General features: G+C 36.5%; 1 protein-coding gene across 1 annotated transcript; it reads left to right on the top strand.

Moving 5' to 3' along the window:
• The first annotated feature begins 22757 nt into the window (after window positions 1–22757).
• Window positions 22758–65430, top strand: SNX16 (sorting nexin 16). The gene is made up of 8 exons (XM_039223240.1): window positions 22758–22963; window positions 24696–25170; window positions 34263–34349; window positions 37502–37650; window positions 52050–52119; window positions 63243–63379; window positions 64165–64284; window positions 65235–65430. Exons 2-8 carry the CDS (start codon window positions 24796–24798, stop codon window positions 65329–65331), a joined length of 1035 nt encoding a protein of 344 aa, XP_039079171.1. The 5' UTR covers window positions 22758–22963; window positions 24696–24795; the 3' UTR covers window positions 65332–65430.
• The last annotated feature ends 6659 nt before the right edge of the window (window positions 65431–72089 follow it).

Genomic DNA, 72089 nt, shown 5'->3' with positions numbered 1-72089 from the left:
CCCTGAGAGACTGTTACCCCTTTTCCCACTGGCATGACTATAACTTTGGTTGATCAGATTTAATAGTTAAGCCCAATGGATTAACTCAGATTGCCCAATGCAAAATCCTCAGAAATGTTAGTAGTGACAGACACTGACTGCCCACTCCTACTGTTTCCTTTGATGCAGAAGGAACCTCATTAGTAAAATAACCCTAACCTACCACTACCCTCTCATTCATGATCCAGACTGGTGAGTCTGGAAGAAGAAAGTAGACACAAAATCCCTTTCCTTTAGACTTTCCATTCCCTCAGCAAGGGCCTGCTTACAGTGAGTGGGCAGTCCACTCAGTTCCAGACACAGATTCATGCCCTTTGGTTTGTGGTGTGTGTACAGGGAGCTGTTTGAATTCAAGACAGTTATGACGTGGTGAGAAAATTGGCCTAATTCCAGAATTCTGTATTAAGAAATACATATATATGTAAATGTAGGCCACATTCTGAAATATTAGCTTTATATGGAATAAAGATAATATCTGGACTCCCATCTGCCTTGTTCCTTGGGGAAGAGAGGTAGTATTTATTTGTCTCCTTCAATGGTCCCCAACAGATACTAAGTTAAAACCTTCTCAGACTAAATTCCATATTTTGCCAATACAATTTCCTAGAGTTTACTGCACAGTGCATAAAGTATAAGGTAATTACTATCATTAACCTACTACCAAAGATCAAGTTGTGATTTCATTACTTGTTTCACAAACCACGTAGAAAATATAACGCCCATCAAAATGCAAAGCATTAAAATTACATGGCAGTGACTAAAATACTGAAAATAACAGATCTGCCATTGTTTGGAAGACTTCAATATACTTAGCTAAAATGAGTGTGTAATTTTTAAAAACAATCTTAAAACTAAATTATAATAAATAGTAGAATTTTTACTTAGTGCTACCTTTACTTTACCTTTACTGACTCTTCCATCATTTTCTGTTCAGATGAAGTATCAATTTTTTTCTTCTTCTTTGTCCTCAGTCTCTAGAACAAAGGTCAAAATCTGAGAATACATCTCTGTGGTTAACTGTAAGCACTGATGATAGTGTCTGTGAAATGGCTGCTGACACCAGGTCAGCATGAATGATAGAAAAAAACATTGCACTGATAAAAGAGTAAGACCTTTCCTTGTTTTGTGTCATGTTTGATATCCAATGGAGCACACACAGAAAATGTTGGTTGACAAAGATATATTATTATGTGAAAACTATTAGAGTTGAAAAGAGGAAAATTTATACTTGAGAGAAATATTTCTGTATTAAACAATTGAATCATTGCTGGAGCAGGCTACTGAAGGTCTGTTCAGAAAAAGATAATGCTGGTGAGGGAATTTCCTAACACAAATCACCAGGAGCCCAGTGTTAGTACTGGTGATTTTGTGACTCATATCTCTGGTAGATCTCACTTCATAACTCTCCTTTCACCAAGGTTTGAGTTCTGTGCTTGATGCTAAGAATATAAGGCTAACTTAGCCCAAAAGGAAAGCTGTGTTACAACGTAAGCAGTATGGGCCAGAAGAATGGGTTGAGTAGAGCAGTACACAACACAGCAGTACCAAGAGAACCCAGAGATTCATAGAAAGGTGTTCTATGCATGAACTACTGTCGAAGAGGAAGAACCAATACATGAGGAAGGAGTGGGTATTTAGTAAGTTAGCAGTGTTTTGTATTACCTCTTCACCTCACACTCATTAAACACAAACCTTTCATTGAATACCATTTCTGTGTCAGGAACTTTGCTAGAAAGGACATACCTACTCCCAAGGAACACACAATCTAGTTAAGGATATGGGTTTACATAGTAGCAAATACTATGTAATAGGTAATGATGAATAATGCTAAAAATCCCAGTTTTATAGAAATATACCAATGTCAGGATATTACGACTACCGTAACAAGAGCTTAGAACCAAACCACATCCTTGAGGATCAGGGTGGAGTCTCCCCAGACAGAAGGAGTTTTCCTTATTGTCAATCATCCTAAAAGACATTAAACAAAAGATCTGGGTTCTGGGGAGTGAGGGGTGAGAAACTTGGGTATAGAGAAACTTGTCTCTTCATGGGTGGGAGCATTTGATACATGAAGAAGACTATGAATTCTGGAGTGTTTCAAATGGTGGGGTTTGAACTGTCCCTAGTCAGCAGAGAGAGGCTAACAGCAAGCCAAAAAATGAGCCTCTAAGCAACCATAGGAGTGCGCATAGGTGTAGGCAGTGGTTGTTAGGAATTCTCTGACTTAAATGCCTCTTCTTTCAACCATGACCCATCATTGAAGCCTAAGCAAGAATTATCATAGGTGTCAGTTGTATTGTGAGTCATTAAGAAAGGCCTGGTGCGTGCATTTTGGGAAGGAGCAAATGGGAGTAGTTCCTTCTCTCCAGAACCTAGAGAAGGATGTGAGGGTGGCGATACAGGAGGGGAAGGTGGGGAGTCAGTGGAGCTGGGCAATGCAAGGAGTACCAGGTGGAGTGGCTGTCTCAGAAGCATCAGTGGTCAGGAAGGCTGAAGAATGAGGATCAAATGAAGAAGGCCAAAGAGAAGAGGTATTTGTGCCTAACAGAGGAGAAGCAGTATTCTGGGAATGGCCAGAAATAGCTGAGGTTCATTTTGATGAACCTCATTTCCTGACAATTAAGTTAATGGGACATCTGCCATAACAATTTGCATATAAAGATAAAGTTTGCTTTGATTTGATAATAACAGATTTGATAACTTAAGGCTCTACTACTCAGAGGATAACCATCTGTCCCTTTGCCCAGGTCAGTCAAGTTATGCCAGTTGTCCCAGTGTAATTACCAAAAGTACTCATTTTCCTATTTTAAAAGAGTCCCCACTTGAATAATAAATAATGTGGTCACCCTAACTAAGCACTACATCAATGACACGGAAAAGAAATGCAGTTTCATAAGGGAAGACATCACTGAGGGATGAGGGAGATCTGAAATGTGTTTTGAAGGAAGGGTGGGCTTAAAGACAAAATTGTCATGATTTTATAGGAAAAAAAGAATAGTATGTGAAAATAAACTCAATGAGGCATTATTGCGATTCTTTGCTGATATATATCGAATTCCAAGTGTCATGCACAATTTTCTGGGATTTTATATGTATGAATACTTTGACTCTTCCTAACAATCTATGAAGTAGATAGTATGGCCAGTCCTTTTTTAGTGAGGCACAGAGAGTTTAACTAATTTACCCAAAATGTAAGAGATGGTAACAAGGAAAGAAGTAAACAGAAAGGCCGGCCTCTCTACAATACACTGCCTATCAGACAGCAATACGCAGATTTATTTTGCTAAAGTTTCTGGTGAAAGAAGAGTTGTAGATAGTGTTGGCAAGATGGATTAAATGGTCTGCAATGACTTGATACAGCATTTACACTTCACCTCTTACACAGTATAGAGTTAGGGAAGGGTTCTGAGATACTGATTTGAGTGACACTCATTTTTAGAAGGTTATCTTTGAAAATACTACACAAAAGGAATGAGAATTAGATTTAAGAGAAATCACACAAGTTGATAATCTCATATTTATTTTACGTGTTACCTTCACTCTGCATATAGATAGGTGTGAACATAGGTGATAATTCTTAGAATTGTTTGCCACTAAAATCTGCGGAGAATAAAACGAATAATCAGACTACAGAAAAAGAAAATAACCAGAGAGGGAGACATACATATATTTGTACATACAAATATTTCCTGTCTAGAGCCTCAAAGTGGAGTGTGAAAGACTGTAGAAGACAACTGAGTTGAAGGGGAAAGGAGAAAAGAATTTCAGGTCAAAACAAGAAAGAATTTTCTTTTTTTTTTTTTAATATTTTTATTTATTTCTAGGAGAGAGAGAGAGAGAGACAGCGTGAGCAGGGGAGGGTCAGAGAGAGAGGGATTCACAGACTCTGAAACAGGCTCCAGGCTCTGAGCTGGCAGTCAGCACAGAGCCGGACGCAGGGCTCGAACCCACGAGCCGCGAGATCATGACCTAAGCGAAAGTCAGACGCTTAACTGACTAAGCCACCCAGGTGCCCCACAAGAAAGAATTTTCAAACAATTACAACTATTCAAGAGTGAACAGGCTTGATGTGATTCTATAAGCATTTGATCCCAAATGCCTCTATTCTAAAAGTTCAACCTATTGAATTTTATACAAAAATTGGAAAGAAAAGTAAAACTGACACAGTATGAATTTAGGAGAAGAAAGAGTAACATGCAGAGTATATATACTGTGACCAATTTTGGTGACAGATGGACAGATAAATAGGTAAAATTGATATTGACCAGATGATAGGCAGATAAGTATTATAACATTGTCTTACCAAATGTGATAATTTCTCAATTTCCAAAATGTGGAAACCCAAGCAAGACGAGACTCCAAGACTTTAAGGGTTGCCTCAATAATGAATTGCATGGTCCACATATCAGTAAATGGGAAAAGGAAAATGACTGAAGGTTTTAGTAATTATTTTTAACATCTGGTTTTGCACAATTAGTATTTGTTCTTGAGGTTAAAATTGGGTAGTATTTCACATGATTAAAAATGTAGTGAGTATTACAGTTTGGGGAGATCATCTTCCCTAAAAGATAAAAATGCTTGAAAGTATTCCTTCTCTCAGCCTATAAGGAAAATGAATTAATCATGGTTACTTGGTAAACAGCAATATTTGGGGCATGCTATGCGTAATATAGTATTTTCTCATGTACTAGGATTGTGTATGCATTTGTGCGTATAATACAAAAATGCAAACTGTATTCCTGAAAATTTTAATAATACCCATTTGAAATAATTTAAAAAATAACTGCTTGAAACATCTATGAAAGCAAATCAATTCAGATCATAAATATTATATTTACTCAAAAAAATATATATGTGTATGTATGTATAGGGGTGCCTGGCTGGCTCAGTCTGTTCAGTGTGACGCTTGATCTTGGGGTTGTGAAATCAAGCCCCATGATGGGTGTAGAGATTACTTAAAAAGGAAAAAAGATATGTTTCTAAGTCATATATATATATATATATGTATATACATACATACACACACACACACACACACACACACACACACACCTATATAGCATATGTATAGTTTTAGTTCCTTTTTTGGTAGTTTATATCTCATGATAGCAAAAATGAAAATTTCAGTAAGGAATCCGACACCTATCTTCCAATGCTTACATTATTTAGAAAAACAAAGAATTCTGCAGATGAACTAAAAAAAATTTTCATTTTTAAATCATTCATTTCAGCAGAAAGACAACCAAAAAGTGTTTTTTTTACTTATATTTTTAGGTTATATTATGAAGTCATTATTTCCAGAGAATAATTCTTCTTCCAATTGCTTGAAACCACTGTCATAATAATTTGGTTTAGATTGGAAAGTACAATATTTTCAATTAAGAGATATACTTCATTTTCCAATACCTCCATTCTCTTCATTTCTTCTAAAACTCATTACAAACCAAATAATATTATTCAGCCCAAGTAATTTCTGGAAACACAATCAAGGGTTACAGTATAATTGTGAGGTTTTGATGTTGTACTTTATCTCTTTCTTGGGAACATTTTATATTAACAGGTAGAAACTCTAACTTTTTAAAAATATTTCCTTAAGGTAAAAAATCAGCTATGCAAATAAAAATTGGAAACCTTGTTTTTCTCCAGAATTAGTATGACATAGCACTATTAAAGCACATATTTTAGGACACAAATGTATCAAGAAACAATGATTGTTACTATATGGCCAAAGAGAGCAATTAAAAGAAAATTTTAAAAAACTACAGTACCAGGTGTATGGCTTTTTAAATCAGCAAAATCAAAATTCATTTTTCCAAATATATATTTTTGGAAATTTAATCTATAATATCAGAAGATATTATATTCTTCTGAAAATTTAGTTATTAAGCTGGACTTTGCAATAAGATACATAAGGGCCCAAATGGGACTTATATTTTGAGGTAATAGATTTAAATAAAAATGTGATGAAGGAAAGGAAAAATAATTTAACATTACATAAGTCTTAGCTCAAAGAATTTCACCACACACTTTACATATGTAGTTGTCTTATTTACTCTTTCAACAATCCAGGGAGCTTGCTATCATTGCCTATATTTTATGGATGAAGAAATGGAGGCTGCAAAAGAACAAGTAATTTAACCCAAGATCATACAATAAGTAAGTGGCAGAGTAAGAATTTCAACCCAGATGTCAATTCAAAATTATTCATTTATTAACATGAAGACTCTTTGACCTACATAATTTTCCTAAATCAGTCATATCAAATTCAGCATTAAAAAGATGTAGAGAAATATTGGTAGGAGTATATCCACATAGCCATCTTAGAGAATAATTTGCCAATATCTATCAAAATTTTAAATATTAAAAAGCATATCCTTGTATTCAGCATTCACTTTCAGGAATTCATCCTCTAGAAATTCCAGCTCTGGGGCACCTGGGTGGCTCAGTTGGTTAAGCATCCAACTCTTGATATCAGCTCAGGTTGTAATCTCACAGTTTGTGAGTTCGAGCCCCCTGTTGGGCTCTGTGGGGACAGGGTGGAGTCTCCTTGGGATTCTCTCTTTCTCCCTCTCTCTCTGCACCTCCCCAGCTTGTGTGCTCTCTCTGTCTCTGTCTATCTCTCTCAAAATAAATAAATAAACATTAAAAAAAAAAAGAAATTCAGCTATCCACTAGTATGTCAATGCAACATTATAATTTCAAAACAAAAAAATAGGATCAATGTCCATGAATAGGGAATTTTGTCAATATAATACAGTGTGCCCTTACCACAGAACTATGGAACCATGGATAGTAAAGACTGTGGTAAATTAAAAAAAAAAAAAGACTGTGGTAAGTCTATAAATACTTACATGGAAAGATCTCTAAGATACATTTTTGAGAGTAAAAGCAAAATAAAATACTACAAGTAGCATGATCTTAGTTACGAGTTATGTTAAAATTACAACACAGTGACATATTGAAATTTTCCTACCATGCAATGCTATGCTACATATACCTTGTGACCATGATTTATATTTTTCCTAGAACACCAACCCATGCCACAGATCAAAGACCAAAAATTAAACATCTCCATGTTTTCCTCACAGGTCTACCAGAGTTCCAGGACCAAAGCCACCATTACCATTTTAATCACAAAGTACATTTGACATTTTAAACACTTTCACTTGAATTACCTAATCAGGTCCTCACAATACCCATAATCCAAGTATCCCAGAGAAGTTCAACAATAACAAAGTTATACGATTCTGCTATTTATGCTAGTATGAACTCCTATTTTTAATTCATTTGACAAGCATTTATTGAGGGTTTACTGTGAGCCAGCTTCTTGTAATAGGTGTTATCAGGGTAGAAAGATAAATCAAATAAGATAAAAATCCTACTCTGAATAAAAAAAGCAAATAGAGCATTAATGTTGGGGAAGGGAGTAAGTTATAAGATATGTGCACAAATAACATAATTTAAGTAAAAAGTGAATAGGTGACATTAGAAAGGTACAAAAAACAGGCACGAACCATTATCTTGGTGATCTGTAAATCTGGAAGCCTGGCGGTCTTCTGTAAGGTTCTAAACTCTGCATTTAAGTTGTTCATATAACTATTCTTGCTCATTTATATATAGTTTATTTATATATAGTTCTTTTAAGTATATATATATATATATATATGCTTATTTATACATAGTTCTTTTAAGATCTTATAATTTTTTTTTAATGTTCTATTTATTTTTGAAGGCAAGATAGCATGAGCAGGGGAGGGTCAGAGAGGGAGGGAGACACAGAATCTGAAACAGGCTCCAGGATCTGAGCTGGCTGTCAGCACAGAGCCCAATGCGGGGCTCGAACCCACAAACCATGAGATCATGACCTGAGCCCAAGTCGGACACTTAACCAACTGAGCCACCCAGGCACCCAATACATAGTTCTTTTAAGATCTTAATGGTCCCATTCTACAATGCGATCAAGTGGCAAGTACTAAAAAGATAGAGACAAGTAAATCTAATCTCCCATCGGAGCTGCCCCATTTACAAGCTGCTTGGGAGACTTATTTAACCTCTCTGAGGCTTTGTGTAGTCAACTGTATTTTCCAAAGGTGGCCACATCAATACTTCGCTTCAGAACCTTGTCTCTCCTCTATCAAGAGAAGTCAATTTCATCTCTTCTTGAAACTGGGCACTCTTCATAGTCACACAGTTACTTAATAAACAGAATGCGGCAGAAGTCAACACTGCCATAACTTCCAAAGCTAATCATAAAAGTGCTCCTCTCTCTGCCCTCTCAACACTTACCTTTAAAATCCATCTGCCATGCTCTTAGGAATAGCAAATTAGTCCATGTGAAAATAACATAGAAGTCTTTACCATCCACCAGCATCAACCCCTGGACTTATGAGCAGACGAGCCTTCAGATGATCACAGACCCAGCCTTCAAGTGCTTCATCTGAGGCCTCTGACATTGTGAAACAGAGACAAGTCAGTTCCATCTGAATTCCTGATCCACAAATCCATGAGCATAACAAATGTTCATTTTGGTATAATTTGTAGAAAAGACATAGTAATATGAACACTCAATTTCCTCATCTGGAAAAAGAGAATAAGAAGAGTTATTTTGAGAATTAAATAAGACAACATAAAGTGTTTAGTATAGAGCAAGGCACACTACAGATTCTAAACAAATGGAAATTACTAGGTTGTTCGTCTCTCTCAAAGACTGTAATAACACACACATAGTCTCTCTCAAAAACTGTAATAACACACACATACACAAACATACATGCAAATTCACCATTTGAAATGAGTACTTCATGAATTCATGATTAGAATTCATGATGGTTGGTTTTCAGAGCATCAATTTATATATTTCATTTTTCTATCCATTCATTCACTCATCTATTGGGGAGACCTTCACTTGGCAACTTGTACATGCCAGATGCAGTGTCAGTACTAGTAGTTCAATGATACATTCTACATGGCCTCTACCGTTGAAGATCTATAGTTTAAAGATAAACACGTAAAAAGTTATTTTTTGTTTTTTTTGAGTCGTTTCTTCCCATCAAAAATCCTTAATATTTTGCTTACATAAAAATGTGTTTTAGCGAAAAGAGTAAAAATTTTAAACAAATAAGTTATATATTAATGCATTTTCAAGTTATATCGGTATTCTCCAGTTTTCACATTATCTTCACTTATCACTGTCTTCATCACTGGCATATACATCAACCAATACATATTTCAAGTATATCTGAACAAAGTTAAGTAATCACAGTATTGCCATATGGGTACAGACATTACAGTGCACACATTGCTATGCATATAAAGTTATAAAGAGTATTTATATATATTACATGTAAGAGTATGATAAGCAATCCAACCAATATGTGGACTAAAGAGAGAGAAACACAAAATTAGATAAGGCTAGAGCGGTAGGCAGGGACCGGGTCATAAATGTTGTTTGGTACCACGTGCAAGGCTATAGAGTTTTGCATTTTATCTCATAAGCGACTGAGCAATAATAAAGGATTTTTGTTAAGTGAGTTATAATGCATCCAGTTTGGTGTTACAGAATACTCACTCTAATAGCAAAAGCAGAGAATGAATGTCCTGTGTCAAGGACACCAATATGGGGCTAACTGCGTTGGTCCAAGGCAATATATGTGCATGCCTGAAGGAAGGTGTTTGTAGTGGTAATGGAAGAGAAAACAGTTTTGAAAAGTATTTAGAAAACAAAGGACTACTTCTGGTAGGGTGTAAAGAATAAGATAAGTGGAAATCTGGGACAATTCTCAAGTTTTCTGCTTTGGGTGATCTGGTTCATAAGAATATCATCACCAACCAAAGTAGAGAGGTGAAGAAACATCAAGATGGGGGAGGGGGGACTTTGAAGAAATGACAGCTTTACAGTGCTAATGGGGCATTCAAGTCAAAACAGTCAACCAGCTTTTAGAAATAAAGGTAAGTGGTGTGCTCTGTCTTTTTCTGCTCCACAGAGTGTATTTCTTCACTTTTAAGGAAGGGAAAGCCTGGGGTGGAGGTCAACTTTACCGTATCTCCAGCTGGACTGCTGTCAAGAGGCAGATGTTCCTCATCACTGAACGGCCACAGAGAAGGGATGCCTCTCTGTGGATGGCTACAGAGGGACATGCACTTCCTGTCTGTACAAGGCACCACCTAACCTGACTCTCAGATCCCAGTGGAAATATAAGATATAAGCTGATCTTTATTGATAAAGAATTCTTCAAAACCATCACAAAATTTCTCTAAAAACTATATATATCTTTACCTATTAGCTGGGACACAATCCAAGTTCTTCTGCCTCTTATCTAGGATTTGCATATATCTCCATCAATGAGCTCCCCTCATTGTGTCATTAACTCTCCTTGTAGAAAATGTTATTTTTTAGCATCCCTGTTCCATTTCCCCTCCCTAACAGCATCCAGATTTTTCAGATATACACCTCATCCCTCAACCAATCCATGTACTTTAGGTAAAATAATTCAAGATCTACAAGAGGAAGACTTAAGCCAGCAACAGGTTTTATTCCTCTGGCCACTGTCACTGATGAACTGTTGATCATGTGACTTAAACAGTCCAATCAGGATAAATCTCAGGGCTCTTGCTTAGAACATTTAGATGGAAGTTCTTCTTCCACAAGAATAAACAAGGAAACATATAAACACTTGATTACCACTGGCAACAATTCTATGTTGTGAGGCTAATTTGCCTAACACCACAGAAAACAAAACAGAATTATTAAATCATCAGATCACCCAAAGCTAAAATCTGTCCTGCTTCTGGATTTTCTGGTAATTGTGCCAATACATTTTCTTATTAACATTTCAGCAAGTGTGGGCCATATTTTCTACTATTCCCACAAGTCATACTAACTATACCTTGTATTAAAACGTGAAACAAGCTGAATGAGAAAAACATGGTGCATGGCATATTCTAAGCTAAGGAGTTGGCCATCCTGAAAATAAGGTTGAAAAACTATTGATGAAACTGTTAGCTCTTGTGATGAAAAAGGAACAGCCTCTCTTCATAACACCACATTCTCCACACCATCCTCTCTCTTTACACCTCCTCTAATACCCCCTGGGTGAATCTGATGACTGGACCAATTCTTTGAACTAGCACCCCTCAACAAAAATTTTGAAGATTCCTGACTCCAGCTACTTGTGCACTGTACCCTTAAGACATGGAATACTCAGCAACTGGCATCCTCAGCTTTGGGATTTAGCTGACATAGGTGATAAAAATCTCATTTATCATAGTTGCATATCTTTATCTCTATGTATATCTCTACACCCAAAGCCATAACCATTGCCACATCTCTACCCATATCTACACCACATGCATGCTTATATCTGTATCTCTACATGTATACAGACCTATATCTATGCATCTGTCTAAATTTAAGTTAATATATCCACCTGCATACACAACACTATGCTGTTGTAACATTTGGGTTGTTATAGTAATTAAATGAGTTAACATATGTAGGTACTCAGGGAACATTTACTGAGTGAATGAAAAGTGCCCACAACATTTTAAGTTCTCAATAAAGGCTGGGCATTATAATCTGTACTTATTGTAGTAAAGGTAGTAACAAATGAAAATCCCAACTTAAGCTTGCTTATCAGTAAGGAAATTTATTATCTCAGATAATTTCAAGACCAGAAGTAAAACAGACTCCAGGTAAAGTAAAATCAAAGGTTCACTTATATCATCAAGATGCTTTACCCCTCTTCATTCTGCCATCCTCATATGGAGATGGATCATCCCAAAGTGGATGGATCATCCCAAAGTGGATGTATGGGGATGGGCCATCCCAAAATGATTCCCTTGCAGTTGCAAGATAACTGTGGATGGCACTCAGGACTCTGTGCCTCCTTGTTCATACCCAGTTGAAGAGAAGAAGAGAATATTTTCCCCCAAGCACAGGAATTATGTCTTTCCTTTTTTCTTCACCTTTCTTTTGGCCTTTCTCTTCACTTCCCTATGTGGCAAGCAGCCAAAAGTGGCTCCATCCAATTTAATAAGTAAATTTTAAAAAGAGATTGATAGCTCACAGACCATTTGGGAAGCCTGGGGAAAATGCAGCCAAGAAAAAAAAGCCTAAAACCAAAGCATAAAACTAGTCTTGTGAGGAAGCTGCTACCACTGAGCATTAGATCCTATACCCTGGACCACCAACATGGAAAGGAAGGGAAAAGGATACATATGATTAGCAATGCGTAGGGCATGTATCTACATGTTAACAGCAAGGGAGGCTGAGAAAGCAGATATCTGGCAGTTTAGAATTTTATAGTGGGATGTGGACTCTGAACTCTTACCTAGATACATAAAGCAGGAATTCCTAGACACAGAAAAGGATTCAGATAGTTGGCAACCACTAAGGTCCACTGGAGACAGAGCTATTATAGGAGCTGCTGCCAACTCAGCCACCCACATGGTACGGTTCTACCTGGGGAAAAGAGCTTTCGTGAACAGCACTGAAAGGGCTTGCTCACCAAACTCTGTAACACTTCAGGATCCAAGCAACAGTGAAAGAAGAGGTCTCCATCTCAACTGGCAGCAGCCTGCTGCACTGTGGGCCCCGAATCCAGCACAGGCAGGCATTACTGGAAGACCTTCAGTTTGCATTCGTGGTATGAAGAATTTGACTCAAGAGACACTGAATTAATCTCTATTAGTAGAAAGATGGTGTGGAGCTGTCAAGGCGAGCATGACTCAGCCAGCAGAAAAAGCAATGACAGCAACTCATCCAGCGATGGTGACAGGGAGCAATAACCAGAACAGATTCCCTGGAGCACAGAAGATATCCCTTGGGGACTCCAAGGATATGTAGGAATTCCTAGACACAGAAAAGACTAGAATTCCTTAAAATGAAAAGGGAGCTTAAAATGAGCAAGATTTCAGTGTTAATATTAAAATCCAATGTCTCAGAGACATGTGGATCACACATGATTAAAGGAACATATGACATCTTATTTCCTGGAATAGGAACTCTTAGAAGAAGGAAAAGGGAGCAGTTTGCTAACTGGCCTCCTTTTTACTCCAACCGATCATGTGAAGCAGCTTTCCTGGAATGCTCTGCCACCCAATTTGTTCAACGCTGTTTTCTTCTAGACATTCAAGTCTGAGCAAACAAGACACATTCTAGAGAAGTCTGCTTTGATGCCTCAATGTACAACTGCTGCAATTCCCCCTATCCCCAGCCCAACCACTCTGATCATATTTTCTTCAAAGAATATAAACCTAGATAAATTCTTAAAACTTATTTCTTATTATGTTTACTGTCTGTCCTCACATAAACATTCACCAGAATGTGAACTCCAGGAGAAGAGTGGCTTTGCAGATACTGTTACTGATAAATTCTTGTAGGCTTAGGACAGTAACTGGCACATATGGCAGGCATTCAACAAATACTTGTTGAATGAGCATGAGTATCTGGCTCTTCACAGAGTTGAGGCTATTTGACACCACATAAAAATTAAAACTTTAGGGGTGCCTGGGTGGCTCAGTCAGTCAAGCATCCAACTTCGCCTCAGGTCATGATCTCATAGTTCATGGGGTTTGAGCCCCATGTTGGGCTCGGTGTTGACAGCTAAGAGCCTGGAGCCTGCTTCAGATTTGTGTCTCCCTTGTTCTCTGCCCCTCCCCTGCTTGCACTCTGTGTCTCTCTCTCAAAAATAAACATTAAATAAATTAAAACTTTATGTCTCTAAGCCTTTGATTTAATTCAAACAACTTTGTCTCTCATTGTTAAGCAGTCTCTATATAAAATCCTCTATACCTTATCTGCCTGGGATACACCTTATCTGCCTGGGATACACCTTTTCCCAACTACACTCCTTACTTCCTCTCCAGACTTACTTCACATGGTTAACTCCTTCCCAATCCCTCTGGTTTACACAGTCTTTCAATAAAGACTCTGAAAGAAGTAAAGCATCAGAATCAATAATGCTAGAGAGTAATCAGACTAATAACAGAGAAGCTGAGGACCGAGCAGGCACAAGAAAACATCGGTTTATCAAGACCAATTATTTTAGGAGCCAGACCTAGGATGCATAAATTATATTAGAACTTGGTAATGGTCAAAGAGAAAGAAAAAAAGGAAAGAAATTATTTAAGCTAGCTACCATAGGGTGAAGTGGGATGAAGAACCCAGGAGTTCCTGAAACTAAACCCAAAGACTTTGTTTTCAACCAATGTCTTGCCAAGTTTGGCTCTTTGAGTGTCGAGGCCCTACCTGAGGCAATGACAGAGAATGTATGGTATGGTAGAAATCAGCAGATGGGCTTTGGAGACAAATAGAACTGAACTTGAGTCCCAACCTTGCTAACCAAGGTAACCTCTCAGAGAATAACTTTCCATATAAAAGGACAAGCTAATCAGCCTTTCAGAGAGGCAATCTGTAAAGTATCAATTATAATAGTACCTGTTTTATGGGATTATTGTGAGCATTAAGTAAATTAATGCACATAAAATCAATAGTTCAATTCTCTGCCCATAGTTAACTGCTATTCACCCATTCAGTAAATATCTATACACACTATTATTCATTTGTTCAGTAAATGTTATTAATGTATTATTAATACATTATTATTAGTATTATCTATCTTTTTAAGCTACCTAGCTGACTCAAAAGATAATAATAGCTATTGGTCATTTTGCCAGGCACTGGCAAATGGAAACTGAAAACTATCATGCTTCTTAAACACTTAAGAACAACTGTAGGAAATAGGAAAAAATATTTTTGTTGCACATTACAAATTGTAAAAAAAGGTGAAAGTAATCCAAACAAAAGACCAGAGGTAACCCAGATGGTTGAAGCTCTCCAGGAAGTGGTATGAAGTTCACCTACAAGATGAGCAGGAATCCTGGTGCTGGTGTATGAGACTCACTACTTCTTCCAAGGCTTTATTTTTCCCCTGAAAATGTTATCTTTTTTAGAAGATCTCTCACACACTAGGATGTTGAAATTTGGCACTGTGACCTCAAAAAACAGAGTTCCTTCCCCATGTTTATACCAGGAATTGGAGCATATCCCGAACATAATTAAGATACAGACTTAAATGTACAATAATATAGATTCATTGGGTCTATTTAATTTCAGGAGTTTAGCTTTTTTTTTTTTTTTTTTTTTTTCATTTTATTTTTGCTCAGCCTAATGCCTTTTATAGATCTTAGCATTGCTAACCAGGCTGTGATATTCATTCAGTTTTCTACTTCAGGTTCAAATGACACACATAAATTCATAAAACATTAGATTTGAAGTGGGCCTTAGAAATCTCTATCTAATCCAGCAGTTTCCAAGTTACTTTGAACAAATGAAGGAATCCTTTCTCTCTAACCAGAGCTATTTCACTTGTTTCACAGAATAAGTCTCATTTTTTGAAACCAAATTCCATGAACAATATGTATGCATTTGTTTCTTTGCTTACATTGAACGACCAAGCTGATCCAATAAGAAAACTTTGGATTTTCATTTATTTATTCATTCAGTTTGGCCCCACATATGCCAGAGTTTCTGCCAACCAGTGAAGAAGTAAAGGACACGATCTCTTACTTCAAGGAACACATGTTCTAGTCAGGAAACCAGACACACAGGGACACCATAGCCAACAGGAATAAGGCCATGGCAGAAGCCTACAGAGGGAAGTGTGAGGCCATGGGCATGGGGCTTCAGAGAAGCTTCTGGAATGGTGGCCACCTAGAAATGAGACTCAGAAATGGAATGAGAGAAGTAGGATAATTCTCAGGCAAAAGCACCAACAAATGCTAGCAAGAGAGGAAATGAAGAGCTCAGAATGGGAAGTAATTAATATGGCTGGACTTTGAGATTCATTGCATGTGATAGGTACTCAATAAATAGCTGATTAGCTGATTAACTAATTAATTAAACTAGAGGAAATAGGATATAAAAGTAGATAGAAGTCAGTTCAGGAAGGGGTTCATAGGATGACTCAAAGAATTTGATTTTATTCCCTAAAATAGAAGTTGAATATGCAAATGTCTAAAGGGATTTTATAGGAAATGTGAATAAGTGGGCCAGGTTGACAAGAAAATAGTAGTTATGGGGATTATACATGAAGTAACTGCCTTAGTCAGGTACAATATAAGGTACTGTCAGTACACAGATGTCTAATATGTGATCCTGGCCCTTAGGCTGCACATATAAATAAGTACTCACAATATAATGCAATGATTACCTCTATTCACATCTGGAATACAAGAGGATCATTGAGGAGAGACTTAATTAATTCCTTCTGAGGAAATCAGCTAGCCTTTACTGATGAGATTCTATTTGAAACAACTTGAGGACTGAGTATGAGCTCATCTTTCTACTTTTGGACAATAAGGTTGGTCTCTTCCTCACTGTCCCACAACACCGTACGCTGTGCTAAGTCCTCTCTCAAGTCTTTGACACTGCCTGGTGTGCCCTACATCCCTTCTTTACTTACCCAATTCCCGCCAACTCTTAAAGTCCCATTGTAGGCCTTCTTCATGCATAAAATCTCTGAAGACTTCCTAGGCATCAAATGTTAATCGAGAATGTACCAGAGGGAAGAAACTATTGGAAGGCTGAAAGACATTAGGACTCAACAGAGTACAGAAGGGCTCAGGAAAGGGTGCCTTATTACTATGCGTGATGAGAAGAAGCTTATTAGTTTGGGACTCAAGGATTCATGGGCTCTGTGATTACAGGCAGATCTTTCAGCTTGTTTTCCTCAGTAGTCTTAGCTCTAAAATGGAGGCTTATCCCCATGATCTTTATGGTCTCTTTCAGTTCTAAAATTATAACTGTGGCTTTGTGAAGGAATGTGATCTCTTTGCTGTATTTCCAATAGGACTTCCACATCTGCTTTCAAAATTTTCCTTATGTAACTTGATGACCAGAAATCATTAATTAACAGTAGCAGTACTGAAGAGGGTCTTCTCTCTGCCATTATAAATGCCATATAATTCCTACCATAGATTTAGGTGATTGCCTAAGTCACAGGTTAATCGCAATAAAGTTGGCTGTCATGTTCCCCTGCTACTACTTTGGTCACCACCTGTTAATTTAAGAATAGGTCACTTGTGGTCCTTTCTCTGGACTCTTACAATTTCATGGCAGTGAGAAAAAAGAAGATAGATTATAGTTCCTGAATATTAAATCACGGAAACACTGCCTATGGAAAAAAACATACACGAATCAGGGAAGCATGAGATTATACCAAAATAATAAATGAAAAGGAGTTATTTTTTTACATTATTTTAGCTATTATAAATCTCTGAGAAAGAATTGTTTGCATTTTATCCACTTTTAAAATTCATATTTAGTTTGCCTCATTCTAACATACTCTATTAGTTGTACTTTTGGTTATAAGCAGAAGAAGCAAGTCTGGCTAGAAGGCAAATCTATTGAAAGTACACTAGGGTATCTCATGAACTCCAAGTAAAAGTCAAGAATGGGTGGAGACCAGATCAACTCCAGTGACCTCAGCAGTGGGACTTCATTGACCCTCTTATCATCGAATTTCCTTTGACTTCACCTCCTATGACTTCCAGCCTATATCTTCCTCCCACTTCTTTTAATTGCTAAGAGAGAGCATCCTTTGGGCACAATTTAGATCAAATGTCCTCCTCAGACACAATCAACCATGACAACACTTATCTTAAGACTAACATATTACAAAGATGGCCACTAGGGGCACAAACTTATAGCAGACAGAGAGTTCCAGAGAGGGAGCAAATGTGGGAGTCTAGGAAGCCACCTCAAGAGATGTTTGCCTATTGCACATACTTTTTTCTGCTGTTTGTTTTTGTTTTTTACCATTCTTCCCTTTCTCCCTAAATTCACCCCTCGCCTGACCAGTACCGATATCTATGTGACACTGTATAAAATTGTTCCTAGAGTAGGCTCAAAATATCCTACATAAAATTAAAATAAAGAATGGCCAGGAAAATAGGCTGCTGTTACTCTGCAAATTAAAATGTATACAAATCAATCTGATTGCGTACTGTATACAGTCATCCAAACTTAACTAAAATATTCCACAAAGACTAGCCATTATATACGCACTATGATAATGTAACTTTTACTCTGACAACCACAGGACATTCTTTCTTGATTATTAAAGATGTGCCAGAGCCCAGAAATAAACCTATGTTTACACAGTCAATTAATTTGCAACAAAGAAACCAAGAATATACAATGGGGAAACAACAGTCTCTTCAATAAATGGTGCTGGAAAAACTGGACAGCCAGATGAAAATAAATAAAACTAGACCACTATCTTACACCATACACAAAAATTAACTCAAAATGGATTAAAGACTTGGATGTGAAACCTGAAACCATAAAACTACCAAAAAAAAAAAAAATAGGTGGTAAACTCCTTGATATGGGGCATGGCAATGATTTTTTGGATCCAGCCTGAAAAGCAAAAATAAACAAGTGGGACTGTACCAAACTAAAAACCTTCTGCACAGCAAAGCAAATTATCAATAAAATGAAGAGGCAACCTACTGAATGGGAGAAAATATTTGCAAATCATGTGGGATCTGCTTAGTATAATATATAAATATATAAAGAACTCATACAACTCAATAACAGCAACAACAAATCCAATTAAAAATTGGGCAGAGGATCTGAATAGAAATTTTTCCAAAGAAGACATACAGATGGCCAACAGGCATATGCAGAAATAACTCAATTGTCACTAATCCTCATAGAAATGCACTTCAAAATCACAATGAGTTCAGGGGTCTGGGGGAATTGGTTAAATAGGTGATGGAGATTAAGGCGTGCACTTGTGATGAGCACTGGATGCTGTATGTAAGTGTTGAATCACTATATTGTATACCTGAAACTAACATTATACTGCCTGCTAACTAACTGGAATTTAGGTTAAAACTTAAAAATTAAAATGAAAAAATTAAAGAAAAGCCGCAATGAGATAATACCTCACACTTGTCAGAATGGCTATTTTTAAAAACATAGGAAATAGGGGTGCCTGGCTGGTTCAGTCAGTAGAGTATGAGAGTCTTGATCTTGAGGTTGTGAGTTCAAGCCTCACATTGGGTATAGAAATTACCTTAAGGGGCGCCTGGGTGGCTTAGTTGGTTAAGCGTCCTACTTTCGCTTAGGTCATGATCTCGCGGTTCGTGGGTTCGAGCCCCGCGTTGGGCTCTGTGCTGACTGCCAGCTCGGAGCCTGTTTCAGTCTGTGACTCCCTCTCTCTCTGACCCTCCCCTGCTCACGCTCTCTCTCTCTCTCTCTCTCTCTCTCCTAGAAATAAAAAAAAAAATAGAAATTACCTTAAAAAATTAAACTACACTCATACATTATTTAAAAAAAAGACAAGAAATGACAAATGTCAATAAGGATGTGGAGAAAAGGGAACTCTCATGCACTGTTGGTGGGAATGTAAATTGGTACAGGCACTGTGGAAAACTGTACGGAGGGGTACCTGGGTAGCTCAGCTGGTTGAGCATTTGACTTAATTTCTTATTTTTTCTAAGTTTATTTATTTATTTTTGAGAGAAACTAAGACAGTGTGACTGGAGGAGGGGAAGGAAGAGGGAGAGAGAGAATCCCAAGCAAGTTCCACACTGTCAGCACAGAGCCCCATACGGGCTTGAACTCATGAAGCACGAGATCATGACCTGAGCCAAAAACAAGAATCCTACACTTAACCAACTGAACCACGTTAGTGTCCCAAGCATCTGACTCTTGATTTCAGCTCAGGTCATGATCCTAGGATTGTGGGATCAAGCCCTGTGTCAAACTCCATGCTGAGCATAGAGCCTGCTTGAGATTCTCTCTTTCTTTTCCTTTGCCCCTCTCTCCCACTCATTCTCTCTGTCTCTTTGAAAAAAAAAATGGATAGGGGCACGTAGGTGGCTCAGTTGGTTGAGCATCCAACTTCAGCTCAGGTCATGCTCTCATGGTATGTGACTTCCGTCATCAGGCCCTCTGCTGTCAGCACAGAGCCCACTTCGGCTCCTCTTTCCCCTTCTCTCTCTGCCTCTCCCCCACTCCTGGGCAAGCTCAAGCGTGTGCACTCTCTCTCAAAAATAAATAAATAGGGGCACCCCTGGGTGGCTCAGTCAGTTAAGCAGCAGACTCCTGATTTTGGCTCTGGTCATGATCTGATGATTTGTAAGTTCAGGCCCACATTGGGCTCTGCACTGACAGTGGGAAGCCTGCTTAGGATTCTCCCTCCACTTCTCTCTACCCCTGTCTCTCTCTCTCTCTCTATCTACTCCTCTCTCTCTCTCTCTCAAGATAAATAAATACACTTTAAAAAAGGAAAGTGTCTCTAAATAAACATTTTTTAAAAATGAAAAAAAAAACCAGCATGGAGTTTCCTCAAAAAATTAAAAATTGAATTACCATGTAATCCAGCAAATCTGCTTCTGGGTATTTATTCAAGAAAATGAATATACTAACTCATAAGTATGTACTCCCATGTTCACAGCATTATTTACAATAGTCAAGATTTGGAAACCCCAAAATCTCTATCAACAAATAAATGAATAAAGAAGATGCACAGAATACTGTGCACCCATAAAAAGAAAATGAAATCTTGCTCTTTGTGACAACATGGATAGACCTAGGGGGGATTATGCTAAGTAAAATAAGCCAGAGAAAGACAAATACCATAATGATCTCACTCACATATGGAATATATATGGAATTTAAAAAACAAAACAAAATGCTCATACATACAAAGATCAGACTGGTGGTTGCCAGAGGTGGGGGTGAACATGTGTAAAATGAGTGAAAGAAGTCAAAAGGTAAGGTATACATTTCTATTTATAAATAAGTCATGAGAATATAATGTACAGTATGGCAACTAATACTGTACTGCATATTTGAAAGTTACTAATGGACACCTGGGTGGTTCAGTTGGTAAGGCATCCGACTTCAACTCAGGTCATGATCTCACAATTTGTGAGCTCCAGCCCAACGTCGGGCTCTGTGCTGATAGCTCAGAGCCTGGAACCTGCTTTGGATTCTGTGTCTCTCTCTGTCCCTCCCCCATTCATGCTCTGTCTCTCTCTCAAAATAATAAACATTTTAAAAAATTGTTTTTAATTGCTAAGAAAGTAAATCTTAAAAGTCCTCATCACATGAAAAAAATTTGGAACTATCTATGGTGATAGATGTTAACTAGATTTATTGCAGTGATCATTTTCTCAATATATACAAATGTCAACTAATTATGTTGCACACTTGAAGCTAATATAATATGTAAATTATACCTCTATTTAAAAAATTATTTTATTTTAAGGATGCCTGGGTGGCTCAGTCATTTGAAGCATCCAATTTCAGCTCAGGTCATGACCTCATGGTTTGTGAGTTCTTGCCCCACATTGGGCTCTGAGCTAACAGCATGGAGCCTGCTTCAGATTCTGTGTCTCCCTCTCTCTCTGCCCCTCTCCCACTCACGGGCTTGTTCTTTCTCTCAAAAATAGACATTAAAAAAATAATAAAAATAAAAATTATTTTATTTTTAAAAAAAGATGTTCAGATTGTTTTCGCTAAGTAAAATCTAGACGTCTATCAATACCAAATAGTATGCAAGATAAAGAACACATGGTATCTATATCCTGTATACTCCTTTCAATAATCTGTGAAGGAAGTTCTTCCTGGACAGTTTCAATAAACTTTTCCAGATCCTCCTCATAACTGTGGTATTTGTACACTTTTGCTTCTTGAAAGTTTAATTTGCGTTGGCTTCCTTGATATTCGACTATCAGGTCTTTCTCACCATAAGTATTTTTGCTACCATCTGCAGCCCTGTCAGCAAGTGAAGGAAATACTTCAAGGCTCATTTTTTTTTTTCTTTTGTCTCTATACCCTTATTCACTTGCAGAACTTATGGTTATAACTGCAACTTCAGGGCCGACTTTCAAGTCCATCCTGAAAACTACTTCACGTTTTAGTCTACTGTTTCCACAGAATTCTCTTTTTATATCTCACTCACACAAAACCCTTATTACACCACAAACCATATTATCTTTCTATGGTCATTTTGAAATTACAACTATCAATTTTTCCCAGTCTTGGGAATGTTCCAAAACCTTAGAAATCAATGATCTTTAAATCAAACTGTACAATCTTAATGATAAACAATTTGTCACTTGACCATCAGAAAACAGCTTAACCGATAACTTTACAGGTCTTCAGATGTGCAAGTCTTAACAAGCCTAATATTGTATCATTTGGGATAAAAACTACCCCCTAGATTGTAAAAAACAAAAAAAAAACACTAAAAAATTATCTTCCAATGATAGGACGAATAATCTGTAGTGTAGTGTTCTATATCCCACTCTTACAATCGTTTGTCATCCCTTCAAGCTCTACTAATTTTAGAAAAATCTGTAACTTATTAGAACTAGCCAAGCTAGTGATGACTACAAGTCCCATGATGCAAAGCAGGAGCCTGGACCAATGCTGATTGTAGTCGCTCCACTGAACGGAAATCTTCTGATCACCTGTGAGGCAAACTAGGCGTCTTAGCCTCCATTTTTCAAAGTTAGTTTATAAAAATAAAGCTAGGGCAGAGAAGGTGGAATTCTTACCACAACACTAGGTCCAACCCAGCTGCCAAAGAACCCTAGCCGCACGCACAATTCCATTTAGTGCCTCCGGGGGTAGGGCGCTGAGGAGGAGGGAGAAAGGGCCCTTGGTGTGACGTCACTTCCTGGAGAGGCGGCCGAGCTTGGCCCCTCCCTCCACCTCGCCGGGATACTGGGCCCGGCAGCGACCGGGTAAAGCCGGGCAGAGGCAGAGAGCGGCTGCTTTGGGGACGGAAGGTCACGTGAGGCTTCTCGGCCCTGTGGGTGGAGACGAAACGCTGCGGTTAAGGAGGGTCGGATTTAACCGTCACAGGGAAGCACGCTCTACGGGATCGCGGAGGGGGCTGAGGTAGGGACTAGGCTGTGGGCGCTTCCTCGGGCGCTCTCGCGGGTGACACCTGCGTCCCCTTGGCTGGCGGGCGTCGGGCGGGCTCCACCGGAGGGTGGAGGGGGCCCTCAGGAACCTCCGGGCCACCCTCCGGCCACCGCCGACTCTACCGCGCGTCTGGAGGCGCTGGCCTCGCGCGGGGCGGCGGCGGTGGGCTCGCCTTGGGTCCCCTGGGAGCCCCGGGAGCAGTGGGTCTTCCCACTCAGTGAGCCGAAAACCCGTGGCCTGCTCACCTGTCGAGGCACTCCTGAGGTCGAGCTGCGCCTGGGTTTCTACCCCCCTTCCTCTCGCCACCCACTTCTCTCCTACCTCGTTGCTCAGGCTCGGGCCACCTCACCTGCCTAAGGGTTTTCCAGGTTAGGACTAAGACGTTAGCCCTCGGGGCATCTCCATGCCAAGGCAAAAGTGAACACGCTATTAATGAGCCCAGTACGTTCTCTTAAAGTTTGGGTAGCGCTCACTTCTTTGCATGTCAGTGGTTGGATTGATACGAGTCCCTCCTCCAGCCCCGCGGCCTCAGGTAGTTGAGTAGCAAGGGGCAGGGCTATCCCACGGGGCCTTGAAAAGGATAATATTTCAGACTTTTATTTACTTCTTTGCGGGAGGGGGTGGGGGGCGGGAAGGAGCATCAGGCAGAACCAAGAAGCCGTGAATCAGCAGCTCAAATTTCTTGAACCTTTGATGAAGAGGAAGACTGCCCACGGCCACGTGCTAGATTAAAAATCTTACATCAGCATCTTTTCCAAGTCCGAGCAGCTCCATTCCTACCTTTCTAACCAGTAGAGTTGCATAGATGTGGTTAAGCTAGGCAGACCCTTTGTTATGTGCCATTTCACTGAGTTATTACAGTTTCTTAGTTTATTATTTAACAACTTAGTGGTAAACCTTTTCTTCATTGTATAATTATGAGATTATTCTGAGACAAGATATATTGGTCCTTTTGACAACAGAGATTGTCTAGTATGAATTGTAAAGGTTTGTTAAGTACTCTCAGTTTATAGCATAGCAGGATTAGTGATGATCTGGAAACTGTGAAGAGCATTTTCACTTTCAGCCTTTTCATATTTTAGGATACAAGTTTACTGTTCATTGGGTTTTATTTGATTAAATTGACCAAGAGTTTTTCAAGTACATTTGATCCTGCGTTTAGTAAACTTGTTTCTTTAAGAGCGGTTGATGTTTACCCTGTAGCATCTAAGCTTCTGGCCCACTGTTATTGCAGTTTCACTAATTAAATCAAAAGGAAATGTGAATAACTCTCCTCGCTTTCTTTTCTTCCCTCCTTCCCTCCTTGTACTGTATGTGGAACTGTCAGGACCATGAGCAGACTAAAGTTTCAGAAAGGGCTTTACCACTCTTCCTGTTTCCAACTCTTCTATATAGATGAAATCAGGTTAAAATGAACATTGCAGAAATCTATCACAGAGAAATGACGTGGAGATTAAAAAGAACAAGTAATATGAAGGTCAAGAAAAAGACTGTGGAGTAGTTTTACTCTCTTTACCTTGCAAATGAGAGTCCTTAGAGGTGATATTTTGGGATTAAAGAAAGACGTTTGGGGCAAGTTTTCATTCCAAATAAAGTACTGGAGTGTCACAAAATCAAAAGAAGTGGATATGAACACTCTGGGGGTTTTTGTGGATAATGTTCCAAATTAAAGACTAACCTTTCAGTATGTTCTTCTCATTTTTAGGTAGTGAATTCCTAAGAAGAAAATAATGGATTTCATATTAGTTTTTCTCTAACTGTTTGGACTCATCAGTGTATAGGTTTCTTGCAAAGGCTAAAAGAAGATGGCAACTCCTTATGTCCCAGTTCCCATGCCGATAGGGAGCTCTGCTTCCAGTTTTACAACCAACAGAAGCCAAAGAAGTTCTTCTTTTGGGAGTATCTCAACAAGCTCAAACTCTTCCAAAGGCCAGTTAGAGGACTCAAATATGGGTAATTTTAAACAGACAAGTGTACCTGACCAAATGGAAAGTACTTCATCTGTCTGTAGCAGCCCCCTCATTAGGACCAAATTTACAGGTGCAGATTCTTCCATTGAGTATTCCACTAGACCAAGAGAAAGTGAAGAACAAAATCCTGAAATAGCACCTTTGGAAGATAGACCTTCTACACCTACTATACTGGGTTATGAGGTGATGGAAGAAAGAGGTAAATTTACCGTATATAAAATACTAGTAAAGAAAACCCCAGAAGAAAGCTGGGTAGTTTTTAGAAGATACACTGACTTTTCTAGGCTTAATGATAAATTAAAAGAGATGTTTCCAGGCTTTCGATTAGCACTTCCACCAAAACGCTGGTTCAAAGATAACTACAATGCCGACTTTTTAGAAGATAGACAATTAGGATTACAAGCGTTTCTTCAAAATTTAGTGGCTCACAAGGACATTGCTNCTGCCAGCTCAGAGCCTGGAGCCTGTTTCAGTCTGTGACTCCCTCTCTCTCTGACCCTCCCCTGCTCACGCTGTCTCTCTCTCTCTACTAGAAATAAATAAAACATAAAAAAAAAAAAAAAAAATTGTTACTTATACTTGTAATTTCTTGAACATAAAATTCAAGTGGTTTTTACACCTCTAACTTTTGTCATGCTGTAGCTAGCCTTTGTTTTATTTGAATGAACTTTAACAAACCAGAAGTTTCTGTGAAATTAGCCACAGATCAAGAAACAGAACATTACCAGCATCCAAAATGCACCCCCCCATTCTGACAGTCAATACCCACTCTCCTGATAGCCTGCATTAATTTATTTTTGCACTTTATGTAAATGGAATTGCAGAGTGTGTACTCTTTGAGGTGTGGTCTCTTCAGCATTGTGTTTGTAAGATTTATCCTTAATCTTGCATGTAATTATAGGTAGCTCATTTTTATTACTGATAGTATTCCTTTTTGTGAATATACTACAATTTATTAAACCATTCTACCGTTGAAGCATTTGTAGAATTTCCAGTTTGGGTCTCTTCCAAATGCTACTGCAATGAACCTTTTGGTACTTGTCACTCAGTAAACATCTGAATGCATTTGTTTGGTATCTGCCCAGGACTAAAACTGCTAGATTATATGCCTAGCTTTAGAAGAGACTGATGATGAACAATGTGCCAGAGTGGCTGTACTAATTTATACTCCTTTAAGCGGGGTTGAGAGTTCCATTTACTCCACACGTTCCCAATGTGTGGTATTTTTTGTGTTTTTCATTTTACCTATTTTGTTGGTGGGTAGAGTAATATCACATGTGTTCTTAAGTTGCATTTTTAAATGGCTAATTAAATTGAAGACTTTTTTTGGCCATTTGATAGATGGCCAAAACACTTCTGTTATGAAGTTTCTGTTCAAAACCTTTATTCCTTTTTCTTTGGGAAAGTTTTTTGCACTTAATTTATAGTTTTCTCTGCATTTTGGATGTAAGGTTTTTCTTATAGCATGCACTGTGATATCTTTCTGTGGCTCGCAGTTTCACTTTCTTAATGATGCATTAGATAAACAAAAGTTCATCGTTTTAATATACTCTATATGTATTGTACAAATATAAATATTTTAATATTTATTGTGTTCTTTTATAGTTAACACTTTTTTTAACTCTTTTTTTAAAATTTTTTTTAAATTTATTTTCGAGAGAGAGAGACAGCACAGGCAGGGGAGCGGCACAGAGAGAGGGAAGCACAGAATCTGAAGCAGGCTCCAGGCTCTGAGCCCCACGTGGGGCCTGAACTCGTGAACCACGAGATCATGACCAGAGCTAAAGTCGGATGCTTAACCAGCTGAGCCACTCAGGTGCCCCAACACTTTTTAAAATCTACCTACTCCCAGCTTACAAAGATGTTGACCTATGTTTTCTTCAAAAAGCTTTATTGTTGGACCTTTCACATTTAGATCTGTAAAACATCTGGAATTGATTTTTGTCTGGTGTGGGATAAGGGTCAAGACACTTTTTTCACCTCCATATGGGATAAAATAATCAGGTTTTATTGAAAAGCCTACATTTGCACTGTTGCCTATGTCATATATCAGGCAGCCATAAATATATGGGTTTGTTTCTGGGTTCCATTTTTCCTTCATTTACTCTTCCACATGACCTCTAATTACTAACGGATTATGAGAGGCCTGGATACCTGCCGTCTTAAGTAGTCTAGCTTTGTTCTTCTTCAAGACTGTCTTGGCTATCCTTGGCTCTTTGCACTGGAGTTATATTGAATTTATAGACTAGAGAGAACTGACACCTGTACAATATTGAGTCTCTGCATTTATGAACCTAATCCATATACTGAAGTCTTTAACTTCTTTTAATACGGATTTTGTAGTTTTTAGAGCAGACGTCTTTCTTTCTTTTTTTTTTTCTCTTTAAGTAAACTCTGTACCCAACGTGGGGGTCGAACTCACAACCCCAAGATCAAGAGTCACATACTCTACCAACTGAGCCAGCCAGGTGCCCCTAGTTAGATTCATTTCTAAATACTTAGAAATATGTTTGTTCTTGATACCTTGTTTTGTTTTCTGTTTGTTAATTGCTAGTTTATATGTTTTGGCTTGTATGTCAGTGTGTTTCTGTATCTGGAGACCTTGCTAAATATAATTAAAATAGTTCTTGAATTTTCTTGATATAAAGTTTTTATGTTTACTTCAACATTTTATGCTATAAACTTAGGACAGTATAGAAGGCCCTCCAAGAAAAAATTTGTCATCATTTGTGTTGTTGTTGTTGTTAGGGAAATGTTTAATTTTTGTTGTTCTTTTTATTCATTTTTGAGACAGAGAGAGACAGAGCACAAGTGGGGGAGGGGCAGAGAGGGAGACACAGAATCTGAAACAGGCTCCAGGCTCTGAGCTGTCAGCACAGAGCCTGATGCGGGGCTCAAACCCACAAACCCTGAGATCATGACCTGAGCTAAAGTTGGAGGCTTAACCGACTGACCCACCCAGGTGCCCAGGGAAATGTTTAATTTTTAAAAAGTTTTTCATCTGAGTATAGGTGACACACAATTTTACATTTGTTTCAGGTGTACAACATAGTGATTCAGCTTTTCTATATGCTATGCTGTGTTCACCATAAGTGTAGCTACCCTTTGTCACCACACAACGCTGTTGCAGTATCATTGACTGTTTTCCCTATGCTGTACGTTTTTGCCCATGACTTATTCATCCATAACCAGAGGCTTGTATCTTCCCTTTACCCATTTTGCACTTTCCCCCAGTCCTCCTTCCACCAACAACCATCAGTTCTCTGTATTTATTGATCTGATTCTGCTTTTTGTTTATTCATTTGTTTTATTTTTTAAATTCCACAAAGTGGAATCATATACTATGTCTTTCTCAGTCTGACTTATTTTGCTTAGCATAATATCCTCTAGGTTCCTCCATGTTGTCACGAATGGCAAGATCTCATCCCTTTTATGGCTGTGTAAATATTCCATTGTGTGTATGTGTGTACGTATCTATATATGAATGTGTCTGTGTTTATACACATACCACATCTTTATCCATTCATCTATTAGTGGACACTTAGGTTGCTTCCATATTTTGGCTACTATAAATAGTAATACTGTAATAAACAAAGGGGCACATATATCTTTTTGAATTATTTTTTTCATATTCTTTGGGTAAATACCCAGTATTTGTAGTAATTCTATTTTTAAGTTTTTAAGGAACCTCCATACTGTCTTCCACAGTGACTATACCAGTTTACATACCCACCAACAAGTATACAAGGGTTCCCTTTTCTCCACATCCTTGGCAACACTTGTTATTTCTTATCACTTTTATTTTAGCCACTCTGTTATACGTAAGGTGAAATCTCATTCTGGTTTTGATTTGCATCTCCTTGATGGTTAATGAAGTTGAACATGTATTCGTGTGTCTATTTGCCAGCTCTATGTCTTCTTTGAAAAAATATCTGTTCAGGTCTTCTCATTTTTTTTTTAATGTTTATTATTTATTTTTGAGAGACAGAGTGCGAGTGGGGGAGGTGCAGAGAGAGAGAGGGATACACAGAATACGAAGCAGGCTCCAGGCTCTGAGCTGTCAGCACAGAGCCTGACATGGGGCATAAACCTATGAATGATGAGATCATGATCTGAGCCAGTGTCCAGAGCTTATTCGACTGAGCCACCCAGGTGCCCCATGATACCCATTTTTTAATTGGATTACTTGTGGGTTTTCTTGGTGTGTAATTGTAGAAGTTCTTTATATATTTTGGATATTATTAGCCCCTTATCATATACATCGTTGGCAAATGATTTCTCCCATTCAGTAGGTTGTCTTAGTTTTTTTGATGGTTTCCTTCACTTTGCAAAAGTTTATTTTTATGTAGTCCCAGTAGTTTATTTTTGCTTTTGTTTCCCTTGCCTCAGGAGACATATCTAGAAAAATGTTGCTATGGCTGATGTCAAAAAAAATTACTGCCTGTGTTCTCTTTTTTTATTGTTTCAGTTCTCACATTTAGGTCTTCAGTGTCTATTTTTGTGTAAGGCGTTATACAGTGATCCAGTTTCGCTTTCCAGTTTTCCCAGCACCATTTATTGAAGACAGTTTTTCCCTTTGTATGTTCTTGCCTCTTTTGTCACAGATTAATTTATTGTATAAGCTTGGGTTTATATCTGGGCTATCTATTCTATTCCATTGCTCTATGTATATATTTTAGTGCCACTACCATACTGTTTTGATTAGTATAGCTTCGTAATATATCTTGAAATCTGGGAATATTGATATGTACAGCTTTGTTCTTCTTTCTCAAGAGTGCTTTAGCTATCAGGGTTATTTGTGGTTCAAGTGTATCTTGAAATCTGGAATCATGATATGTACAGTTTTGTTCTTCTTTCTCAAGAGTGCTTTGGCTATGCAGGGATTTTTGTGGTTCCACTTTTAGGGTTATTTGTTCTAGTTCTATGGAACATGCCTGTTGGTATTTCAATAAGGATTGTATTGAATATATAGATTACTTTGGATAGGATGGACATTTTAACACTTTTCTTCCAGTCCATGAGCATGGAATCTTTCTAATTGTGTTCTTTCTTTCATCACTGTTTTATAGTTTTCAAAGTACAGGTCTTTCACCTCTTTGGTTAAGTTTATTCTTAGGTATTTTATTCTTTTTGGCACACGTGTAAGTGGAATTGTTTTCTTAATTTCTCTTTCTGCTACTTTGATATTAGTATATAGAAATGCAATGAATTTCTGTCTATTAATTTTGTATCCTGCAACTTTACATAATTCATTTATTATTTCTAGTAGTTTTTTTGGTGGAGTCTAAGATTTCCTGTCTACAGTAACATGTCATCTGCAAATAGTGATGGTTTAACTCTTCCTTCCCTAAACAGATGCCTCGTATTTCTTTTCTCTTGTCTGATTTCCGTGGGTAGGACTTTCAGTACTATGTTGAATTAAAGTGGCAAGAGTGGATATCCTTCTCATGTTCCTGATCTTAGAGGAAAAGCTCTCAGTATTTCCCTACTAAGTATGATATTAGCTGTGGGTTTTTTATATATGGCCTTTATTATGTTGAGAGGTCTTTTTCCTAAATGTGTTTTGTTGAGAATTTTTTCATGAACAGATGTTGGATTTTGTCAGATGCTCTTTCTGCATCTATTGAAGTGATCATATGATTTTTATCCTATGTGTTGTTGTTGTGGTATATTGCATTGATTGATTTGTAGATGTTGGGGCATTCTTGCATCCCCAGACTAAATTCCACTTGATTGTGGTGAATGATCTTTGTAATGTATTGTTGAATGCAGTTTGTTAATATTTTGTTGAGGATTTTTGCACCTATGTTCACCAGAGTGTTGAGATAATTTATGAAGAGAGACAATCTTTAGAGTTGAATTCTCATGAGACTGTTGATGTGATGGGAAATCTGCATGGACCTGACTCTTTTTGGAAATTAGAATAAAGTGGTAGCTCATTTTCTTACCTTGGCATACCTTATGCAGGAATGAGCATTCATTAAGCTGATGTGTGTGAAAATACAAATTCATAGGCACATTTGAGACAGCAGTGCATAAAGTCTTTAAAGACACCAGAGGGAAAGAAGTAAATAACAGTTGTAAAGTTATTTCTATTCATTTATTCATTAATTCAACATTTTGGGGGTACTTATTGTGTGTAATGCACTCTTCCAGAGTGGTAATAGTGGTACAGCAACTCGAATGAATGAGTAAATGGTAGATAAATAAACTTTTTTAAATGCTGATGTGTCATATGGTGCTGTAGAGAAAAATAAAAGAGTGAAGGAAGTTTCCCCACAACTGTAGTTGCAATTTAAATAACATTGTCAATCACGGCCTCACAGAAAAGATGTTAGCACTAAGAGGCAGTGAACCATGAGAATATCTGGGGAAAGAGCTTTTCCAGCAGGTGAGACAACTACAGAGACCCTGGTGGCTGAAAGCAGAAGCAGCCATGGGGAGAGATATAGGAACTGAAATAACAGGTAAAGACAAGGGAGTGTGACACACAGATCAAGTAGAGCATGTAGCCATTGTAAGGCTTTTCCATTTTACTCTGCACAAGATGAAAAATCTTTGCAAATGTTTTAAAGGAAATGTCATGTGATCTGACTTAATTTTTTAAAAAGATTCATCTGGCTGCTGAGTTAAACTAGATTTTGTTGCAGAAGAATGGAAACAGGAGGTATTAGGTTCTTGCAGTAATCCACAGTAGACAACACGATGGTGGCATGGGCAGGATGGTGGGAGAAGTCCTAACAAGTGATCAGATTCTGATACATTTTGAAGTCAGAGCCTTGAGATGTGGGAGAAAGAGAAATCAAAGATGATCCCAAAGTTTTTATGTAAACAATGAGTAGAATAGAGTTGCCATTTAGTTAGATGTCTGATTATGAGGGCAAGACCAGGATTTGGTTTTGAACTTGCTAGGTTTGGGATACCTAGTAGACCTCAGAACGGAAATGTCGTGTGTGTCTGAACACGTACACCTAGTGAGTACACAAGTGTATGTATTATGTATAGGTATAAAAGTTGAATTTAGGGAAGAGATCTGAGCTGGAAATACAAGCTTGGGAGGAGTCTTAAGTTTGTAAGATAATTTTTCCATATATTTCTTTGAATTGATCTCTTAACTAAACAAGTATTAGGAATGACTGGTAAGATCTTGTAATGTAGAGACCATCAAGTCTTTGAAAAGTGATTAAGAACAAAAGTGGGTGTGCCTGGGTGGCCTAGCACCAACTCTAATCTAGGCTCAGGTCATTCATGATCTCTTGGTTCATGAGTTTGAGCCCCACATCCGGCTCTACACTTACAGTGCAGAGCCTCCTTGGAGTTCTCTCTCTTTCTCTGCCCCTGCATCACTCATGTGAGCATTTCTCTGTCTCTCTCTCTCTCTCTCTCTCTCAAAATAAATAAATAGAATTTTTTTTTTTTAATTTTGAAAAAATAAGGAACAAAAGTGACTAGGAGGATTGATGAGTCAGATTGGGAAGGCATGGACTTCTTCAGTTGGTAATGTTTTGTTTCCTGTGCTTGGTACTAATTACATGAGTGTTTTGTATACTTAGGATTTCTGTGCTTTTCTATATGTATTTTGTACTTAAGTACATAATTCACTTACAAAATAAATATATACAAAGTAGTATATACTAAGTTTCCAGTAAAGAGTAGAACCCATAACTGCTGTTAAAACAAGGAGGGAATGATCAGTAGTAGCCATAAAGTACAATTGAAAGCACTACTTAAATAGAAACATAGGAGAGCTTTCTAGAGAAGACAAAACACAAAAACCTGTACTTGGTCTTTCCTAGAGATGTAGTAGTGCTCACGGGCCACTGTGGAGAGCAGCTTAGAATGGAGGGTTCATTTTTTAAAACAGAATAATAAAGGCAATATGGATTCTGTGTAGATAAGCCTTATTGCCTTATGAAGTTGACTTTTATCATGCATCAGTTTTTCATACTCAGAAGTTTTGAAGTCAACTTATCCCTTATGTTTTGATTAGTAACTCCTTAAAAAAATGTTTCATTAGTATCTCCTTTGCAGCTATCTTAGATCAGGACTTTCTGCAGACCTTAAAGGGTATCCAAATAATCTTCTTCATCCTTATATATTACAAAGGTGAATGCTTTGTTTTTACTTCGAAGCTAAAACAGTTCAACCCTTACCCTTGCTGATTCCCCCCCCAAAAAGCTGAAAGAGTCTATAAGAAAAAGTCTGTAAGGGAGAAAATCAAATGATAAGGGTGATCTAATGCTAAATAATGAGTCTTCTCTACAGCATCCAGTAGGACTCCATGAGACACAAATGTGAGTCATATTTGTAATTTAAAATGTCCTAATAGCCATGTTTAAAAAAGTAAAAAGCAGATTAAATTCTATTTAATAATATTTTAATTTAACCTAAAACCATTTTAGTGAAGTATTTTACATCTTCTTTTTTATTCTAACTCCTTGAAATCTGGTGTGTATTTTACACTCAGAGCACCTATCATTTGAGACTTGTCACATTTCACGTGTTCAGTAGCCACAAGTGGCTGAAGTTCAGCCCTGGAGCTCCAGCTGAACGTTGTTCCACAGCTGACTTTGGGAGAAAACAAGGGTTTCACTCATTCAGCAGACGGTTATTCCATGTGCCGTGTATTTAGTTTAGCCCAAAATACTGTACCCAGACTATCAGGAGCTGTTTCTCTGAGATTCTCTTATAAATAGTGGCTCCTCATAATAAATTCTAAAGTTATACTTACAAAAAATAGAATTCGAGTTTCCTTATGATATGCTTTTTAAAATCTCAACTTTTTAAAATATTTAAAGTCTAGATAATTGTGCATAATTATAGAAATGTGAACTTTTGTCTAATATGGATATTTTTTAGCTGCATTTCAGCCTTGAAGATTAAAACAACAAATTTATTTGAAAACTATGCTGAATAGTTATTGAATTTAGAAATTAAATTTATTGTATAAGGCAAGAGTGGCTATTTTTCAAACATGATTGAGTCTTTTATCAATTTTAGAATATTTTACCATAAAATATATTTTGGAACTGCTGACTTCACTTATTATTAGTGTGTGCCAAAAAAGCATTTTGTCACAAATTTGTCATAGTCTTGTTTCTTAAGACCTAAATCTTGCTTTTGGTGCCTACATTAATTATTCATATATTTGATGGTCCAAGTGATTTCTGATATTTTTTTACTTACCAATTGTGATGATCTGGTTTTCAAATAAAAGTTTTAAAAACATTTGAAGTTTTAAATATCTATATATACATTTATTTATAGTCTCTCTCTCTCTCTCTCCTTTTCTCTCTGCATAGGTATATAAAATACTAGTAAAGAAAACCCCAGAAGAAAGCTGGGTAGTTTTTAGAAGATACACTGACTTTTCTAGGCTTAATGATAAAGTAAGTACTTTAATAAATCTAAAATGGACTTTTCAATTTTGCATTATTGTCTGTTACTGACAGTTTTGTTAAATTTGTGGTTTTTCCTCCTCAAAAGTTACTTGAGTGAAGTGAAATCTTTGCTAGTTCCTAAGGAAATTAACTCTTTCACTTCATTTTATAGCCTAAAGACCCATCTCTACACACAACTTCCTTTTTTTTGGAAACAAAAATTATTTTTAGTATAAAAATGTGAGAACCTTAAAATTGCTAACAGAAATATAAATGATTATATAATGTGAATTTGAAAAAAAGGTATATATATATATAAGATTTCCTAAACCATGTGACAATAAAAGAATGAACAAAAAAATACATTTCTACCATATTGTATTAGTTTTCTATTGCTGTTTAACAAATTACCACAAACTTTATGACCTAAAACATACCTTTTTATTATCTAGTGATACAGGTGAGCTCAACTGGGTTTGCCACTTAGGGTCAGACAAGGTCAAGATCAAGCTGTTGGCTAGACAGGGCTCTTATCTGGAGGGCTCTAAGAAAGTATCAGCTTCCAGGCTCATTCAAGTTGTTAGCCGAGTTCAGTTTCTTCTAGTTTTTAGACCAGGCTTCCCATTTCCATGCTGGTTGTCAGGCAGAGGTGTTCTTAACTCATAAAGAGTGCTATCCAGCCCTTGTACCTGGCCCCTCCACCTTTAAAGTAGCAATAGCCAGGTCAGGTCCTTTTTTAGATCTCTGACTTTCTCTTCTGCAGTCAGAAATAAAGCTGTACTTTTAAAGGGTTCAAATGATAAGATTAGGCTTACCCAGATAATCTTCCCATCTTTAGGCCAATTAAAGAATAACCCTAATTACATCTGCATACTCTCTTTTGTTTTGTAACATAACAGAATCACAGAAGCAACACCAGGGGCAAAGGTCATGGGATCATCTAGAATTCTGCCTACTGCATTTATGAAACAGTATAATAATAATAACTCTCAATATATTAAAGCCTCTTTAAAATAAGTAACAAAGTAAACCAAAAGTAGAAAATGCTATAAATGATGTGAACAAGGCAAACCATAAAAGAAATATAAAGGACCAATACATTTAGAAAACATTTAATATCATAAAGTACTCAAAAGAAAATTAAGGAACTGTTTTTACCCATCAGGTTAACAGATATTTAAGTGGTATTATCCACTGTTGGAAATACGAATCTTCCTGGGGCCACAACTTACTAAAGTTGTACTTAATTTTGACACAATAATCACCTTCCTGGGATTTATCCTATATAAGAAATCATGGATATGGGCAATATTTAGTTCAAAGGATACTTTTCACCATGTTTTATTCATTGTTATTTTCTTTGTGTTTTAATTTGTTTTTAATAGTTAAATATTAGAAGCAACCTACATTTCCAGTAGGGAATTGATTGAGTAAATTGCAGTAAGAATGTGATAGAAGAAGAGCTGAGCTGTCCACAGAGCTAGAGGGAAATCAGATGAGGTAGATGCAGGTAGTGGTATTTTAGAACCAGACCATTTCTCCAAAAGAAGCAAGTGGCTTATGATGCTTCTGAGAAGCTAAGTTAAGATGACCTTGGAACAGAAATTACTCCCTAATTTTGACAGGTGTTTTGTAGAGGAAACTTTACTGATTTTCTTCTCTCCTATTGGCCAACTTCACCCTCGAAACTTCTAAAGTTAGTATATTCTTATAATGTTTGGTGGTAGAAAACCCCACTTATGGGATTTTGCAGTTGCCTGGCTCCCAGAAAGTTTGTCCCATTCTGAAAATTTCAGTTTGAGTTAAAGTTAAAATATAAAATGCTAAACTATTTCATCCTTTGTTTAGGTATTAGCAAGATGACTTTTTGTAGTATGCCAAAACATTTAAAGTATTATTTGTAATGCATTTCTGCCATTATATATGAATTTTACTTATTGTTCCTGAGTTCTTATATTACACTGATGAATTAAAAACCTCTAATTCTTTATTTCTGTTGATTTTTTTAAATAATTAAGCAAACAAGACCAAAGTACTTTATGAAGTTACCAGAAACCAATATGGAATTCTTAGCTTTCTTATGAAATTGTTATAATTTTTATTCATGAAGACTAATTTCTTTTTTTTTTTTTAATTTTTTTTAATGCTTTATTTCTGAGAGAGAGAGCAAGTGTGAGCAGGGGAGGGTCAGAGAGAGAGACACACACACAGAATCCGAAGCAGGCTCTACACTCTGAGCTAGCTGTCAACACAGAGCCCGATGCAGGGCTCAAACCCACAAGATCATGACCTGAGCCGAAGTCGGATGCCTAACCGACTGAGCCACCCAGGCGCCCCATTGAAGACTAATTTCTAATTCTATTTAGAGCCATTTAATCCTTTTTGACTTGCTATTTTTCTTTTCAGAGTTCAACTATTATTTAGTGTTTACTTCTCTTTGTCTCTCTAGATACATTTTTATATTCCTATGATATTTCTTATCTTAGGCAAGTTGAGATTTAGATAACTCTTAAGCTTTTAAAGAAAGATATTAGTAGAAGTTTAATTTAAATTAATAAATATCTCCTTGATATTTCAAGTTGGGCACCTAAAATTAGTAAGTATCTATGTCAGTGTTCTAGGTACAAGAAATAACTCTAGCCATCACATACTTTTACTTGAAAGAATCCAAAAAAATGTGTGTAAAAGTCAGGCCACAGCCTAGGAGAAAATATTTGTCATACCTATATCTGACAAAGGACTTATATCAGGAATATATAAAGAACTCTTGTAACTTAATAATAAAAAGATAAATAACCAGTGGGTTAGAAGATTTAAATAGATAATTCACCAAAGATATGCAGATCCAAATAAGCACATGAGAAAATAGTTAACATCATTTGTCAACAGAGAAATGCATATTAAAGCCACAACTACTATATACTCACCAGAATGACTAACATTAAAAGGATGGACAATGCCTAGTATTGCCAAGGATGTAGAGCAATTGTAACTCCTATGTATATACAACTGGTAGAAATCAACAAGTAAAACAATTGAGGTATGAAAAACTTAGCTGAATTTAATTCTTTAAGTTTATTTCATGTAGTTAACAGGATAGGTTTTGTAGAATTGCTATAATTGAGTTGAGCACTGTATATTCTTTGTTTGTTCTTTTTCAGTTAAAAGAGATGTTTCCAGGCTTTCGATTAGCACTTCCACCAAAACGCTGGTTCAAAGATAACTACAATGCCGACTTTTTAGAAGATAGACAATTAGGATTACAAGCGTTTCTTCAAAATTTAGTGGCTCACAAGGACATTGCTAACTGGTATGTGACAAACTGAAATAAGAGGTTATGAGTGCATTCCAACAACTTGTTTAAACTAAAGAACAAATATAGGACGATAGTTAATTCAAACACAAAAATATAGGGTAGGAGTATAATTACTTGGCCTCTCTAATACAGCACTACTTGGAATTTTCTTGCTTTTTATTGGTAAGAATTTTATTTGGTGGAACACCTGGGTGACTCGGTTAAGTGTCCAACTCTTGATTTTGGCTCAGGTCGTGATCTCATGGTTCGTGAGTTCAAGCCCTGTGTTGGGTTCTGTGCTGACAGAGCCTGCTTGGGATTCTCTCTCTCCCTTCCCCACTCATGCTTTCTCTCTCTCTCTCTCTCTCTCTCTCTCTTGCTTTCAAAATAAAAATTAAATTAAAAAACATTTGTCATTTGATTTGTATTAACACTTGTAAAAAGTTAGCAAAGTTAAAAATTTTTCAATGTAAAAAAATGTTTAAATTAAAAAGTTAAAAATTCAGTGTACCATATACTCAACCCAACTGTAAACTTGATATTAGTATTTAGTATTTTAACAATCATTTAAACAAAGTGGCCTATGTATTAGAATTTGGTTAATATGATACTATATAATTTTGAAGGTAATATTCTTTATATTTCTCCAAACTGATGCAAAAATATGAAGATTGGAAAGTGAGTTAATTTATAAAGAGGGTAAAGTGTGAAAATAACAGCCATTAAAGAGGGAGGGAAAGGATCTCTATGGGGTTTTTTGCTTCTGGAAATAACTTATGAGAAAATTGCTTAATGATTTATTGTTAGCTGGGTGTCTAATTTTGAAACTTACATTATCAGATAAATTAGAACCATTTTGAGATAAGTAGAGAGCATTTATTAGACAACAGTAGCGTATTGTATAGATACCTATATCTCTAACTGTCCTTAGCAGTTTTTCACATAAGGATGGAAAACCGTTAAGACAAGCCTACTGTCTCACTTTTTCTCCCCTTTTTTCTCAGTCTTTTTAAAAATGTGTAACACCTTAATGTTATACATAGCAAGGATACTATGCATATACATCTTGCTTCTTAATGTGTGCTGCCCAAGCTTGATGATTACGCCCTTAGATCTCTGCCCGTCTCCCTCATTTTCTTCTCTGAAAGCCAACTACAAGCCAGACCCCTTCTCTCAACTCCAGATTCATATATGTAATTGCCTCCTTGGCATCTCTTTTGGATATCTCAAAGTAACCTCAAACTAGGGAAAAGCTTACTCTAGACTTTTTTCCCAATGTTCAGCAACATCATTTACCCAGAACCTGATACCCTTAATACAACCCCCGTACCCTTATCGCTTCCTTTATGTTTTAAATTCCACTCAAATCTTTCTACTTTTCTCCATTTCTGCCATCACCACCCTGGTCTAAGCAGTTGTCTCTCACCTGAATTACTGCAGAAGCTTTCCCTCTGGTCTACTTGATCCACTCATATTTCTGTAAGCCACAGTGTTCTTCAGCTATATTGGTCTTTTAATTTTCCAAAACCACATTGTTCCTTGGTCCTTTAGAGCCTTCAAATGACCTGTTCCTTGGAAAAACAATGTTGCACGCTATTAACCCACCCAGTCATGGTCTAGATAACACCTGTATGTCCTTCAGATTTCAGTTAAAAACTTCACTTCCTCAGATAACTGGTTTTCCTGACCCATCTCCTCACGCACCACCACCACCACCACCACCAAAGAGTAGGTTAGTTCTATCTCATAGTATCTGTATCAGTGCCTCTCAACTGGTCAAATCGTAATACCTTAAGTAAGGCACCCATTGTATCTATGAATTAACTTCTCTCCTAGACCTCTAGGCTGGTACTGTGTGCCAGTCTTAAGGGAATGGGGAAAATAGTCACTCAAATCATTGTTCTTAGCATTTATTCTCTCCTGGAATCCCAGCTGGTTAGTACTCTAATTTCATAGCATTTCAGTTTCTAACTATTTCTCTGATTATTTGATTGTGTTTCTCCCACCAGGTTGTAAGGTATATATGTAATAGTAGGTCATGTGGGTGTTTTACTGATCATTCAGTGTGCAGTGCTTAACACAGTGCTTACACAAAATCTGTGCTCAATAAGTATTTGTTAAACAAATGGCTGAAATGTTGAGAACTGCTCATAATAATAACTGTTATTATCACAAGAAAAGATTTTGGGGGTGCCTGGGTGGCTTAGTTGGTTGAGTGTCCAATTCTTGATTTTGGCTCAGGTCATGATTCCAGGGTTTTGACCTTGAGCCCTGCCTCAGGCTCTGTGCTGAGCTTGGAGCCTGCTTGAGATTCTCTCTCTCGGGGCAACCTGAGTGGCTCAGGCTGTTAGGCAGCTGACTCTTGATTTCAGCTCAGGTCGTGATATCATAATTCATGAGTTCAAGTCTCATGTTGCACTTTGTGCTGACAGCACAGAGCCCATTTTGGATTCTCTCTCTCCCTGTCTATCTGCCCTTCCCCTGCTCATGCTCTCTCTCTCTCTCTCCTCTCTCACTCTTCTCCCTCCCTCCCTCCCTCCTTCTCCTTTTGCCCCTCTCCACCACTTGTGTTCTCTGTCTCTCTAAAAAAAGAAAAGAAAAAGTTTGAAACAAATATGATAAAACTCAGTGATTGTGGGGCGCCTGGGTGACTAAGTCGGTTGAGTGTCCAACTTCGGCTCAGGTCATGATCTCGCGGTTTGTGGGTTCAAGCCCCGCATTGGGCTCTGTGCTAACAGCTAGCTCAGAGCCTGGAGCCTGCTTCAGATTCTGTGCCTCCCTCTCTCTCTGACCCTCCCCTGCTCACACTGTCTCTCTCTCAGAAATTAAAAAAAAAAAAAACAAACATTAAAAAAATCAAAGAAAACTCAGTGATTGTGTATTCTAGGTGGTAGGAACATGGAACTCCCTACTTTTCAAAATTTTTACATCTCAAAAGGAAAAAGAAACTGTTAATTCAGACACACAAAGAAAGAATAAAAACCAAAAACTCTGAAATCGCAGAGAAAGACTTATGAAGAAAATATATTTTATACCATACCATAAAAGAAGATTTTTACAGCTAAGAAGTCAACATATCTTATCCCCTTTCTCTTATCTTTTATTCAGTAAACCTTCATGTCTTAGTATTGAAAATATCATGGTGACTTAAAGTCAAATTTATTCTATAAATAGCTATATGATGAAATATTAATATAAACCACATTAATAAGCTGATTTTGTGATATCTTGATTTTTTAGTGAAAACGTATCTTCGTTTTATTGCCTTTTTAAAAAGTTATTGGTAATAACAGGGCACTGGATTCGCTCAGTCCTTTTAGTGTCCTATTTTGGCTAAGGTCATGATCTCATGGCTCATGGGTTCAAGCCCCACGTCAGGCTTTGTGACAGCTTCAGATTCTCTGTCACCCTCTCAGCTCCTCCCCTGCTTGTATGCATGCACTTGCTCTCTCTCTCACTCTCTCTTTCTCAAAAATAAACATTAAAAAAAACATGAGGTACCTGGTTGGCTCAGTCAGTTAAGCATCCTACTCTTGGTTTTGGCTCAGGTCCTGATCTCACAGTTTGTGAGTTCAAGCCCTGCATTGGGCTCCGTGCTGATAGTGTGGAACGTGTTTGGGATTCTCTCTCTTTCCTTCTCTCTCTGCTCTTCCCATGGTTGTGCACTTTCTCTCTCTCTTAAAAAAAATAAAGTAAAAGAAAAAAGAAAAAAATTCCTAGAATAACACGGGAATGCTCAACTTTAGACCAAAGAAAAATTCCCAGTAGGATTTACAGCTCTACCATAGAAAGAGAAAAGACCTATTTCCTGAAATTACCAATGGCCAAGATTATTGTCTCATAATCTACCTCTTAAAAGAAACAGGAAGTTAGGGGCACCTTGGTGGCTCAGTTGGTTGAACATCAACTCTTGGTTTGGGCTCAGGTCATAATTTCAGAGCTGGTGAGTTCAATCCCTACATCAGGCTCTGTGCTGATGGCAGAGAACCTGCTTGGGATTCTCTCTCTGCCTCTCTCTGCCCCTCCACTGCTCTTGCTTTCTCTCTCTCAAAAATAAACATTAAAAAATATTTTTAAAATTTGTATTTTAAAAAATGTATTGATAATAGATTTTGTCTCTAAGGTAGGCATACAAGGGACGTTTGAGATCCTGTTGTTTCTAAACTGCATATTTTAGTACAGTGGTAGTTGTCTTGCTCAGTTCATAAGTAGGTGTTTCAGGAAAACAAAGATTTCTTGGCCAAATCATTTGGGAAAGGTTTCATGTGACATTCCTAGAGTATTAGAAGTTCTAAGAAGTCTTATATTAAAGAATGTAATGTATCTGGCATTAATTTTCTACTTGATTTTGTCATGTAAATCATCAAACACTTAGGGACTACTGTTAGATAAATGGAACTCAAAGTGAAGTATTTGTGCCTTATTTATTCTAGAGAACACACTGTCTTTTTGTGGGTTATGGGTAACATTCTTTATTTCACAATTTAAGAAAATTCTTAATAAGTTTTTGTTTAAGCCATGAGTGAAGGGAGGGAAAGACATTATTTATCTGTATTATCTTAAGCATTTGCTCTGTGTCCTGCTAGGAAGGGTATGAAAGAAGCTGAGAGGTACTTACTGGTCTTAAAATTGATTTGAAGAAATTAGGTTTCCAGATGAACAAAATAAGGGGGTGTATTTTGGTCTGATTAAATGCTACTTGGTATGATACATGTTAACTTGATATACTTGTTAGCCTCCTTTTATAGTTGTAATGGGAGCATAGAAAAATTACTGTCTTTATAGGCCCAAATAATTATTTGATATTTAGTTCTTTATAGGTTTATATTTACACTTCTTTTACTTTCCTTTTTTATATCATTAGCACTTCACAACACAGTTACTTCTTAACCTTCATGTTGGCTTACGAGCTTTTCATCATACAGCAGAGCTGGCTGGGGGCTCTTAATATTATTACATCTGTAACTGTAACAAAGCAGAAGTAGAAGAAAGTAGGAACTGAAAGGATATTAAGGACTGTTGGTCTGAAAGCTTTAAGATAATATTTTCAGATGCATTTAGAAAATACAAGAAAACATAAAAATTAATGTTTTCAGGATTTCAGAATATCAAAGGATTTCTTATTGATTTGTCCCATAAATATTTATGTAGGTCTTCCTACATATAAGGTATTGTAGTGCATTAGATACTGATCCTCTATTTAAGAAAACTGAACAGAAAGATTCACCAAAAACAACTATCATGAGTAGAGTTAGATTTCTTTTACAGGAGACAGAGAGGGAATTTTTGGGAGAATTGGAGGACGCTTCCTAGAGGGTGACATTTGAGCTGGATTTTAAAGAATTAGTGGTATTTGGACCAACAGGAGAAGGTGAAGAAGGATCTTAGAAATGAGAGGGAGTATTCTATTAAAATGCAGAAGCAAAGCACGGATCCTGTACCAGCAGCATGTGACTGTCAAGGTGAAGGCCGCCTAAAGATGGAGGGAGGGAGGGAGTCTTACATTGCATGATTTGTTACACTTGTTTAGTGTATAGTTCTGTTTACTTATAAATTATTTTTATAAAGTATTAAATGTATTCATATAAATTATGTTATGTTATAAATATATTATTTTATGCTGTCTTATACTACTTTGAAATTATTGCATCATTTAATCTGCACAGCAATTTTTTATACTATTCTGTTTTCATAAGCATTATACATATAAGTTACGAATTTTTTGTCCTTTTTAATTCTTTAAATAGAGGGGTTAAATTATATACTTTTTTTCATATTATCATCCATCTATAAAGACTCCAGTACCAAAAATCATCTTTTAAATTCTTTTAATTTTTTTTAAATGTTTGTTTATTTTTGAGAGACAGAGAAAGCACAAACAAGGGAGGGGCAGAGAGAGAGACACACACAGAATCCGAAGCAGGCTCCAGGCCCTGAGCTGTCAGCACAGAGCCTGATGAGGGACTCGAACCCATGAATAATGAGATCATGACCCGAGTTGAAGTCAGATGCTTAACTGACTGAACCACCTAGGTACCGCATCATGTTTTAAATTCTGTATGTGTAAAAAAACCAGTTCAGGATGAATTTGCATTAACAGCAGTTAATAGTAAAGAAACAAAGTATGGAAGTATTTATATAAAGGAGCAATTGGGAAAATAATGATTACATTTACCCTTTGAAAACAGAAGTCCTTGGTGGGGGGGGGGGGTAAGAGGGGACACCTTTGTGGCTCCGTAGTTTGAGCATCCAGCCCTTGATTTTGGCTCAGGCAATGATCTCATAGTCATGAGATCCAGCCCTGCATTGGGCTCTGTGCTGGCCATGAAGCCTTGCCTAAGGTTCTCTCTTCCTCTCCCTCTCCCACCCCTCTGTCTCTCTTTCAAACATAAAAATACACACACAATAAAATTTTTTTTAATTTAGAAAAATGCAAAATTACTTGGGATAAGAGAGCCATCTTCACACATTGAAAGATTGTGATGGGGAGAAAGATTAATCAAATGATACTTAACTTTAAAGCAGTGCTTCTTCAACTGTAGTGTATGTTGTTAAAGTGCAGATCCTGAATCTGCAGGTCTGGAGTGAAGATTCTGCATTTCTAACAAGTTTCTAGGTGATGCTGATACTACTGATCTAAAGACTTCATTTTTAATAGCAAGACGAACATACAAAACTAGGACTAATAGTGAAAAGTTAGAGGAGACCGTATCACCTTAGATAACAAGGAATTACATATCATTTCAGGCTATCTACTATGAAAATATTCTGGGGGCACCTGGGTGGCTCAGTCAGTTAAACTTCAGACTTAGGCTGAGATCACGATCTCACGGTTCATGAGTTTAAGCCCCATATCAAACTCTGGGCTGACACTCAGAGCCTGGAGCCTGCTTTGGATTCTGGGTCTCCCTCTCTTTCTGCCCCTCCTTTCGCTCTTCCTCTTTCTGTCTCTCAAAACTAAACATTAAAAAGGTTTTTAAAAATTCTGTCTTTTGAGAAAATGACTTTCTCTTTACATAAGTATTTGAAAAGGCTAGATAGCCGTCAGTGGTATTGAAAGGGGGATTATGAAATGGAATATATTGGGTTAGATAACTCCTTAGGTATCTTTTAATTGTAAAATTCAGTGATTCCATAATTCTTGAAAACGATGAACTATTTTTTACACATTTTCACCCTGAACTATCTCCTCACAGGAAATTTTTTTTAATGTATCTAAGTAGTTTTTATATATTAAGGTATCATCAAGACAAGTTAGATTAGTCTTAGTATTTTTATAAAATGAAAGAATTCAGCTATATATTCAATAGCTCATATTATAATGCCAGCTCATGAGAACCAACACATTGCTAAGTTTGGTCAATGATTTTCACCACTAATGTTGGTTTGGTAGACATTCATTTATGGACACATTTAAAAATGCAATAAAGCCAAATATTTTGTATTCAGATCTTTGTAAACTCTTACCTAATTAAATTGGGTCTCAGAGATCTTCTGCAGAATTCAGTTTTTTGGGCTATTTAATAATGAAGTAATTTTAGTCAGTTACTTTACATGATTTTAATCAATGTCTTCATTTGGAAAATGAAGTAATTGAGCTTAGAGGCCTCTAAAAGTTCTCTTTCAACTCTATATTTCATATATCCTATTCTTTTTATTGTACTTCTTCACGAATCTTGAAGTTAAACCATCAGAAACCACCAGATTCTGACCTTTTAACTAAGACTTTTGGTCTTACTTATTGCTGTCCAAAGTTGACCTTCTTTAGAAAGTAGAACCTAAAAATCCACCTCGAATTTCAGAATTGTAGTATAGTGTTTATCTACAATGCTGGGTAGAAATTTGTTCTGATGCTTATAAAAGTCATTAATTTTTTTTCTAATTGCATAACTCTTACAAATAAAGTCATTATTTGTGGAATACTTATTCTGTGCTGTGCTAATTGGTTTGAATATGGTCTATACAGTCCAGAAATTTGACATCTACCTTTTGGTGAAACAGACTGCTTGGTAAACACAATATTAGTAATATAGTAGTAGTAGTGTAGTATGGTATATACTAGTAGTATAGTAAGTCCTGTGAAAGGATCTCTTCAAGGTGTTGTGGCAATACATATAAGAATACTGAACCTAACATAGGACAGGGACAGAGGGTCTAGTCAGAGAAGACTCCATGAGGAGATAACAGACGAGTTGAGTCATGAAGAATAAATATGAGTTGGCCAGCGAAGGGTTGGAAGGATGGGCCAGGCTAATAGCAGCAAGCATGACTAAAGGCAGGGAGGCATGAAATAGACATGAGATGTTGGGGCACCTGGGTGGCTTAGTCGGTTAAGCATCCGACTTTCGCTTAGGTCATGTACTCGCGGTTCGACGGTTCGAGCCCCACGTCGGGCTCTGTGCTGACTGCCAACTCAGAGCCTGGAGCCTGTTTCAGTCTGTGACTCCCTCTGTCTCTGACCCTCCCCTGCTCACACTGTCTCTCTCTCTCTCTCTCCTAGAAATAAATAAAACATTAAAAAAAAAGAAAGAAAGAAATAGACATGAGATGTACCATCTTTGAGGTGTCAGTTAGGAAAGACAAACCTAGAATATAGGCAGGTGTTTCATCTTGGCTTTGTTCCCTCTTGCCATAGGAGGTGTAGATGGGTTTTAAGCTGGGTTTGACATAAAACATTTAAGTGCTCTAGATCAGAAGGAATAAAACTGAACATAGGAACAGAACTGGGCTAGTAACTAGGGAAGAGATCTGCAAGGTCTAAAGTAAACCCTTGCTGTAGGCCTTCACACCTATCATAGGGACGTAAACATGAGCCCTTCAGCCTCACACCTAGTCAGCCCATCTCTTCCAGTGTGACCCTCACTGTCACTAGCCTTGATTCCTGAGTCCTTATCCTTCAGGTTGTATTTAACATCAAGTTTCTGTTAATGTCTTTTAGCTGGTAGAGAATACTGAAGAGAAATATTAACTGATAGAACATTTCTGTCCCAAATACCTCAGTAATGTTTTCATGCAGTGACTTTCTGTGCTTAATTTGATTTTGACAGAATTAGTAACTAGTATTTTTAGTACATTTTTCATTTGGTTCTCAGTTGACCTTTTAGTGAATTGTAGGCTTTAGTTGTAAGGGTCTTTTTCTTTTAAAATACACATTTTGAGGGGTGCCTGGGTAGCTCAGTTGGTTAAGCATCTGATTTCGGTTCAGGTCATAATCTCATGGTTCATGACTTCGAGCCCTGAATCGAGCTCTATGCTGACAGCTCAGAGCCTGGAGCCTACTTCGGATTCTGTGTCTCCTTCTCTCTCTTCCCCTTGCCCACTCACGCTCTGTCTCTTAAAAATAAACATTGGAAAAAAAAATGTAAGATAAAATACACATTTTGAGATAAAGGGCACATTTAGCTATTAAATTACAATTTTTTTAAAAATTGTGAAATGTAAACAGGTACATAACAATGAAAGAAAAAAGTAAAATATAATAATAAATAGAAGATGAAAGGTCGCCTGGTGAAATAATTTTTTTTTAAGCCTGAAAATAAAAACTCTTAAAGATTTTTTTTAGAGTATCAGAGGAAGAGATCAACTTATAGGACAAATTTGCTCTGATAATAAAAAATGCTGAGGGATACCTATCTGTGGTCTCCTTATCTTCATGTTAAGTCAACAAGTGATCTCAATTTTAAAAATAGAGTTTCCCCAGGCGCATGGTTGGCTCTTTCGGTTAAGCGTCCAACTCTTGATTTCAGCTCAGGTCATGATCTCACAGTGAGACTGAGTTCTGCACTGACTGCATGGAACCTGTTTGGGATTCTCTTTCTTCCTCTATCTCTGCCTCTCCCCCACTCGAGTGTTCTCTCTCTCTCAAAATAAATAAATGAACATTTTTACAAAATAAAATAGAGTTGGGAAGTGTGGGTGGCTCAGCTGGTTAACCATATGACTTTGGCTCAGGTCATCATCTCATGGTTCATGAGTTCAAGTCCCACGTCAAGGCTCTGTGCTAATAGCTCAGAGCCTGGAGCCTGCTTCAGATTCTGTGTCTCCCTCTCTCTGTACCCCCCTCCCACTCTCTGTCTCTCTCTCTCTCTGTCTCTCTCTCTCTCTCTCTAAAATAAACATTAAAAATGTTTAATAATAAAATAAATATAAGAGTTTTGCCAAACACCTAAAAGCTATTCTAGATAATAATGGGAATAGAAAGATACAGTCTTGCTTTTACCTTTTCATTCCAGATTGTTGGATTTTTCTTAGTCAAAGAGATTTTTCTCTCTTTTTAAGTTTACTTATTTGAGAGGCAGAGAGAAAGCACACTTGGGAGAGGAGTAGAGAGAGGGAGAAAAGGAGAAACCCAAGCAGGCTCTCCACTGCCCCAATGCAGGGCTCGAACTCATTAACTGTGAGATCATGACCCGAACTAAGATTGGACAGTTAACCAGCTGAGCCACCCAGGTGCCCCTAGATAGTTTTCTCTTTTATCCTAATGTTTTTCCTACCTTTATTATCAAGGCCAAATGGAAGCAAAAGTAATACAGATTGAATACAGAAGAGAGATTGGGAGCTATACTGGACCTATCAGTGAACAAGGGGGGAAAAAAGAGTAAGATTTTTTTCTAAAACACCGACTTCTATTTAATTGATATTTAATAATATAGACTCTTTGGTGTTTATATTTTACTTAATTTCATTTTATTCATTCACAAATCATACTTTGATGGGGCATCTGGATGGCTCAGTCGGTTGAGAATCCAGCTCTTGATTTCGGCTTAGGTCATGATCTCAGGGTCTTGGAATCAAGCCCAGTGAATACATTTTCTCTCTCTGTCTCTCTAAAAAAATAAAATAAAATAATAAAATAAAAATTATAGAAAGAACAAATCTTACATTTATAATATATAGGAAATCGCTGAGCAGAACCATGACACATAGGCAGTAAACTGTTTATCAAATCTAAATAAAGTTTTCTAATCAGTGATTCTCAAGTGAGGGTAAAGGTTTCCTTTTCTAGGGAAAAAAAGGTATCCGAATGTCTGAGAAAAAGTGTTTTCTCAAATACTACCATCTGCCAGAGATTCTTCTGTGCCTCTCTCCTATGGAATAGTGTTTGAGCATATTGACTCTTTCTCTAACACCTGAGTCCCAATGAAACAGAAGAAAAATAGTGAACAACTGAAAAAGTATTTTATAAATCAGAGTTGTAAAGCTAGTTTTAAAGTTCATTTTTCTGCTACAGATTAAAGAAAGTAGGGCATGGAATATAACCTTGAACTATATTGAAAAAAAACTTAGGGAATCCATTGGATTTCATTTAAGTAGAACTCTAGAGAGCTAGAGATCATAAAGATTTTTCTCTTTTTCCTGAAGTGTATAAATGGACATAAAATATCCCACTAGTTTCAGGTGTATATCATAGTGATTCAGTATTTTTGTACATTACGAAATGATTCCCACAATAACTCTAGTTACCATCTGTCACTGCAATTACTGCATTATTACTGACTATTACTCCCTATGCTGTGCATTAGGTGAGGGGGATTAAGAGGTACAGATTTTTAGTTATAAATAAGTCATGGAGATATAATGCAGATCATAAAGATGTTTAGGGAAGGAGAATGAAATAGAATAGCCACTCCAAAAAAGATTTCTCCAGGTGGGTACATTGTCAACATCACTGTTGACCTTGGGCTAAATTTCTTATATAAATCAAGGATATAACAAGAGATACATATATTCCTTTACCTACTTTTTCTTTCCTAGTAGCAGCATTTCAATAATTAATTTGTAATGTTACTAAAGAATGAAGAAATCTGGCCATCAGCCTATAAGAAAACAATGTCTCATATTGGGTTGTCATACACAGAAAGTGTTAAAAAGATAAAAAGACCCTTCTATGTGCACTTTCCTAATCAGTCTTAAAGGCTGTTCTCAGGGTTTCATCCAGACTTTTGACCTCTCAGTCCCAAGGTCAATTTATTTCCTGTGGCTCATTTTTGCCTAATAGTTGTTTCTCTAATATAAATAATAGATGGATAGAAGTATAATATCTAAACCAAAAGAATCTAGAGTGGTCCTATTTTCTGTGCTATTAGAGGCCTTGGTTAAAGGATGACAGTCAAGTTGAATGCAGCCTGAGAGAAGTGACCAAGGGTAAAGAATCCAAATGAACCAACACATAACAGGAAAGAATTTAAAGGTAGAAAAAGGCACATATATTCACTCAGAAGACAGATTTAAAGTCTTGTGACCTTGTATGGGTCATCTTAACTCTCTGAACTTTGGTATCATTTGCAAAATGGAAATGTAATGCCTGTCCTCTCCTCACATGCTTATTGTGAAAATTAAAACACAGTATCGGAAAGCCCTGTGTGTGTAATGTACTTTGAAAATATTAGGAATGATAACTATGTAGCGTGATGGGTATGTTAATTAGCTTGATTATAGTTCACATTTCAAATGAGTACTTAAGTTGTTCACCTTAAATATATACAGCTAGTTGTCAGTTATACTTCAGTAAAACTAGGGGGAAATGTTGACTTCATGAATGCAGAGACCATATAGGCTTTAAGTATTCAATAAATTTTGTACAGGATAAGAGAAAAAATATTAGTGAATTAGTATTGCTTTGGGGAAATACAAAGTTAGAGGAAATACAACATTTTTTACATACTTTAGGGTTATCATGTGAAAGAGGACTTAGAGTTACCCTGAACGGCCCAAAAGAAGAACTAAGATTCATGAACAGAAGCTGCAGGGAGAAAGATCCCAGCTTAGTGAAAAAGAAAATTCTCTAATTTTCAGTATTTTTCAAGCATAGGATGGTTTATTCTAACAGGTGGAACGTTCCCTAAGCCTGGAAGTGTTTAAGTGTATTCTTGGCTGAACACATGGAAAGGATATAAAGCATACTATGGATCACATCTTTTAAAAAGCAACTAGATCACATTTAAGATCCTTTCCATCTCTATGATTTCATGATTATGAGTACTCAGCCTTTTTCTCAGTTTCTCCGAATGTGTGTCCTTTACTACCTATATTGTCAAGATTTTATACTCCACAAATTTACTCCTCTTTGGAGTCTTCTGGATCAATTTCTTAACACCACTTCTCTATATTAATTCATATTGTTTTTTCTTTCGGAAAGATTTCACTCTCTGTCCTATTTAGCTATTCATGACCATCCCCTGTGATCATCAGCCTGTCTCACCTGTATGAACCCAGCATCCTGTTCCCTTCTCAGTATACAGGTGACATCTTTATGCAATACATCAAAAAATCATATTGTCCATATTACAGTTGCCTCTTGAGCAACATGGATTTGAACCGCATAGATCCTCTTATATGCATATTCTTAACAGCATAGTACTATAATTGTATTTTCCTTATGATTTTCTTACATTTTTCTTTCTCTAGCTTTATTGTAAAAATGTAGTATATAATACACAATATATGTATGAATAAACCATTTATGTTACCGGTAAGGTTTCCAGTCAGCAGTAGGCTATTAGTAATTAAGGTTTTGGTGAGTCAAAAGTTACATGCAGATTTTCAACTGCACAGGGAGTCATCACCCCTAACCCCTGTGTGATTGAAGGGTCAGCTGTATTACATTATTTTGCAATTTTTATAGAATTTTTTTCCTCTTAAATTCTGTAGTGAAAATATTTAACTAAATTACTGTAGTAAACATGATTGCAAGAAAAATCTTTAACTTGTTTTTGAGTAAATACTTTAGAAGCACCTCCTGAAGAAGAAACAAAGTATAAATTAGAAATTGTATTTCTTCATAACAAGACGATGACATTTTTAGACTACTTTAAAAAAAAAATTTTTTTAATGATTTTTTGATGTATTGCATAAAATTCTTTTTGAGAGAGAGAGACACACAGAGTATAAGCGGGGGAGGGTCAGACAGAGAAGGAGATAGAATCCAAAGCAGGCTTCAGGCTCTGAGCTATCAGCACAGAGCCCAACGTGGGGCTCAAACTCAGAAACTGTGAGATAATAACCTGAGCTGAAGTCACCCGTTTAACCAACTGAGCCACCCAGGTGCCCCTAGACTACTTTAAATTAATATTTTTTTGGAAGTAATACTGTTTCTATTAATCATTTAGGTTGGTCTCTTATACCATTATTTTTTGGCTTATATTTTCTGTCTTGCAGTTTTTATGTTAGCATGAATTCATAATCTCTGTCTTCATAAGATCTTAGTAAATGGCTTAAAGTCTTTGTATCTTCTATAAATTTTATATTCGTATTATGTTGTTTATGTAAAAACACATATACCAACTTACTGCTTTTAGTATGTCCACAAAACCAATTTGTTTAAAACACTGTATGGCTTCAAAGTAACACTTGCTTTTTGCTCTCTTTTGTAAACTTATTTGTATCCCAGCTTATTTTATTTTCCCTTTTAAAAGCCTTGCAGTGAGAGAATTTCTTTGTCTGGATGATCCACCAGGTCCATTTGATAGCCTAGAAGAAAGCAGGGTAAGTGGTGTATTATATATCACATGGAAAGAGGAACAAATAATACAGTACACTATCTACATTGTTTCTTGAATTGAATAGCAAATAGCAAAATATTATAATTTCAAACCCTTATAGTTTTACACAGAAAGCTTTTAATGTTTGAATCAAAGGTTTCTTTCCTTGAAATACATTAACTAGTTCAGTGAAAAAATGAAAATTCATACATGTCATGCCATCAATGAAGCTCTAAAATTAAATTTTGGATTTTTTTCTCCTTATTTTTACTATTTCAAAAAAAAAAAAAAAATCATCCGGAAATTTATTTTACTACATTTAAAAGTACTACTTGTATGCTGAGTTTTCTTCTAACTGAATATCAAAAGTAAAGAACGTACAACTAAAATCAATTAAAATTTACCTTCAGGAGTAGAAGTTATTGTCTTGTTATCAATTCAACTCAAGCTTGATGCTACTCAGATTACTTTAATTGACGTGTTAGAGTGGCCTATTTTCTTGAAGCAATTGGCCAGATTCACAAAATAGATTTGGTAATAATAGATTAGGTAGGAATTTATGCAAGTTTTTTTTTTCCTAACTGTTCAATGGCATTTAAATAGAACAGATTTAATTGGTAGATTTGTAATGTTTTCAGTTAAACTGAGCCTGTTCTTTGTGTTACAGTGAATGCCATAGCTTTCTGGAAACAGCATTATTGAAGTAAAAGTTTCATCCATAAAATTAGCTATTTGCTATTCCATTGTAAATGTACAATTTAACAATTTTTAGTAAATTTATAGAAATATGCCACCATCACCATAATCCAATTTTAGAAAGTCTCATCTTTTTGAAAAAAATTCCCGACAAGCCATTTTGCAATCCGTCCATACTCCCAACTCCCAACAACTATCGACCTGCTTTCAGTTTCTACAAATTTACCTGTTCTGGATATTTTAATTAAATAGAGTCATAGTGTGTGTGTGTGTGTGTGTGTGTGTGTGTGTGTGTGTGTGTGTGAGAGAGAGAGAGAGAGAGAGAGAGAGAGAGAGATCAGTATTCAATGTACATAATCTTTTACAAATAGAGTATGCATAACATATAGTAGAATCCTTATATCTATTTTCTTTCACTTAGCATCATGTTTTTGAGGGTCAACTGTGATGTAGCCTCTATGAATATTTCATTATAATTTATTGCTGAACGGTTTTCCATTGTATGCACATACCACATTTGTTTATCCAGTCACCATTTGAATAGTTTCCAGTTTTGTACTATTTTGATAATGCTTCTGTGAACGATATCATAGAGGCTTTGTGTGGACATTTGTTTCCATTTCTCTTGGGTTGATCCCTAGAGGTGAAAGGTTTGCTTATATGGCAAATTATGTTTAACTTTTTAAAGAAACTCACAATCTGTTTTCTAAAGTAGCTGTATATGAGAATATACATATACCACTAGTATATGAAGATTCCAGTTTATCCATGTCCTCATAACATTTGGTTTATCTGTCTTTTGGAATGTAGCCATTCTTATGGGTATGGAGTGTGGTATTTCACTATAGTTTTAATTCACACTTCCATAATGACTTTTTATGTTGGTCACTTTTTTAAATATATTGATCACTTCTTCATGTGTTTTTTAGCCATTCATATGTTTTCTTTGATAAATTGTCTATTCAAGTCTTTTTCCTCTTTTTTTTTAAGTTTGGCTGTTTGTCTTATTGAGTTATAAGTGTTCTTTATTTTGGACATAAGTCCTTTATCAGACATCTGATTTACATATATTTTCTCCTGATCTGTATGTGTCTTTTCATCATTTTAATACTGCCTTTTAAAGTACTAATGTTTTCCATTTTAATGAAGTTTATCACTTTATTTGTATTTTTTAATTTTTTTAAATTTTTTAATGCTTACTTAGTTTTGAGAGAGAAGAGAGATAGGCAGAGCATAAACAGGGGAGGGGCAAATAGAGAGGGAGACAGAATCCGAAGCAGGCTCCAGGCTCTGAGCTGTCAGCACAGAGTCTGACATGGGGCTTGAACTCCAAACCACGAGATCATGACCTGAGCTGAAGTCAGACACTCAACTGACTGAACACCCTGGCGCCTCCGTTTTATCACTTTTGAAAAATGTCTTATGATTTTAGTGTTGTGTCATTAAGAACTCTTTACCCAGCAATACCTGGCTGGCTCAGTCAGTAGAGCATCTGACTCTTGATGTCAGGGTTGTGGTTCAAGCCTTTCGTTGGGTGTGGAGCCTACTTAAAAAACAAAACAAAATAAAAAATTCTGTACCTTATACAGGGTCACAAAGGTTTTCTCCTTTTTTTCTAGGAGTTTTATAGTTTTAGTTCTTACGTTTAGGCCTGTAATCCATCTTGAACTGATACACTTTTTTTAAGGTATGAGGTAAGGGTCTTAAGTTCCTATAGATATTTAATTGTATTTGTACCTTTATTGAGTTGGCACTTTTATCAGAAGTCAAGTAAACATAAAAGAATGGGTTTGTTTCTGGGATCTTAATTCTCTTCCATTGGTCTAGTTACCTATCCATATGCCAGTACCTCACAGTCTTGTTTATTACAACCGTGGCTACTGTTTGCGTAGTATATGTTTTTCCATCTTTTTGCTTTCAATTTGTGTTTTTCAACCTATGGTTCTCTCTCTTGTATATAGCATCTGCCATTTTACAATTTATATTCTGTCTGTCTCATCTGTTTTTGTCCTCTTTCTCCTTTCTTTTTATTTTTTAGTGATTTCTGAACTATGCATTACAGTATGCACCTTAACACAGTCTACTTCAGAGTAATACTTAATTCCAGTAAATTATAAACTCGGCTTCCATATATCTTTCCCCTCTCCTTGGTATTGCTATGATTACATATTTTTAAGGTAGACTCTAGGCCCAATTTGGAACTCAAACTCTTGACCATGAGCCAGCCAGACACTCCTTATTACTACATATTTTAAATCTATGTTATAACCCCAGTAATACAGTGTAATAATTATTTCTTTATACAGTCTTTTCTCTTACAAAGAAATTAAGATATGAGAAAAATATATGTTATAAACTCTTACATTTATTCATTTATTTACTATTTCCAGCGCTCTTCATTCCTTCCTGTGGATTGATGTTATCAACCTGGTATCACATTCTTTCAGCTTCGGGGTCTTCCTTTATTTGTAAGGCAGGTCTAACAGCAACAAATTCTCAGTCTTTGTTTATCTGGAAATGTTCATTTTTGAAGGATAGTTCTATTGACAGGTTTTTTCTTTCAGTACTTTGTGTTATTCCTCTGTCTTCTGGCCTCCATTGTTTCTGATGAAAAAGTCAACCTTTAATTACATTGTTCCCATGAACATAAGCTATTCTGCCCTTGCTGCTTTCAAGATTTTTTCTTTGATTTTTTTTATTAACATTTATTTATGTTGAGAGACTGTGTTTGTGTGAGAGGGGGAGGGGCAAAAAGAGAGGGGGAGGAAGAGAGAGAATCTCAAATGGGTTCCATGCTGTCAGCTCAGAGCCCAATGTAGGGCTCGATCCCATGAACCATGAGTTCATGACCTGAGCCAAAATCAAGAGTCAAATGCTTAACTGACTGAGCCACCCAGGTGCCCCTTCTTTGACTTTGAGCAGTTTGATTATGATGTATCAAGGTGTTTATCATAATTTGACTTTATTTAGCTTCTTGGATTTGGCAGATTAACACCAAATACATAAGATTTATGAAATTGTTGGGGTGCTTGGGTGGCTCAGTCGGTTAAGCGGCCGACTTCAGCTCAGGTCATGATCTCACTGTTCATGGGTTAGAGACCTGCGTCAGGCTCTGTGCTGACAGCTAGCTCAGAGCCTGGAGCCTGTTTCAGATTCTCACTGACCCTCCCCTGCTCATGCTGTCTCTCTCTCTCAGAAATAAATAAAACATTAAAATTAATTAATTAATTAAAAAATATTCATTAAATAGTTGGCCATTATTTCTTCAAATAATTTTTCAGTCTTTTTCTTTTGTCTTTCTCCTGGGATTCCCATTACACATATGTTTGTATACCGCACATTGTACTACACGTTTCTGAATGCTGGTTTGTTTTTGTTTTGTTTGTTTTCCCCCAATCATTTTTCCTCAGCTCTTGAGATTAAATGATTTCTATTGGTGTATCTTCAAGTTCACGGACTCATTTTTGTATCATTTCCAATCTGCTGTTGAACCCCTCTTGCTAATTTTTCACTTCAGCTATTGTGCTTTTCAACTCCAGAGTTTCTATTTGCTTTTACTATTATTATTCTATTTCTTTATTAATTCTGTACTGTGTTAATTACTGTGGCTTTATAATCTTTGTATCTGGCAAGACAAGGTTTCCCTTCCTTGTTCTTCTTCAAAATTGACTTATTTTCCCATATGAAATTTAGAATCAACTTGTGAGTTTCATGAAAGATCCTACTAGCATTTTGTTTGGAATTATAATACATTTACTGGTTAATTTTGAAGATCAGAGTCATTACAGAATTGAATCTGTCAATAGATTTTTGCTTTATAGGTCTTTTTTAAGTCTTTAATAAAGGTGAATTTTTTTTTTCCTGAAACATCTAGGGAAAGCTATAGAATTTATTCTTTATGGATTTTCTTATCATAATTTGTATTTTATTATATCCTAACTTATTACTGTTGTATTATTATTTTCTGTATATTCTATGTTACGTCTATGGTGAAATCTCTTATAAGTTTGTAGATCTTTTTAGATTTCTATATACATATTATATCCCCTGAAGTATTAACAGCTGTTTTTTCTTTTTTAATCCTTAATACCTTTCATTTCACTTGATATTTTTTGTGCTAATTAGGATCTTTGGAGTTAAGTAGTAGCATTTATGGTGAGCATCCTATTCCTTTCTTCCTAACTTTAAAGGATGATTCTATGTTTCACCACTGATTAGATATGGTGTTTCCTACAAGCTGTTGGTAATTGTGGGTTGTATTTGTTTATGTCTTTGTTTTTACACTAAGGAAGTTCTTTTCCTAGTTTGTTGAAAGGTTGTGATATGTGTATGTTATTAATGCTTTTGCTTACATTTATCAAGATGATGGCTTTTCTTAATCTGTTAGTGTAGTAAATTACATTATCAGATCCTCAAATGCTAAAACATTATTCATCTGTGGGATTAACTCATTAATTCAGCATTTTTTAATTGCTGGATTTGGATTGTAATGATTTTATTTAGAATTTTTGCAATATAATTTTCCTCCCTGTTATTGTTGGATCTGACATCAGGATTATACAGGGCTTATATAAGTTGAGGAATAGTCTCTTTTTCTTTTCTCCAAAATTATTTGAATAAGATTAGTGTTGTTTGGGGGTGCCTGGTTGGCTTAGTTGGTTAAGTGTCCGACTTTTGCTCAGGTCATGATCTCATAGTTCGGGGTTCGAGCCCCACGTCGGGCTCTGTGCTGACTGCCAGCTCAGAGGCTGGAGCCTGTTTCAGTCTGTGACTCCCTCTCTCTCTGACCCTCCCCTGCTCACGCTGTCTCTCTGTCTCCTAGAAATAAATAAAACATTTAAAAAGAAAAAAAGAAAAAGATTAGTGTTGTTTGTTCCTGAGTATTTACTAGAACTCACCTGTAAAACAACCTGAGTCTGCAATTTTCTTTAGTTTGTTCTATAGTTTTATGCATAGATTTTCGACAACTGATTATGTTTCTTTAATGAGTAGAGTTTATTTGGCTGTTCTTTTTTTTTTTTTTAATAATTGTTTAAATTTATTTTTTGAGTTAGAGGGACCGAGAATGAGCAGGGGAGGGGCAGAGAAAGAGGGAGACACAAAATCCAAAGCAGGCTCCAGACTCTGAGCTGTCAGCACAGAGCCTGACGCGGGGCTCAAACCCACGAACCCGTGAGATCATGACCTGAGCTGAAGTCAGACGCTTAACTGACAGAGCCACCCAGGTGCCCCTTTGGCTGTTTCTTTAGGGATCAAGTTTGATGTATTTTTTAGAAGATTGCCAATTTGTACAGATTTTAAAGTACACTGATGTAAGGCTGTTTTCTCATAATTTTTAAAATCTCTTAACGTATCTTTAATTACCAAAAGTAGTATACTTAATTCCCTCATTATGATTTATTGTTAAATTTTTCTTTAGAATTCTGTAGTTGAAATATCCCTAGTGAATCATTCCTTTTATTATTAGATAGTGACTGATTTTGTGCCTAATGTTTTCCACTTGAAATGCATTGCTCTGATATTCATACAACTATACCTTTTGTGGGGAAGAAAGAGTAAATTGCCTATTGCCTTGTAAGTATTTTTCTATATGTTAAAGTGTGTTTTTTGTCAGCATCATAGAGGTAGATTTTTGGGTTTGATGCAAACAGAAAAATCTGGTTTTTTACTGATGAATTTATTATAACGTCCAGTAATTACCAATATATTTGTATTTATTTCAGCCATTTTGTTTTGTGTTTATTTACCCAGCTTCTTCTTTCCTTCCTTTGATGTATTTAATGAGTTTTCTTTCTTCCCTTTTTTCCTCTACTCTTGGCTTCTAAGTTCTGTATTCACTCTCTTTTATTTAATGGTCATATGCTGTTCTCATCACATAACTTAGAACCAAGTTGTTTCCAAGCCCCCAGAGCGAGCGAGTGCTTCCTAAGATTTACCTACACGCCTGCCACTCTCTCCTCACCATTCCAAGTTCTTTCACCTCACTCTTTCCACTAGGCTCAGTTAACTGCTCCTTGAAATGTGTTATTTAATAGTTCTTTTAGCAAATGTGTATTGGTGAAGTTTAGGTATTTAATGTCTGAAATTTTTTAAATCTTGCTCTCATTCTTGAAGTATGATATAAGTGGATCTAGGATTCTACCTTGATAGTCATTTTTCTCAGTGTTTCCAGGTCTTTTCCACAGTCTCTGCTGTAGACCACTGCTGTGAGACATCTATCCTCGGTTCATTGTTGTCCCTTTAGAGTGAACTGTTTTTCTTTCCTGATATTTTAGAGCTCCTCTCTAAAGATCTAAATGATCTAAATGATTTTGGCATTTGCAATTTTACTATCTTGTGTGTGGGTGGTTTCTGTTTTTGGCTTCCTTGGGATGCATTATTCTTCCCAAATCTGAAAATGCTAGTATTTAATCTGTTCTGAAAATTTTCTGCTATTTTCCAACTGAGTGTTGCTTCTCCTCATTCTCTTTGTTCTCTTTTTTAGGTACTCTATTTATAAATACATGTGTTAGTTTCTTTTTTTTCCTTTTCCATCCGTCTTAACCTTTCCTTCATGTTCTCTGTCTCCATCTCTCTTTATTCATCAATTTATAAATTCTGCAATTTTCTTAGTTCTCCCTCCCAATTTACTATATTGTCTTCAGACAGGATTATACTACTGTTTGAAACTTCCATTAAGATTTTAATAATATTGACTATATTTCTCATGTCATGACATCTGTTTGTTTCGTCTCCGTTATACCTGATGTTTTTTAATAGTGGCTTTTAAAATGTATTTTCAAGTCATTATACTTGTTCATATTTTATAGTATAGTAATAGTATAGTCTGAAGTTTATCAAATTCTAATTCTTCTGTTTTTTTGGGTCTGTTCACACTCTCTTTTATGTTGGATGATTTTGTTTTGTGTGTTTTATAATTTTAGATTATAAATTTACTTTGATTAGAAGTTTGTCTACAGAAAACCTGAACAGCCAAAGTTAAGGGTATATTCTTCCATGGAAATTGTTCACTTCTGCTGAGATACCTTGAGTATCGCTTATCCTGGACCATTTTTATGCTGATTTTTAAGCTTGGCTGTTTCTGACTGATGATGATAGTTACAAATTCAACGCAAAATCCACGTGAGGCATTAGCCCATGGTTGTAGATTCTTACAGGGAGACTTTAGCTCTTCCACCTAAAGGCCAAGATGAGACAAATAGTCTTCCTTGATATAGTCATATTTTGATTAGTGTATTTTTATTAATGGCTTAGCTTTATAAAGTCCTTGTTTTATTCCTGAGTGTCTCATTTTTTGTCACTAACCCGTAAAATGTGCCTGACTCCTCATCTCTTGTCCCATCTTGGTGTTTAAGGTTCAAAATTACCAAAAAACAACCTCTCTTCACCCCTCCTCCACTACCCAAAGCTATAGTGTTGATACATGTGCTGGTGGCACTTGTTTTCATTTCTCTTCATTTTTGTTCCCCGAGACTTACCCCTGTTTCTTGCCCTCATAGCTATTTTAAAAGTTGAGTTTTTAGCAAGGTATTTTATACTCACAGGCCTTAGTTTGTCTAGTCACCCCAATGCTGTTATCAATGTAAGTTACATATGGTCATTTATCTTGTTTTTGTCTGTTTTCTAGGTTCTATTTGCATTATAGTTGAAAACTGTTGAGTTTTTTCATAATGTGAATATACCCAGGGTTTTAAATCCAGAAATGTTTATAAGGTCCATCTTGTGTCATTAGGTGAACAAGCAAGCCACAGAATGATATGTATTATGTACTCCCATTTATGTAAAGACAAATATTTGAGAAACTGAAAGTAATTCAGTTGGGTAGAACATGGGGTATGAGGAGGACCAAAGGACAGGAAATAGAGCGAAAAGGGAAAGAGAGTGAAAGCTATGAAGTTGAGGTAAAAGGCATATGTCACATCATAAGGTACTTCATTTGCCAACTTAAGATATTTGACCTTATTACTTAGGCAGTACTGAATCAGAGGTAGCATGATCAGATCTGTTTCTAGGAAAGCCAGCTTAGGGGTGCCCGCATGGTTCAGTCAATTAAGTGTCAGACTTCATTCAGCTCAGGTCATGATTTCACACTTTATGAGTTTGAGACCCACATCAGGCTCTGTGCTGACAGCTTGGAGCGTGGAGATGCTTCGGATTCTGTGTCTCCCTCTTTCTCTGACCCTCCCCCACTCACGCTCTGTCTCTATCTTTCAAAAAATAACGTTAAAAAAATTTTTTAAAGCAACAGAAAAAAGCCAGCTTAAATTGGAAGAGTGCCTAAGCGAACATAGGTAAGCCAATTAGTTTACCTGTGGTGTAGTTTGCCTAAGCGAACATAGGTAAGCCAATTAGTTTACCTGTGGTGTAGTTTGGTTAATAATTAAAGACTGAAGAAATGAGAACAAATGACAAAAACACAAACAGTATTGATGAGGCAGTAGGGAATGAGAGGAAGGAAAAAACTGAATTATCCTTGGGTCATCAAGTAGATAGGGAAATGGAGTGATGCCTGCCTGGTAGCTTGGATGATGAGGAGGTAGAATAGATCCTTTGAATGCTATTTGACTTGCCGTTGATACATCTAATTGAAGGGGATGAGTAGGTATATGAATGATGTCTACACACTCAGGCAAGGTGTGGGCTAGAGATTAACAACAACAATGACAAACCACATTAAAAAGTAGAAATGAGAACCGAAGTGTTAAACAGTAAGTGCAACTGCCTAGGGATGGCACATAGAGCAAAATAATATGTAACCAAGGGCAAAACTTTAATGAATGCCCACATGGAAAGAACGAATAGAAAGCTAAGAAGTAACTGTGAAAGTTAAGAGTCCAGCCAGGAAGTTTTATGGAAGCCAGTTAAAGAGGATTCCGTTAATTATTTTTTAAATTAAGTCAGTGATGAGTGCCATGCAGTGTAGTCAATAAAAACAATACTTTGGATTTGACCGTTAAAGGGTCATTGTTAGCCTTTGCCTGGGCATGGTTAGTAGAGAAAAAGAGAGCAAGACTCCTCATTTAGTGATTTTAGAAGTAAATTGGGGGCTAAATTTGATGATAAATACTTTTTTTGTGGAAAATTTTTTCTCTTTTGAAAGGAAGATTGAGTTAGTAGCTAGAGAGACTCATGATCAAGTGGGAGGTGGAGTTAATTTTTTTTATATGCAGAAATTTTTAGGGTTTACTTCATCAACTTCAGTCAGTTTTATCAAATAAATTCAGAGTCCAGAGGAAGGAGAAAAGTTGAAATTTTAAGAGAAAGCATGTGATAGACTACACTTCCAGAGGAGGTAGGGTAGATAAAATAACTTGAAGAGTTACATGTTCTTGAGGACAAGAACAGGATGCAAATGTCGTTGGGAATCTGGGAGTCGCTGATTTTTTTTTCCTGGTATAGGAATCAGGATCATCTCCTGGGTTTGGAATCAGTGATAGTAATATGTTGTAAGAGGACTTGGCAGGAGTGAAAGCTTAAAATAGTCACAGAGAGGGGCGCCTGGATGGCTCAGTCGGTTGAGTGTCCGACTTCAGCTCAGGTCATGATCTTGCATCTTATGAGTTCAAGCCCCACATCAGGCTCTGTGCTCACAGCTCAGAGAATGGAGCCTGCTTCGGATTATGTGTTTTCCTCTCTCTGTGCCCCTACCCGGTTCATACTCTATCTCTCAATGAATGAATATCTTATCAGTGAATAAATGATAAAAAAAATTTTTTTAATAATTAAAAAAATAGTCACAGAAAAAACAGGCAATGATAGAAAACTAGGAACAATTAGAAGCATTGATCAGCATTACTGAAAGCCTCATCAAAATAAGTGACCCACAGTTTTTCATGAGATCATTTTTTGTGATAGTATGATTTTTGTTTGTTTATTTTGTTCATCTTTATTTCAGCAGGGCTTAGCATCTGGGTATGAAGGATCGAATGTCAGTTTTGAATGAATACAGAAAAAGGAGAATCAAGAGGAAAGCAATGTTGGAGGGGGGGACAACATTGTCTAGGTGCTACCAAGGAGATTGCTATAATAGCATAGCTGCTGAGTGAATACAAATCAATAGCCACAGTTTTTCAAAAAAACATATTCATCCAGGACCAGGCAAAACTAGATGAAGGAGAATAGAAACTTTCACAGTGGTTCCTGGTTATTTTTTCCCAGTCGTACACTAGAGGCGTATCACATACCCATTTCAGGCACCGTGGCCTACTACTTGACAATTCTCAAGAAAAGGGACTTGTAGTTATAAGTCCCTGAGGTAGATAAGGATTGAGTGTCAAGATAGCAAAGACCAAAAAAAATGAGGGAAGAGAACAAATTGTTTGCGCTGCACACATACTATTTTGATGATATTCTTTGACTCTTTAGTAATGGTCTTGAGGAAGATACTGTGTAAGTAATTAATTTTTTCTGGATTTTTTGTTTGTTTTCAAGGCTTTCTGTGAAACTTTAGAAGAGACAAACTACCGTTTTCAAAAAGAACTACTTGAAAAACAAAAAGAAGTGGAATCACTGAAGAAACTCCTCAGTGAGAAGCAACTTCATATAGATACTCTAGAGAACAGAATTAGGTATATTGTGATACCTGCATTTTTTTGCCTTACTGATTCAAGTCAATACTCTGGGCTAAAATGCCCTTTGTATTTTACTATGATTTAGAAAATTTTTGATTTCAAAAGTCTTAGACTCTTGGTATACTTCCTTGTAGCTTGGGAAAATTGCCTTTTGATAACTTATTTAGGAGGCTGAATATTTGAAGGATGGGAAACATTAGAAAAATAACTCCCTAGTTGTTCAACAAGATAAACATTATTTACTTTAACCTATTTTAATGGCATCTTTGTTTCTAGGCACTTATGCCAACTTCTCACATATGAAAGTTGTGGTTTGCATTCCTGTCAGCATATACTGAATTGATGTTAAAATCATTTTACATTAATCATAAGTACTAATTTCTCTGTTGACTCCCAGAGTCAGCACTTTATTAGCCATTTTAAAAATAGACTGGGGAAAGGGGCGCCTGGGTTGGCTCAGTGGGTTAAGAATAGACTGGGGTGCCTGGGTGGCTTAGTCGGTTAAACATCTGACTTCAGCTTAGGTCATAATCTTCATGGGATCAAGCACCACGTCAGGCTCTGTGCTCACAGCTCAGAGCCTGGAGCCTACTTCAGATTCTGTGTCTCTTTCTCTGCCCCTCCTGCTTATGCTCTGTCTGTCTCTCAAAAATAAATGTTAACAAATTAAAAAAAAAAAAAAAAGAATAACTGCAGACTGCTAAAGCTACATGTATTTGCAGAAACAAACCAGTTCATATATTATTTGTAGAAAATAACTTGTTGCTCTAATTTGCTTTTAGAACATTGTCTTTAGAACCTGAAGATTCTCTGCACATGTCAGGAACAGAAGGCAGACATGCCCCAAAGGTGGAGTCCTCTGCACTTGAGGTTGATAGAGATGTTGTACATGAAGAATCTAGGTAAATTATATTTGGTTTATCATAGCCTAAACATCTGAATAATTAAAGGGAAATAGTCACTAATACTCTATGGAGTATTTTTTATGAACTCAATGTTATTGTATCATAAATCTGCTAAGCAGAGAAAGACTTCTAGATATTCTAGGCCGTGCCTAAAAATGAGTCTATGGAATCCAGGCTGTAAATGTTATTACTTACTTTGAAGATATGTCTAAATTAAGTACTCAGTTAATTTATTAATTTTGTAGAGCTTGACAAATTACTTTAATCTCTCTCAGTCTTTCTCCATTCAAAAATTGGGATACTGTAATAGCAACCAGCCTGCCTCCCTACAGAAATGATGAAAAGATAGTATATTTGAAAGCACATAGATGGGGCGCCTGGGTGGCTTAGTCGATTAAGCGTCCGACTTTCGCTTAGGTCATGATCTCGCGTTTCGTGGGTTCAGGCCCTGCGTCAGGCTCTGTGCTGACTGCCAGCTCGGAGCCTGGAGCCTGTTTCGGATTCTGTGACTCCCTCTCTCTCTGCTGCTCATGCTGTCTTTCTCTCTCTCTCTCCTAGAAATAAAAAAAAAGAAAAAAAGAAAAAGCGCATAGAATATTTATTACTTATAAGCCAAAATGATTATTAGTACTTTAGTGGTAGTAATTAAGCTGTAATTATGAGAACAAATTTTATGTTAGTAAAGGTCACTATAAACTAGATTTTTATTGATAGGTGGTAGTTGAAACAGCTGAAAGATTTAAAAATATATCTCCAAAAGTGTTGTCTGGTAACAATAACTTAAAAATATTAAATTTCTGATCAAATATTTAAATATTCTTTTCCATAAAATATTTTCCATTAATATTTAAATATTCTTTGCATTAAGCAAAAAAGTTTTAAAGGTAATAATGAAGTGAAACAGCATGTATCTAATCTCTGTTGATGTGTTTTCTCTTTTTTTGCAGAGCTGATGATAAGCCCTGCTTAAGTTGTAGTGAACCTGAAAATTCTGTATCAGACATAGAAGTAGCAGAAGTGGCATACAATGCAGAAGACGACTGATACACAACGAGCGGTTACTTACGTTTATATGTTTCAGCAAATTTAGAATCGAATGATAGTTAAAAATAAAAAAGAAAAGACTGAAGCATTTATAGAAAACTAAGATTGCACGTGTATAAAGTTTACATAAAGAGTTTTTTTAAGTTATTGGGATAGGAAATGTATTCATTGCTGCTTTAAACTGTCTTTTATCCAACTTTTGTATTTAATAGACTAAAAAAAATCTAGTTAGAATTCTGTTATCAAAACTAAATCCTTAAATAATGTGCATAAATTATTTTGGCGTTTTGCCAATATATTGCTCCATACTTGTGCGTGCGTGTGTGTGTGTGTGTTATACTTGCCAATTATATCAGTTAAATGGACATTAAATGCATGTTGCTCTGATTGATATATACTTCTTTGTATCTCTGACATGATATATTTTCATTAGTGGTTTAAATCAGTGGTAAAGATGAATTAAGTTTTAAATGTTGACATATTTACCATCTATAAATAAAAATTGCCTGTTGCAATGTTATTGCTATTTAAAAAGAAGAAAACTTTCTAATACCAAAGGAAAACTATTTGAAAGAGCTATAGTAACATATAATAACAAAGCTAAAGTGATAAAACAGCCTTGATTTTAAAAAGTAACTCAGTATCAGAATATTATAAGTGTCCTAGTTTATTATAATATGTTGTACTGATTTTCCACATAATCATCATCTTAAATCACTACCTGTAGAATCAGTGAGTTTGCCTCTTTCAGAATACTACCTCTTTTTGCTAATCAACATATACTCTTTTGAAAATATTGATTCTAAGCAAATAGGGAGTTCTACAAAGAAACACAAAATAAAAAGCCATATATACTATAAAGTTCCTAACTATGTTGACTCCTGGGATTGCATTTTTATCTCTGTATATGTGAATATGTTGCTATATAATGTATTAAAGCTGATTTTCCTTTTAATATATTTAGCCAAGTGATGCACTTTATGATAATTAAACTCTTTTGTGCCAAGTTTAATTGGTGAATTTCTTTAGTAAGTAGAGTTAGGAAGAAATTATGTAGTGCCTTCACTATTTCACTTTTATATACCAGTCTGCTAGGGTCTGTGAGTCAGCTTTATGAAAAAGTGTTCATTTCGGATTTGCTTATAGTTGTTGAAAGTGCCTTGTTTTGTTTTTATAAGATGAAGTTAACTCATTTATTTTCTATTTCCACTGCTTTGCATATTGCTGTTAATAAGCACTGTGATCATTCTGAAATTCCAGTCGGTTTTTTGAACTGCATGTGCTTTCTAAAAGCTGACAGAAACTTACTGGGGAAAAAGAATAACCATCTCCAATTTTGTTTTCCTCAATATCTAAAAGTTTATCAGTGTCTTGATGTACATACCAAAATGTTTAAAATTCTACTTAAGTAGACTAAGAGATCAATTGGCAATGGTCAACTTTTGATCTAAAAAGGAGTCTGCTTCTTACCAAAGTACCAAAAATTTTAAAAAGCCTTTGTTAAAACGTACAGGTATGTTTTGTGTCAGAATATTTTCCACAAGGTATATTAGAAATGTGTTTACTATCTTGGGAGATAGAATATAATAAGCTATCTATTCATTTCAAAATATTCTAGGCCTATAAAGGCTTAAAAAGAACAATCATTTAAATTAATATTTTTAGTCTAATAAAACAAAATGATCTTTGCATTTTAGACATTTTAGTGCTATATACATGTCTGTTTTAAAGTGAACCATACGTTTTCAAAATCTGGCCTTTAAGAACATTGTATGTAAAGTTTGGATGAGTAAAGAAAAACCCTTGTTGATAGCCACTATTTATATTTAGAATTTACTTTTGTTTACTTTCGTGATGCATTTTATTCCCAGTATTCATTTAATAAATTATTTTTTCAGTACAGCAGTAGCTATGTTGTTTAGATGTTGAATACTATTTTCCCCTTCAATTTCAATGTTCTCTCTACCCCTTACAAATATTGTAAATTTAATTATACTTAACTGCTGCATCCCACAGATGTGGAATGAGTTTATGATTTTTTTTAAGTTTATACTTCATATTACTGATAATTTTAAGTCTTTGTGAATAGGTGCAGTGCACTTCAAATGTAACCAATACTAATAAAAAAATTGAACGTAATTCAAGCAGAAAACACTTGCGGGTAATCTTTTAAGCTTTTAAAAAGTTCATGTATAAGTAGTAAAACCATAAAACTTAGCATTTTAAAATGCATTTTGTCTATTCTGCAATTAAACATTTAAAGCACATTTATTTAGAAAATCATGTTCCTCATAAATAATATATATAGTCTACTTCAACCATCTGTGACATTAGAAGGGAGCAGTGGCCTTCAGTCTGCAAATAATTTATCTAGTTTTGAAGTGGGTTTCTTAACAGCAATAAAGGAGTTTGGGGATTATGTTAAAAACAAGTCTGTATGTAAAAAATTATGTAAAAAAAGTCTCTTTACTAGTCCCAACTAGTAAAGAGAGGAATCTAAATTTTATCCTCTGGGAGATTTTCAAAGAGCCACTTAGTTGATCCACATTTTAGTTCTTCCAAAAGATAATAGAATTCTCTGTACTGCATTGCACTTTGCTTCTGTGCTATTGGCTTCTACTAGCAAAACAATCATTAGGACTTGTATTTTCAACACAAGTGTTTTTAGGACTGATGTCTGCTATACTGTACAGTGTACCCTTTATGAGGACTCATGGGAGAAAATTCTCTTAGGTCTCAGTAGCTATAAAACCTGTGCTTTTCTTAAAGAATTGATTTGTTTTATCTTCAAGAATCTGTTACTATCTTTCTCTTTATTTATTTGTTTTTGGAACAGCCTTAAGCCAAATTGTAGTTCACCTGTAGCTACCATATAGAACCTTAGGAGTTGTGCTTTTGTATAGTAAGCATGACTTTATTTTTCTTCTTTCTCAACTCCAATTTTCCTCCTTGTTTAAGGTCTCCAATTAGAACGGATGGCAGTAATTAAAGCTTAATTATTCTCTTAAAAAGATTTCCTTAAGTAGGACCAATAAATATGGAATGCAAACTTAGACAACCTAGCCAGTGGTAATCTATGGGTATGTTCTTGGCTAAAGCATGATATTAATAAACTCAGATTATAGTTTTAACCATAACCTCAAATTAGAAGCCCCACTTGCCACTTTCTTGTTTATCATTAACAGAAAAGTTAGAATAGTGTCATTAGCTCCACACAAAACAATAATAAAGTCAACACAGCTAATATATACTCAAGAGCCAAAGGTAGTATTTTATTGTAATAGATACAGGTAAGATCTGGTATGGAGTTAGCCTGCATGGAATGTTTGCAACCTAGCTAATTGTAATCAAAGAGGTATTACATGCTGACTAAAGTGCTTTGCTAAGGTGTGAAATGAAAAGCATACCTTGGGGTGATTAAGCTTATATCTGGAAAATTGCTTAGAATTAGATCATATGCCAGTCCTGTCTTCCAGTTCCCTGTATAGCAAATACCATTTATTGGCTAACCTGAAATATTCTTTGCCCCCTTTAAAATAAGAATGAGATAAACTGAATACTTGTTTTCTCAGTTCCCCTTGCTGCTAGATTTGAACCTGTGACCTGATGGGCAGTGAGATGAATAGAAGCTGACTTCATTCAGCTTCTGGAAATCTCTTGCTTTTCCTGGCGGCTTCTGGGAATCTCTTGCTTTTCCTGTAAGAAGGTAAACATGTTGCTGATACAGCCTCTCCCCCTTCCTCTTGTTTCAATCTCAAGTAATGTCTGGAGGTGCTAGGAAAGCCATCTTGCAAATACGGTGTGGCAAGCATGACGGAAGAGTAAGGGAATCACAGCCTAGCCACTTGCTAAACCACTAAAAATTGTACCATGATAAAACCTATTTTTTTTAAATTTGGATTGTTGGTTTGCCCACAGAGGGTAAAAAGCTTTTCAAATAAAAAAGACTTTTCTTCCTGTGATGATATTGTACATTTCGTTAGTAAAGAAAAAGATAAAAGGAGAAAAAGTTTTTTCCTGAACGCTAAAAGGAGAGAAACATCTATTAGACATACCAAAGATCGCTTACTTCTGAGGCTCCTTTTGGCAAACCAAATATGAAAGAGAAAGCAATCTTGTTCTACACATATGAAGTGGTCTTCTTAGACCACTGGAACAAAATAACCGCAGACTGGATGGCTTAAACAGGAATTTGTTTTCCCCAAGGTGCCGCAGAGTGGGTGGTGTCTGGTGAGGACACTCTCTGGTATCTCTCATGAGGATGTCAGTCCTGTTGGTCAGGACCCCACCCCTATCTCAGTTAACCTTAATCACTTCCTTAGGGGCCCCATTTCCAATACAGCCACACTAGGGAGTTAGAGCTTCAACATATGAATTTGAGGGGGACACAGACATTCAGTCCATAACAGTAGAGGACAGATGTCACATCATTCTGTATTTACAAAGATATTTCACAGTTCAAAAGGATAAGCACATAGCCTATTCCTTCATTTGTCCATTGAACAAACATTGAGCACCTACTATGTGTTATCTCTGGTTTGTAAAAATTGTCGAGAGGCACATGATCCCTTCAAGAAGTTCAGACTGATACAGTTTTTTAATGCAGGCTGATCTGTACGTTGTACAGTATTGTGAGTGTGGTGGTAGTCATACTGTTTGTGATGAATTATGGGGATGAGAGGGCTGGAAAGGAGGGCAAATATTGGCCAGCGTAGAAGTATATATGCTTCTTAAAAGTAGACTAGAAGGACATGCCAAGCAGAAGAGTGAGTCCACTTCAGGCTGCACAAGTGGCAAGAATCATTATTATCCCTAATTTCTTTTCCCATCCAGCACATTAATTCTACCTCTATCGTCAAAGCCACTTACCTGATGTGATAGGTAGCAAAGGCACACACAAACCACACTACGTACCTTAAACATTTTATGTTAACTTAATGCACATATATTCATTGCCAGTGTTTAAATAGAGGTGCAAAGCCTTTCTTTGGTATGCTTTTTACTAAGGAGTGCTCTGGTTTTCCCTCTTGCTAGGCCATACCCCTAATGCGTTTTCTGATTCCTCGCTTTGGTTTCTGTAGAGTGAAGGCATGAGATGTATATGAAGGAATCTATGACAGAAAGCACATTTTTAACATGTTGTTTTCAACCCTGTGTTAATGTCTTGCCTATACGTTTACCAAGTCTTTCCAAATCATTTGATGTAGTTTTCCCTAGAAATGATCATTGTTCTCATATTTCATTGTTTCATATAATATGAATAACCTTATTTAAACTTAATTTTAAATACAGCGGTTATATACAGATTTGGAAGCAAACTGATGCTTGGTAGTCTAGTCACACAGTTCTCTTGGGAGCAAACAGGAGCATGGGAATGTCCTGAGATGGAACCAGCTAGCCACAAGCATTCCGGGTGTCCTGGGTGTCTGTGAGCACGTTTTATACAGAAGATGCAGAAAGTTGGCAGGTCAGCTATGAATTCTAGAGTTGGGGGTGGGAAGCAAGGGGATGCGTTACCTTCTTCTTTGAATCTATCCAATTCTCTTATCTCCACTGCCATGACCCTGGTCCAGATCACCAGGATCTCCCTGCTTCTACCTTCATTCCCTTCAATCCAGTCTCCCATCACAGCCTTGGTTTTCTTTTCGAGAAACATAAATCACTGCATGTTTTTTCTCTACTTAAAAATTTCCAAGGGTTTCCCATTATGTTTAACATTGTAACATTCAGACATCCTTATATGGCCTACAAACATTTCACTCTGCCAGTGATTCTCCCTGACACCAGCCCACACATCCCCCTTTCTGTTCCTTGTGTCTTCTGCCTCCTAACCTGGCTGTATCTCCTCTCTGGATTGCTACTGCAAGAATCCTGTGGGGCTCTTGTGTTAAATCTGGCCTACCTCCATAGGCATTCTGAAATAGTACTCAAAACAATCACCTCCATCTTAGATTTCTTATTTACTTTTCTATTGTCCGTTTTGCCTGCCTACCTCCTCCGTGCTTCCCCCAAAATGCAAGGTTTTGTCTTTTTTCCTCTCATCCTTGCTCTCCCCCACCACCACCAAGCTTAGGAGAAAATTTGGCACATAGTAGGTGCTCAAAAATATTTATTGAATGATTAAGATAAAGGCCTAAATTGGGAAATATTAGAGAAAATAGAGGTAATTGAAGGAAAATTAAGTCTCATAGATTGATAATCTCTGGGTAGATTGATGTGCTACTAACTGAGGAAGACACGACAGTGAGAATCTTTAGGGAGGCAAGGGGTAGGTTCAGTTTGGGATATGCTGGACTTGAAATACTATAGGCAGTCCCAAGTGGAGGTCTCCAGCAGACCGTTGGACACAGTCATCCAAAAATCAGGGGAGGGGTCTGCCTTACAGAACTCGTCAGGTTAATTAATTAGGATGTATCACCCCTCGTGTTCTTCATATCCCTTGCCCATTATACCGTGGTCTAAAACCTAGTAGGGACGGGGCGCCTGGATGGCTTAGTCGGTTAAGCAACCGACTTTCGCTTAGGTCATGATCTCGCAGTTCGTGGGTTCGAGCCCCGTGTCGGGCTCTGTGCTGACTGCCAGCTCTGATCCTGTAGCCTGTTTCAGAGTCTGTGACTCCCTCTCTCTCTGACCCTCCCCTGCTCACGCTCTCTCTCTCTCTCTCTCTCTCTCCTAGAAATAAATTAAAAAAAAAAAAAACATTAAAAGAAATAAAAAGTAAAAAAAAAAATAAAACCTAGTAGGGACTCCTGTGTTAG

The sequence above is a fragment of the Hyaena hyaena genome, unplaced genomic scaffold (assembly GCF_003009895.1).
Source record: "Hyaena hyaena isolate Hyena2069 unplaced genomic scaffold, ASM300989v1 scaffold_1308, whole genome shotgun sequence".
NCBI lineage: Eukaryota > Metazoa > Chordata > Mammalia > Carnivora > Hyaenidae > Hyaena > Hyaena hyaena.
Note: the sequence above shows the minus strand (reverse complement) of the source record. Positions and strands in the feature narration are given on the sequence as shown.

Bases quoted from the DNA above. Each gene is read 5' to 3' on its own strand.
- SNX16 (XM_039223240.1), top strand. From the start codon at position 24,796: ATGGCAACTCCTTATGTCCCAGTTCCCATGCCGATAGGGAGCTCTGCT. The intron at 52,120-63,242 runs GTAAGTGGTGTA...TTTGTTTTCAAG, and splicing joins ATAGCCTAGAAGAAAGCAGG to GCTTTCTGTGAAACTTTAGA. The intron at 63,380-64,164 runs GTATATTGTGAT...ATTTGCTTTTAG, and splicing joins ACTCTAGAGAACAGAATTAG to AACATTGTCTTTAGAACCTG.